This window comes from Trichosurus vulpecula, chromosome 4 (assembly GCF_011100635.1).
Source record: "Trichosurus vulpecula isolate mTriVul1 chromosome 4, mTriVul1.pri, whole genome shotgun sequence".
In the NCBI taxonomy this organism is placed as follows: Eukaryota; Metazoa; Chordata; class Mammalia; order Diprotodontia; family Phalangeridae; genus Trichosurus; species Trichosurus vulpecula.
The window spans coordinates 258,860,478-258,911,771 of record NC_050576.1 but is presented as its reverse complement, the minus strand read 5'-3'; the positions used below and the strand labels follow the sequence as shown (position 1 = coordinate 258,911,771).

Sequence of the window (51,294 nt, the reverse complement as noted above, 5' to 3'; positions counted from 1 at the left end):
TTTCTCAGATAACATAGAGGGGAAAATTCCCATTCAAAAAAAAAAAAAACTTTTTCAGTTACCCTAGGTGTATTACATTTGGGCCTGGAAGCCTTTCTAAGAACAAAGGAGCAAATGAGATATGCTAATTTTCAGGGCGCTAGCTTAATTTCCTGTCCATAGCCACCAGCATATGGCTTCAAATCATGATTTTATATAATCTCTGTGAAAATAAAATTCAGTAATACATTACGTGGGCAAAGCTTAATGATTATACAAATCAAAATTTTTCTTATAGTCAATACCCAGAGATTCAATAAAACCTTTCATCACTAACTAATCAGACCTATTTCCCAATCAAGTTACAAGTTTCTTTTAGCTTCAGTTTCCTAATTGACATATCCAGTCTTCTAAGGGGGTGTGGGGGAAGGGTGTGGCCAGGAGCACATGGCAGCTGAGAGCAACAACACCCTCCCCACCTATCTCTCTATTTAACTTTTAGCCTCCGTATTCCAATTTCAATCTTTCTTCCCTAATCTTGACCCAAACTATCTCAAACATTTCAAGTAAATAATAAATTACATACTCACCCAGCTTTTCCTTTTCCGAGCTGCTTTCTTTATTTTCTCCTTAAAACTTAAAGGTTAAAATGACCAACAATTTTTAATCACATCCTAAGCAGGCCACTGAACCTCTAAAGTGGTCATCCAATTTTTCATACAGACCCCTTTACTTCTCCTCTACAGTTTAAACACTTGCCTGATGTTAGATAGGCTAACTCAATACAAAATACACAGATTTTTCCCTTTAGAATCTAACCAACCCTTAATTCAGAGCCCCCAGCCCTCCCGGCTGGCAACTTCAGCTTATTACTTTTGGTATTCAAAAACCAAAGGTTAACAATTACATTAAATCAGAGAGAGATAATAATAATGTTATGTCCAAAATATAAACAACCATCATTATTATTTCCCTTTACAAATCAGGAAACAGGTCAAACAGAGATGAAAATACAGTTTTGCAATTGGAACAAAGAAGTGTGAAGTTACCTAGAGCAGAAGCTAGTATCCCAGTGGTGACAATTCTGGGAGGCAGAAAGTCCAAATTCATCTACTTCGCCCTTCCCCCACAACTGCAGAAGTTACTGAGCCTAGAGCAATTTGCAGCTGCTAGGGACAAAGTGGGCAGAATGCATAGGACTTGGGTGACATTTCCAAGCTTTGCCAAAAAGGAGAGGCTACAAAAATACCCAGGCGCACAGGACTCACTGTCAGTCTGTGAATTTCTGTCCTTTTCCTTCTTTTGCCAGGTGGGGAGGGGTGATTTTAGTTTCAGGAGTTCTCTCTCCCAACATCCAACTAACCAGTTTCCAAATGTTAGCAAGTTTAGGACTATGGCTCCCTTCTCTTGGACTTTTGTTCATATTCCCCCTGCCCCCAATAGAAAGTAAGCTCCCTGAGGTCAGGGATTATTTCACTTTTATCTCTGCATTTCCCTAGCAGCCCAACAAATGTAGGTAAAAAGCACCATATATGTTTCTTTAATTGCTCTTTATCTACAAACCTGGAGTGCTTCTTCTGAATGAGAAAGCCAAAACAGTCCCCTAATGGTTTCCTCTTTGGCCAAGGAACTAGATCTTGCTGTGCCAGGCAGATGGGTCCCATCCAGTAAACACTTATCATGTCCTACTGTATACACTGGGATTTGAGTTTAGATAAAACACTCCTGACTCCTGGGGTGGCAGACTAGAACTCAAATATCCCAGCTCCCAGTGGAGTACCTGGTTTTCTTTCTACCCCCATGCTTCCAGTTATTAGTATTCAGCCAATCAAGTACCTATTATGGACCACCCTAAATCCAAGGCATCCTTGCCCTAGAGGTGCTGACATTCTATGGCAGGGGGTTCTGAACCTGGGTCCAGGAACCTTCCAGAGTCATGGATAGATTGGGGGGGTGGCGTGAACTTGAATGGGAAAAAATTACATCATTCTTTTCACTTGAACTAAATATTAGCATTTCCTTCAATAGCCAATGTAGGCAATAAACTACAGGAATGGTAGCAGGACCTGAGACTTGGTCACCATTAGAAATCACAGATATTTTCTTATTGTATTACAGATATTACAGTTGTCTCATAGTATCATTTATGCTCCTCATTACTCTGAGGTGGCTGTTGTTATTAAACCCCTCTGCTGGTTCGCACACGATTGCAGTCTTCCTGTCTACAGACAATATTTCAGTAGACTTGGTTTCCTTTTTATTCCCGTGTCTTTTACTTTATGCATTCAAAAATATTCTTCTGAGAAGGGGTCCATAGGGATCACCAGACTGTCAAAGAAATCCATGATAAAAAAAAAAAGGTTAAGAACTAATGCTCTGTTGAGATGGGGGAGAAGAAAGGAGCAGGGATACATATGTAATAAATACATAAGATTTGGGGAGGGGATGAGAAGCACTAGCATGGGAGGAATCAGGAAAGGCCCCATTTAGAATGCAAGTCATGAATTGAACTTGGGAGGAAAGAAGGGATTTCTATGAGGCAAAGGCCAGAAGGGGAGCTCCTTCCAAGAATGGGAGACTGGGGGGTGGGGAGAGGAGGGGCAGCCATTGCAAAAGCAGGAGACTAGGAGATGGAATGCCATGTGATAAACATTAAGGCCTCTTTAGCTGGATTGTATGGTGTGAAGGGTAATAATGTAAAATAAGGCTGCAAAGGAAACTCAGAGTCAGGTTTGGAAATAATTGAAATCAATGCCTAACAGAAGGGATTGTTTTAGATCCCAGAAGGAACAGCCACCGAAGTTTACTGAAGAAGGAGGTGACATAGTGGCAGATCTGTGCTTTAGAAATATCACTCAGTGATACACTAATGGTAACTTTAATTGTGATGTAACATTTTCAGAGCATTCTAGATCCATAATCCCACCTGATCCTCACCACCACTGGGTGGTGAGAACCACAGGCAATATTGTCTCCTTTTCACAGATGAAGAAACTGAGGCTCACAGGAGTTAAGGAACTTGACCATGGTCACACAGTTTCTAAATGTCAGGGGTGGGGTCTGAATGCAAGCAGGGGTTTGCTAGAGCCTGGCTCTGACAGCACTGAGCATTTACACCTCTGAAAGCAGCAAATGCTACAAATGATTGATTTGTATCAATGACTTGATTTATTGCTTTGATTGTCTAGACTTAAAGGATGGAGAAAATGTTAATGCAAATTAAAGTTTCAGAAATGTGTTGTACATTTTTTGAAGAGCTGGTTGTTAAATATTTAGCAGCTCAGCCCTGATTGCAAGCCTTCTTTAACCGTGGGTCCCTGAACTCTCTCCAGTAGCACTCAGAAAGCATTGGTTAACATAGAACAGAAGTACCTTTTACCAGGTTGATTGACCAGCTGGTTCAAGAAGTGGAGGGTGGGGCTGCTGTTGCAGCTGCTTTCTCTGGCCCCATCCTTGCAAAAGTGACATTGCTCAGAAAACTGACCAAATTGCAAAGAGCACAACCAGTCCACACTGGATGGGCACGTGCACCAGGGTCAGGGAGCTTCATGACCTTTTTACTTATACATGCCTTGTTTTGCTTGCCAGCTGCAAGCTCATCTCCTCCTAGGCGGCCAAAACAAGGTCCCCTGTCTGTAACGACCGTTTAGAAAGGCGACTCCCCTCCAACAAACCTTCCACAGGGAAGCCCAGCCCTCTGACTTCTGTCAAGGAAAACCTCCATCCTCCTTGACAGAGGACGGAACGTTAGGGCTTCCAGTGCCTCTCTTCCTTGCCCTCACAGAGCACACAAGGCACAGTCAATCGATACAGATGATTAGACACAGATTATGTGCCCAGAATTATGCCAAGCGATGGGGATACAAAAAAAAAAAAAAAAACTATTAGCAGAGCATACAGCGGTCTTTCTGGTTTCTGAATGACGCTGCCCAGGTTGCTACCCAATGTGTTGAGACGTGGCTGAAAACAAGATCAGCAGTCTTGGAAGACTGAATCCCAGGGGCTTAACAACCAGGGCCCCTCCCTCCCTCACCAAGTCGGGGAACTCCTCAGTCCACGCCCCGCGGTGAAGCTAGGCGGAGTCAAGCTCTATGGGCAACCTGCCCCTGCCAATCCCCCCAGCAAAGCGGCTTGGCGGGATTGCACACACGCGTCCGTGACGTCACGTGGCCGCGGTCTCTTGCCTCGAATAAGAAGCGGGTGGGCTGAGGTTCCACGCACGGCTTCGGCTCTCAGTCTGACTGCAAGGGTGCAAGCACGTGGTACTGATTGTGGTCGGCGTGGACAGGCGGGGCGCTGGTTGGCCAAAGAGAGAAGAATACGCGCCCCAGGCTCCTTGGGCGGGTGGTAGCCAGCTGCGTTTGGAGACGCCTTTGGAGTGCTGAAACATCGCTAGGACCCCGAGACGTCGCAGGGACCCAGAGATATCGTTGGAATGCTGGAGGCGTCTAATCGGCGGCGGCAGCACGCCCAGTCCCAGGCTGCGCCCCCAGCCGCCGCCACCATCTCGGCTGCTGGACCTGGCTCGTCCGCGGTGGCCGCCGCGGCCAAAGTCATCTCGGCACTTGGCGGAGGGGGTGGCGGCGGCGGCGGCCTGGTCTCTCCCCAGCACCACGAGCTGACTTCGCTCTTCGAGTGCCATGTCTGTTTTGACTATGTCCTGCCCCCGATCCTGCAGTGCCGGGCCGGGCACTTGGTCTGTAACCCATGCCGCCAGAAGCTGAGCTGCTGCCCGACGTGCCGGGGATCCCTGACCCCTAGCATCAGGAACCTGGCCATGGAAAAAGTGGCCTCTGCTGTGCTATTTCCCTGCAAGGTAAGTAAGCCCCAGGTGCAACGTGGAAAATCTTACTGCCCTTCCGCTGCAGCGTATCTAGGGTCGCGTGCTTGCTCCAGATGACCCTTTAGGATGGGCTGGCCAATGACGACCGTCACCTAGGGGCAGCAGAGGAGATAGAGCACTGGAATTGGATTCTGGAAGCCCTGGGTTCAAATGTCACCAATAGCTGTGTGACCCTCTGCAAATTGATTAATCTCTCGGAGCCTGTTTCTTCGGGCTGGTAGAACCTGACGAGCTCCAATGGGAAATCTATGATCTAAGGTACCCACTTCCAGTTTTTATACCTTTCCCCTTGTTAAACCTGAAAATTTGGTTGAAGGAAACAACAGAGCTAGGTGATAGAAAAATTCATGTTTATTATTTTCCCTTAAAGCATAGCGGAGCTAGCTTGCTTGTATGTACAAGGAGTCAGAGCAGAAGCTCTGGCTGCCAGAACAAAGCAATGAGAAAACTTATATATGTTATTTTAGCAGACCTAGGAAGCCTGTATTACCTCATTTTTTATGACCCCCATGTATGTTTAACTATGATACAAGAAGAGGATTTTCCTTAATGGAATAGAGTTGTAAAGGATGTTGACAAAAGTCAGTTGAAACTACAGCCCAGCATCTCTGTGTCTCATTACATTCCATAACACAGTATATACCTGTAGAATATTAAGCAAGGCAATCTCTCTTGGGGTTAGGGTAATGTCCTTAATGATCTGGCCTTGTTGACAGAGGTAAGGGTATTGCCTGAGCAAACTTTTAGAGAGAACAAAGAAGCCCAGGTCCTGGATCTTCATCCAGTTACTCATTAATTCAGGCTCTGGGTCTGATTGAAATTAGAAATGATATAAAATAGTATAATATTTTCCATATTTCCTCCTTTTGGTCAAAGGTAAGCTGAAAGCTTCACCTGAAGACCAGTTAAGGTATGGCTAAAAATCCTTATCTAGGTGGATTCAGGTTTTTTTCTTTCTGTGTTTGGACATCCCCAGAGATGAACAGTAATTGTAAACTACTTGTAAACAAGCAGGGGGAGCAAGTTGCAAGGGGGATCAGTAGGGAGCATAGTGGGGAAACTGGAACACCTAAGTAAAATAAGCTAAAGACACCAAAGGTACAAGTAAACAGTCTTGGAAACGCAAGGGACTCAGAAAGGGAAAGAGCAGTTCTTCGTTCAGGTTCTGGTCCGGGCTCTTGGGAAGGTTGCCTGTGTCTGATGCTGTCCCCTTTAGGCTCTTTGAAACAGGAGGGCAAGGTGTCCTATGGGCTCAGATGTCCACTTGGGATCAGGGGCAGATGTGACAGAAGGATCAAGGAGTCCATCCACAAGTTGGCAGCTGTAGAAGTAGTCAGATCTGACAGGAGCTCCCAGAACATATGTGATTTGATAATTGAGAGAAAAACAGCACAACATAGGTCCCAGCCACGCAGGGCTAAGTTCAAACAGTGCAATAAATGGTTCAGTATCCCAGTTACATATTTCCAATATCCATTCAAAGTGGCACTTTTTTCTTGAATCCCAGATGCCTGATTGTAGTTATCTGGTCCCTAGATACTAAAAGAGAATTCTGCTTCTCTGGTTCAGATCTAGAAATTCTCAAACAATTCTAACTTAATATAACTTAGTACAATCACTTAAATTTGACTCTCCTTTTTTTAACTTCAGAGTATTTCAGTTCATATATCATCTACTGTTTCTAACCTTACCTAAATTTTGTACCTGGTATAAGAATCCTTTAAAATATAAAGGTCCAACCATAAACTGAATTCATCTTCCTTTTAAAATCATCAGACAGATACCTTAATAAAGGAGATACAATTTCACTTGTAACAATATCTTATACAATTTCCTTATGCAAAAATCCAAATTTAAGATCTTATTACCAAAACACACTTATTAGCTTGAATTTCCATGACTGATAAATTTTGGAGCCAATCATACACATCTGTATATAATTCTTAGAGGAATCAATTTGATCCTATTGCCTTTTCCTCAAAATTTGCTATCCTATTTAATTAGACATTTATCACATTACATCTTTGCCTTATTACTTTGTCTAATCATTTCCTCCTTTTGGAGGATGTTATCTCTATACTCCTTCTAATCTTTATTCGGTCATGAACATAGGTTAAAATTGTAAGCTATTCATTCCTGTACCCTGTTATAATAACTCAAATATTCCAATATTCATCTATTACCTAATAGATTTAGCATCGTGCTTACAAAACTTCTTGATAATATAAATTTACTATGAAAGGAAAGAGGAACAATTTCATATATCTTAACAGAAGGAAAGAACTTCCTTAGGTCTGTTTGATTCCAGGCATGAGTCATATCTGTCAGCCAGTCTTATAGTCACCAGGTGCTGAAAGCAGGGCTTAGCAGTAATCAGGTGGAGATTTTCCTTTTCAGAAAGGAAATAGAAGAATTGGGAAATAGAGTCAGGAAGATCCTACCTAGGTTGCGTCCAAGGTCGTCTTCAAGACTTTTTTCCAGGCATAGACATCCACCTTTAAGAGTTCTCAGTCTGTAATGCCTGCCATTCCAGTACTGGCTTCATGTGACCTATTCCTGTAATCAGAGCTTAAAACAATATTAAATTGTAGTCCCATAAAATCTTAAATAGCAAATAAATATCCTTCAGATAGGACTGTCCCAAATTTCATTGAGCTAATAATTATCAAATCAAATCAAGCTGCATAACTTTTCCATCTTCTAAAATACTTTCTCACACTCTCAACTTAAACCATTTGAAACTAGTATTCCCTTGGGACAGGAGAGGCTTAGCTAACTTCCATTTGTCCCTAAACTTTCTTATCTGCCTTTCCTATTTTCCCTCAACCTTAATTTACCTTTCCAAATCTTTCAAACCCATTACTCAGTCTTCATTTCAGCCATAAGACAAAACAACTCATAAGTTAGTACTTTCATTGTCATAACTGTGTATACTGGAATCCCATTCCAGCTTCTTAAACACACAAAGACACAAAAAAGAGATTTGTTTTTCGTGATAACTCATTCTAAAAGAAAGGAACACTTATTAGAGAGATCTGCCATCTCATCTCCCCCTGAGGGTGGGTTCTTTTCCATCAGAAGGCAAGATTCACTAATAAGAACTGTACCCTTAAGACTCACATCCTCCTCAAAACCCAGTCTTATCCTAAAAACGCATCACTTTTGCTGACTTTATTTTTTTAAATTAATTTCTTTATTTATTTTTAGTTTACCACACACAGTTCTACATAGTTTTGAGTTCCAGTTTTTCTCCCCTCCCTCCCCAAGACGGCATGGAGTCTCATATAACTGTCATGTATAACTTTGCATTGAATTAATTTATGCACTAGTCCAACAGAATGAATCATGAGAAAAAAGAAACAGAACCAAAAAAAACAAACCCAAAAACAAAAACAAAAGAGAAGCAAAAAAGGCCAGCATGTAGTGTGCCTCAGTCTGTATTCAAACTTCGCAGTTCTTTGTCTCGATGAAGATAGCATTCTCCATCGTGAGTCGCCTGGAGTTGTCCTTGCCCCTTAGGTTACTGAGAAAAGCACTTTTGCTGACTTTAAAAAGCCATATTTTTTTTTTTTAGGCTTCTGACCCCTACTGTTCTTTCTTTTTACTGAAAGAAAAACTCAAATCCCAGTAATTGTTGCCCCTCCCCTTTCCTTCCCTTTCTGACAGGTGGGCTAAGGTGAATCTTATCTAAACTAAGGGCGGGGAGGAGTAAGGAATTCAGACTGTCCTTTCCAACCTCCTTACTCAAAAAAGAACCTTGAATAAGACCTTGAATGGGCACTTCTATAGATAAGCATTAATTCTAATAATTCTAATAAGGTTCTCATCCAGAAACTCCGAGAACTCACAATAGGTTTGAACTGCAACCAATTTGCTTACAGGTGGAAATTCAGCGGGCCTTCTAAAATTATACAAAAAGATTTTACAGAACATTTTCCAAAAGAATTTTCCTTAAAGCAAATTAACCCTTAAATACTGGAATTCATTAACTAAGTTGGTGCCAAATGTCCTCATTCTCAAATATTGCCCAGAATTCCTAGATATTATAAGTTCCTTAGTCAAAAAGTGTTATAATGTGGACCCAATTAAATTAGCTTTTATTACAATAACAAAGTTTAGCAGGACTTTTAACTTTTTCCAGAGTAATTCCTCTACACTGAAAACCACACAAGATTGATAAGAATTTATGACTAGATGGTTCCAAAAGTTCTTGTTTCAGTTAATAACCTCAATTTCTTAATTAACTACAATTCTTAATCTAACAACATCCAGATTATAAGAGGAATTATTTTAATCACTAGTGGTAACATTTTAATTTCTAAGGCCCAATACTCTTAGCATTGTAAAAGATTACCACATTTTTCAATATTGCTGATACATCTGTTTGTCAAATTACACAATTTAGAAATGTAACAGTGCCCTAAACATAATTTTGCATTTTAAAACTTGAAACAACCCATTTATCAATTTAGGTGAACCTATTTCTAAATCTCCTTGCACAGAGAATCTTTCATCTCATCATTTGAAACTATAACTTTAAATCACCAGATATATTCTCATAATAGAAACTTTTTCACACAGAAAGTCTGTTCTCATGGTTAAATATCAGTATTATTATTTACTTGTTATAACCACATATAACAGTTCCAAATTTTATCACAACCCTTTGAAAACCCAATTCACATATATCAAAATCAGATTAAAATTGCTATAATATCATTTCTTACCACACAATGGTCTTCTCAAAGTTCATAATCTAAGAGAATTTTGGGAACACAATGCAAGTTAGAAATACAGAAACAATAATTTTCAGATGACATCTATTTCATTTCCAGATTACCACATATAGAAATTATTCTTTTGGTATTTAAAAACCACTTCAAAAGTTAACAATTACATTAAATCAGAGAGAGATAATAATAATGTTGTATCTAACATATACCAGACTTTATGTTAAGCATTTTACAATCATTATCATTTTGATCCCATAACAACCATCATTATTACTTTCCCTTTATAAATCAGGAAACAGGTCAAGCAGAGATTAAAATACAGTTTTGCAATTGGAACAAGAAGTGTAAAGTTACCTAGGGAAGTTACCTAGAGCAGAAGCTAGTATCCCAGTGGTGACAGTTCTGGGAGGCAGAAAGTCCAAATCCATCTACCTCACCCTTCCCCCACAACTGCAGAAGTTACTGAGCCTAAAGCGGTTTTTCAGCTGCTAGTTAGAATGGGCAGAATGCATAGGACCTGGGTGACAATTCCAAACTTTGCCAAAAAGGATGGGCTACAAAGGTATCCATGGGCACAGGACTGTCAGAATACTGTCAGTCTGTGAATTTCTGTCCTTCTCCTTTTGCCAGGTGGGGAAAGGTGATTTAAGTTTTCCCTACAGTTCTCCTGCATTATCTTCTCCTAATCTTATCTGGGAGGAAAGGAGTTTGTTTCAGCTGCTTTGACTTTTACTGCAGCTCTGGCTCGGTCAGAGACAAGACAATGGTGAAAGATCTCAATGATTGTAACTCAAGTAAACCTAAGTGATCAGCATTGGGAAGATGTTTTAACAAGAGTGAGCTCCTGGAGGGATTTTACAGTCTCAGGAGTTCTGTCCCAAAATCCAACTAACCAATTTCCAAACTTTTAATGAATAATCAATCCCAGAATATGCAAAATGTTTCAGCTCTATTTTTTTCTTCAAGTCCGGTTGGCCAGACCAAACATTGAAGAAGAAAAAAGAGTCTCAGTTTCCCTAACTGCAGCCTTAGAATTCTCTGGCTACCTGCATTTCAGATTTTACCAAAGTATAGACATAGAGCACATGCTCTCACACAGACAGTTAACAGACAATCAACAAAACAAATACAGAACAAATACAGACTGAGCTCAGAGTTCAAACAACAGAGAATTAGAAGCTTTCATGAGTTAGCTATTAGCACCCCTATGGTCTTTGGGGAAGCCTTGGCGTTCCTGATAGGACAGGTAAAGGAAGGCGAGGAGTAAGGATAAAATGCATTTATCCTCCCCATAATCAGAGCTTTCAAGGGAAGGAAGCAGGAATAGGGCAGAAGGCAAAAACAGCCCTTAAGGGAAGGGGGAAAGGGGCGGGGAGGGAAGAGAGAGAGGAGGCAATGGTAGCAGAACAGAGTTATCTCCCTCAGGATCAGAGCCCTTCCTGGGAGGCAGAAGGGGAGGGAAAAAGCAAAGTGCAGTTTTTCTCCCCTGAATCCAGGCCTCCAAGGAAAGGAAGGGAGGGAGTGGAGGAACAGTTGGACTTCTAATTCTAGTTTTTGACTGATCCATAGTTAATTTTCTAGATCAATCAGTGTTTCCAGGAGATCTATGTGCGTTTGCCTGCAGATCTGATCCCTGCCCCCCAGAGCTAGCTTAAAGGGAATTTTCAGACTTCAACCAATTTTATGGGAGTTCTTTTTGGAAGCTGGGAAGAGAGACAACTTACCCCCACTTTGTCAAGGCCAAAATTCCAGGAAAAGTTAATCCTATGGCGTCCAAAAGTGTTGGCAAGGTTGGGCTGCATTGTCCCGTTTCCATCATTTCCATCCGAGTCACGGTACCATAACTGTTAAACCTGAAAATTTGGTTGAAGGAAACAACAGAGCTAGGTGATCGAAAAATCCATGTTGTTTATTATTTTCCCTTAAAGCATAGCGGAGCTAGCTTACTTGTATGTACAAGGAGTCAGAGCAGAAGCTCTGGCTGCCAGAACAAAGCAATGAGAAAACTTATATATGTTATTTTAGCAGACCTAGCAAGCCTGTATTACCTCATTTTTTTATGACCCCCATGTATGTTTAACCATGATACAAGAAGAGGATTTTCCTTAATGGAATAGAGTTGTAAAGGATGTTGACAAAAGTCAGTTGAAACTACAGCCCAGCATCTCTGTGTCTCATTACATTCCATAACATAGTATATACCTGTAGAATATTAAGCAAGGTAATCTCTCTTGGGGTTAGGGTAATGTCCTTAATGATCTGGCCTTGTTGACAGAGGTAAGGGTATTGCCTGAGCAAACTTTTAGAGAGAACAAAGAAGCCCAGGTCCTGGATCTTCATCCAGTTACTCATTAATTCAGGCTCTGGGCCTGATTGAAATTAGAAATGATATAAAATAGTATAATATTTTCCACACCCTAAAACTTTGTATCACAAGACCTGGGTCCACCAATCTCCAAACCGCATGGTGATTGGAAAGACAGTCCCTGGTGCCATGGTTTTACAGGAGTTGGTTCCTTGATTTGGAGTCCACTTCATAGGCCTGAAAATATCTCCTGTTCCCTCCCTCATGACTCTTGGGAGAGTCCTTCTTAGTAGTTTGTGGAGAGCTTCCAAGGGCATTCACCATTGAAGACTTTAAAGAGCAGGATCGAATGGTCTCATTTGGTCACAGCTTCGGATAATGAAGATCTCTCTCTCCCTCCTTTTCCCTCCTTCACATAAATAGTAAGGAGCAAAGTTAGGATTTGAACTCAGGCTTTCTAGTTACAAATCCAGTGTTCTTTCCACTACACCACAGGGATGCTTATATATATATATATATTAAGCACCTACTGTGTGCCAGGTCCTGTTTTAGATGCTGGGAATACTAGTAAAAGAATGAGAAAGTCCCTATTTGCAGTGAGCTTTGCAAGTTGTCTGGGGGCCCTAGGAGGTTTACTGGCCTGCTCATGACCACCCAGCCTGTCTGTCTGGGCAAGACTTGAATGCTCCCAACTCTCACATAGCAATGCCAAAGTAGAAATTTGGAGAATGCTGAATGACTCATGGGTATGTGTCTTTCTTTCTAGTACGCCACCACGGGATGCTCCCTGACTCTTCATCATACAGAAAAGCCGCAACATGAAGACATCTGTGAATACCGTCCATACTCCTGTCCTTACCCTGGTGCCTCTTGTAAATGGCAGGGTTCCCTGGAAGCCATGGTGTCCCACCTCATGCATGCTCACAAGGGTATCACCACCCTTCAAGGGGAAGACGTTGTCTCTGTTGCTACAGACATTAACTTGCCAGGGGCCCATGATTGGGTGATGATGCAGTCATGCTTTGGCCATCACTTCATGCTGGTGCTGGAGAAACAAGAGAAGTATGAGGGCTACCCACAGTTCTTTGCCATTGTGCTACTCATTGGGACCCAGAAGCAAGCAGAGAACTTTGCTTATCAGCTGAAACTGAAGAACAACCAGCGGAGACTAACCTGGAAAGCCACACCCTGTTCCATCCATGATGGGGTGGCTGCTGCCATCTTGAATAGAAACTGCCTTGTTTTAGATACAACCATAGCACATCACTTTGCTGACAATGGAAACCTTGAAATCAAGGTGACCATTTCAACATGTTGTCCATGACATAGCATTAGAAAGATGTAGAGTTGTCAGGGCATCGTACTTTTATAGTTTAATGAAATTGTTGTTTTTAAAATTGCACTTGAATATGTCTTCATGCATCAGAAGCTAAGATTAACTGATGTTTTATACCATTGCCTCTTAACTGCCCATCTCCTGCTTGCCTTATTCTTCTGTCTCTTCCCCCACCTTACACCCTCTTATGAGTCACTTAACTCAAGAAAATTGACACATTGGTCTGACCTGTACACAGTTTGAAGGAAGCTTTTAGAGTCTGAGGCTCTATTACTGCAAAAAAAGGATGTACTAGATTCTCAAACAACTTTTTGACAAGTCTTTGGTTCTTGTCTGCCTCTGCTTAACCCTCCATCTCTGTGTCCTTCTCTCTTTCCTTTCCTCTCTCACCTCCTCTCCCTTGCTCTTCTGTCCTTTCTCCTCTCTTTTCATCTCTCCTTCACTTTCTTCTCTCCTTTTTCCTCTTCCTCTCCCATCCTCTCTTTTTCCCTTTCTTCCTCTCATTTCTCTCTACTTTACTCTCTCTTCCCCTTCTCTCTTTTCACTTTGACTTCTCTTTTTTCTCTTCCCTTTCCTTTCTCTTCCCTCCCTCCCCCCCCCTTCTTTCTTCTGCATGCTTCCCTTTCCTCTCCCTCTCCATCTCCCCCTCCTCCCCTAGGTATAGGAGAATCCCTTGCCTCCCTTCCTAGAGTGTTTATCAGTTTTAAGTGGAGCCAAGAGCTGTTATCATGAGATTCCCTCCAATTTGCTCTCCATTTGTCCTTGAGGGGAGGAGGGGAAATCATTTCATATTTTAATCATGTAAAGGGATCAGAGCTTTTCAACCTGCTTCAATTGACCCTTGGCTGAGTTGTTTTAATCCCCAAGTTTAAAAAAAAAAGATAAAGTGCACAAGGAAGCTTTGAACCCCTGGGTGCTGTGAGGTAGCTGCCCTAGGAAGCAGGAAGGCCTAGCACTATTCTTCCTTTGCCCAGAATTAGCTGTTGATCACACCTAGTCTAGACACCTTCCACATGACTTCCTTCTCTTGGAAACAAACTCGATTTGGGCTTGTGATCGTTTCTTGCTGTTTGAGTTTTGTTGCCATATTCACTTTAGTTTTCTCATAAATATTTTGCAGAAGCTGCTATACCACATGCTTTTTCTCATTTTAAATACTTAGTTTCTCACTGTTGAGGGTTTCTCCTTTCCTGGGGGCCCTTTTCTTCTGAGGTTGGAGAGCACTGGGTTGGGAGGCAGAGGAAGCAAGTCCAAGACCTTGTTCTACTTCTGTCTATCTCAGTGACCTTGAGCAAGTGACTTCACCTTTATGAGTCTCAGTTTCTTCCTCTGTAAAATGAGAGATTGGACTAGATGAGGTTTAGGGTCCCTTTCAGCCCCTGGGCAATGGGCCTATGTGATCCCTAGAGGAGCATCTGTTAACAGGACTTTTACTGAGCCAGTCTCTAGCCTGAGAAAACTCAAATCAGGCTTAGAGACAGGAGTGCCAGTAACCAAGTAGTTTAATCAACCAATTTCAGGGTTAGAAATGCTCTCATAGTTGAAGTAAAAGCACAGGTTACATACTGAAGTCACAAGGAGGGGGAAAGGGGGATTACAAACAATCATTTTGTGGTTTCCCAGGAGAAACCGCAAATCCCACAATACAATTCTGGAGTCAAGTCTTTGGGGGTCGTCGTCATCACGTCCCCTAAAGTACAGAACCAGATCTCTGTGATGGGAACAGGTTCTATAATCTTTGATTCACTTCATTTAAGGTCCAATGATTGTGAGATTTTCAACGTTTGATTGATCAGTTGAAGCTGCATTGTGAGCTCTGACTCCCCAACCAGAGAGGCAGTACTTGAGAAAACTTTATTATTATATTCAGTTCACATATCATAATTGATTAATATAAAAATCCTAATTCCCTTCTCAGATCCCCGTGGCCACTGCAGATACCCCTCAAAGGAAGGTTGACTGTCATTCCAGGCAATAACCAGTCTGTAGGAGTCCCACTCCCCACCTTCCCCTTTCATTTTGACTGCTACAGAGTATAGTACACAGGATAAACAGGGATGGATGGATTGCAATATGTATCTTTCATCTTATCACAGTGTATCTCCTCAAACCTGTTCCTCTTTTGAACTGTTCTATCTCAGTTGAAGGACCAACATCCTATGAGCCTCCTAGGTGCTCAATTTCAGCCCAAAACCTGTGCCATTTTCCTCTCATCCTCTCACACCCATTGTATCCAATCAGTTGCCAAATCTTTATTCTCCGTCCCCCGCATCTCTTTTGTCTATCACCTTGAAGCTCAGGTAGCCACCACCCCATCTGGAGCCCTCATCCTGGATTGTTGAGTAGTTCAGCCTCTTGGTCTTCCTGTCTCCAAGCTCTCCCCTCCATTCCATTCTCCATATCCTGATGTTGTGAGAGATCCCCAAAGGAGACGCCTGACCATATCAGTGCCTTGTTCAGGAAACTCTAGCGGCTTCTTACTGACCAACATCAAATGTCATTTCATGTTCGTCTCCTCCCTTTTAAGTTTCAAATTTGGGGTAAGCTTTATAATATGCATCATTATTCACAGATATATGTGTGTGTATGAACGGACATTGGCTAATAAATTCTCCATTTAAAACTTAAACTCTGTGGCGTGTCTTACTCGCTGTTGGTACAACATTTTGGAGGCCCCAGTGAGATGAGGCGGTATTTTGTGTTACCACCCCAGAGACACATACAGGATTTCGGACCTCAGCAGGGAGTCCCTGCTCTCGATTCACCTTCTCTCACTTCGGAGTGCCGGCGCCTGGGATTTCCTTTCCTAGGACTCTGATGTTGGGGTAAGGGTCTTGGAGGACGGCTCCCTGCTGAATTGTCCCTTTTTGGCCTATGGAGAATCCTGATTTCGGACCTATAGAGGTAAGATTTCTGTTCTTGGCTAGTCATCTGGTCTCTGTTAACACGCTAACCTGGACGCAGGCGTGTGTGCAGAGGGTGATGACAGGACACTGTGTCTCACCATGGGTCGTGTGAAAAAGATTGAAGGCCTCTGTTTATCCCTAAAGAGGAAACCTGGTTCTTCTTTCCTCTGAGGGGAATTGGTTTAGCTTTCAATTTGACTCACACATTTGGTTCTGTTCTGTGTTCTGTACGTTCTGAATTTGTCTATGTCCGTGTGTCTGTGTCTGAAAAAATGTGAAATGTCTATATTTTGGTAAGATCTGAAACGCAAGCAGCCAGAGATCTCAGGCTGCAACTAGGGAAACAAATACTCTTTTCCTTGTGGTTCCTTGTCTGGTGAACTTGGAATTACAATGGAAATAGGGCTAACACTTTTTAGCAGATTCAGAGATTTAATCATTAAAAAGTTTGGTAACTGGTTAGTTGGATTTTGGGAGAGAGAACTCCTGAAACTGTAAAAATCACTCCAGCAGCTCACTCTTGCTGAAATACCTCCTCCCAATGAATGCCTTCTGGCTGAAAACCTCTGTTTATCTGTGAATAGGAATCTGGTTAAAGTTTTCAGTCGGACTCTCATGTTTGTCTTTGTCCTTGATCACTTATCCACTCCCTCCCCAAAGTTAGGAGGGAATCTTTTCCCTTAGATTTAAGTGCAAAAACGTTTTTAAGGAGTGAGCAAAAGGTGAAGTTTACTTGAGTTACAATAATTGAGATTGTTTACCATTGTTGTCCTGTCTCTGATCAAGCCAGAGCTGCAGTAAAAGTTAGAGCAGTTAAAATAAACTCCTCTTGTCCCAGATCAGATTAGAAGAGAATGCAGGAGAACTGTAGGGAAAACTTAAATCACCCTTCCCCACCAGGCAAAAGGAGGAGAAGGACAGAAATTCACAGACTGACAGTCCTGTGCCCCTGGGTACCTTTGTAGCCTATCCTTTTTGGCAAAGCTTGGAAATGTCACCCAGGTCCTATGCATTCTACCCACCCTGTCCCCAGCAGCTGCAAACTGCCCTAGGCTCAGTAACTTCTGCAGTTGTGGGGGAAGGGAAAGATGAATGGATTGGGCCTGTGATTAGCATATCCTAAGCTCTGCCTCCAAAAAAATTGTCTTCACTGCAAAACCAGCCCCTGCTCTCTGTTCTAGGTTAACTTCATACTACTTTGTTCCAATTGCAAGACTGTATTTTCATCTCTGTTTGACCTGTTTCCTGATTTGTAAAGGGAAAATAATAATGATGGTTGTTTATATTTTAGACACATTATTATTATCTCTCTCTGATTTAACGTAATTGTTAACCTTTGAAGTGGTTTTTGAATACCAAAAGTAATAAGCTGAAAATTTTCTATATGTGATAGTCTGGAAATGCAATTGATATCATCTGAAATTTATCGTTTCTGTATTTCTAAAATTGCATTGTATATCTAAAATTCTCTTAGATTGTGAAATTTGAGAAAACCATTGTGGTAAGAAATAATGTTATAGCAATTTTAATGAGATTTTGATATATGTGAATTGGGTTTTTAAAGGGATGTGATGAAATTTGACAATTTGGAACTGTTATATGTGGTTATAACAAGTGAATAATTAATAATACTGATAGTTAACCATGAGAACAGATTTTCCATGTGAAAAAGTTTTTATTATGAGAATATATCTGGTGGTTTAAAGTTATAGTTTCGAATGATGAGATGAATGATTCTCTGTGCATGGAGGTTTAGAAATGTGTTCACCTAAATTGATAAGTGGGTTGTTTCAAGTCTTAAAATGCATAATTATGTTTAGGGCATTGTTACATTTCCAAATTGTGTAATTTGACAAACAGATGTATCAGCAATATTGAAAAAAAATGTGGTTTTATAGACAATAATCTTTTCTTTTAAAATGCTAAGTATTGGGGCTTAGAAATTAAAATGTTACCACTAGTGATTATGAATCCAGATTTGATTTGCTTATCCAACTCAGTTATGATCACTTGATTGGTAATTAATTAGATTCTGTTCCAAGTTTTAAAATACATGACAATTGCTTGTGGTGTACGCATACTTCTAAATTGCAAATTGGCTAACATTGCATTATCTATGCCAATAAAAAAATAATTCATTTTATAATCTAGATGTTGTTAGATTAAGAATTGTACTTAATTAACAAATTGATGTTGTTAACTGAAACAAGGACTTTTGGAACCATCTAGTCATGAATTCTTATCAATCTTGTGCAAAGCTTTCTGGGTAGAGGAATTCTTATAGAAAAACTTTTTAAAGTCCTGGTAAACTTTGTTATTGTGATAAGGTTAATTTGATTGGGTAAACTTATAGAAATTAAGTGTCCTCTACATTACAACACCTTCTTGACTAGGGAACTTTGTAATATCCAGGAATTCTGTGCAATATTTGAGAATGAGGACATTTTCCACCAACTTAGTTAATGAATTCCAGTGTTTAAGGGTTAATTTGCTTTAAGGAGAAAGAAGGAGATGTCTATCATTTTAAAACCTTCTAAATAATTCTCTTCAGAAAGGTTTAGTGAGTATTCCTTTAACATCAGGATCAATTTTAAACTGTTTTAAAGAAGGGAAAACACTTTTACAAATGCTCTGTAAAATCTTTTCATATAATTTTCAGAAGGCCTGCTGAACTTCCACCTGTAAGCTAATTGGTTGCAGTTCAAACCTACAGTGAGTTTTCAGAGTTTCTGGGTGAGAACCTTGTACTTGGAAATTAATGCTTATCTATAGAAGCCTTGGGAGGGTGGTTAAAGCATGTGTTTTATGTACCCCAAGGTTTTTGAGTAAGGAAGTTCGAAACAACAGTCTGAATTTCTTACTCCTCCCTGCCCTTAGTTTAGATAAGAAGAAAGAGTCCCATTTGTCATAAGGTAAAGAAGGGGGAGGAGCAGCAGTTACTGGGATTTGAGTTTTACTGAAAGTAAGAAATCAATAGGGGTCAGAAGCCTCCAGACCTGACTTCTTGAAGTCAGCAGAGCTGATAAGATTAGACTAGACTTGAGATGGGGTTTGGTTTAGTAGTTTTTATTAGTGAAGCCTGCCATCTGATGGAAAAGGACCCAATCTCACGGGGAGATGATATGGCAGATCTCTTCAATCAGAAATAAGCAGGTAGTGACAAAAGGGAGGTTATCTGCCAGAATCTGTTACCATTGTGAAAGAAGTTGGCTTTATGGGGAAAAATGGAAAATTGGATAAATGCAAATATGTGAAATCTTGTTGTTTTTAATCAAATGACTGGTTACATTGGTACTCTTGTATAGCCAAATGAAAGATAATATGGTTACTAAATTATTAATAGGAATAATTTGGGAAAAGGGGAAAAGAAGTTTTATGAGATAATATTGTTTACAAATGTAAGGTTGAATCATTATCCCCTAGACTAAGGCTGGAGTTTAAAGTTATATTGTATCTATGTGAGATGGTGTTCTTAGATGTTTTAAAGTGATAAAAGCAATTAGGTATTAATACAAATAGTGTAATTAATTACTGCGACTAAAACAGAGACATCTTCAGTTTAGGGAAATAATTTTAGAAATGTTTTGAAAAATGTTTTTTGTGATTTGAAGCAAGAGTTAGAGGTTATCAATGTGTATAAGACTTAATCCCTGAAGTGTCCCTTTCCTCCCGAATGAGTAAACAGGGGACATAAATCCATCAACCTGTGAGGTCAGTCATCAACCTCTTTTGTTTTGTTTAAGAAGGTGGAATGGATTCCAGTATACACAATTATGTCAGTAAAAAGTATTAACTTATGAGTTGTTTTGTCTTATGATTGAAATGTAAAGGAAGACTGAATAATGGGTTTGAAAGGTTTGGAAAGGTAAATAAAGGTTAGAGGGGAAATATGAAAGGCGGAAAAGAAAGTTTGGGACAAATGGGAGTTGGCTAAGCCTCTCCTGCCCTGAGAGAATGTCAGTTTCAGATGGTTTAAGTAAGTTGGGAAAGAGTGTGAGGAAGTATTTAGAAGATGGAAAAGTTATGTAACTTGATTTGATAACTATTAGCTCAATGAAATTTGGGACAGTCCTATCTGAAAGATATTTATTTGCTATTTAAGATTTTATGGGACTAAAATTTAATGTTGTTTTAAGCTCTGATTACAGGAATAGGTCACATGAAGCCAATAGTAGCATGGCAGGCATTACAAGCTGAGAACTTTAAAGGTGGATGTCTGTGCCTGGGAAACAGTTTTGAAGATGACCTTGGACACAGCCTAGGTAGGATCTTCCTGACTCTATTTCCCAATTCTGCTAATTTCCTTTCTGAAGAAGGAAAATCCCCACCTGATTACTCCTAAACCCTGCTTTCAGCACCTGGTGACTATATGCTTGGCTATCAGATAAGACTCATGCCTGGAATCAAACAGAGCTAAGTAAGTTCTTTCCTTCTGTTAAGATATATGACATCATCCCTCTTTTCTTTCATAGCAAATTTATATTATCAAGAAGTTTTGTAAGCACAATGCTAAATCTATTATATAATCGATGAATATTGGAATATTTCTGAGTTATTATAATAGGATGCAGGAAAGAATAGCTTACAATTTTAACCTATGTTCATGGCCAAATAAAACATTGAAATAATATAGAGATAACATCCTCCAAAAGGAGGAAATGATTAGACAAAGCAATAAGGCAAAGATGTAATGTGATAAATGTCTAATAAAAGAAAGGGAATAGCAAATTTTGAAAAAGGCAATAGGATTAGATTGATTCCCCTAAGAATTATATACAGATGTGTATGATTGGCTCCAAAATTTATCAATCCTGGAAATTCAGGCTAATAAGTGTGTTTTGGTAATAAGATCTTAAATTTGAATGTTAGCACAAGAAAATTGTATAAGATAGTAGTTCAAGTGAAATTATATCTCCTTTGTAAAGTATCTGTCTGAAAATTTTACAGGGGAAGATGAGTTCAATTTATGGTTGGACCTTCTATTTTAAAGGTTTCTTATACCAGGTACAAAATTGAGGTAAGGTTAGAAACATTAGATGATGTATGAACTCAATGTAATTGTGCAGTTTTGTGACTCCTCCAAGGAATGTCAATAGATATGATCATCCCACCAAACGATAACCCGTCAGAATCTTTGATCTCTCCCTGTGCCCCCAGACCACCTTGTGACCTGGTCCGTAAATAATTAACCACTGCACCCTGTTTTTTATGTATAAATACAACTTCTTCACCCCAACTCCTGGCCATTCTGATTTGGGCTGTTTATGCCCCAGAATGGACGCCGGCTAATAAATTCTCCATTTAAAACTTATACTCTGTGGCGTGTCTCACTCGCTCTGGGTATAGCATTAGCCTAGTCTAATGGATCATTTTTAGTCCCAGTAAGGGAATGATTGTCCCCAGCTCACCCAGATGTTGTTCACTCATTTCAGTCATGTCTGACTATTTCAGATCTGAATCGAACAACATTATTGTTATCATGGTGGGAAGGGTACTGGCTTTGGGACCAGAAGATCAGAGTCTAGACCTGAGCTCTGCCACCTACAACCTGAGTAATCTTAGGTAAATTCAATTAACCTCCTTGAGCCTATTTTCTCATCTATAAAGTAAGGAAGCTGGTATGGTGGATGATCTCAAAGGAAGTGGTTTCTAAACTTTTTTGATCATTTTGATGAGGGCACAATCTCTGGGAACCCCCTTGAACTCTCCTTGAATCTTCCAACTAGATCTGGCCTTCCCCTAAGGCCTGAGCCTTACATTATCATTAGGCCCAAATCTCTACCTAACCTTGCCCTTTATTGTCCAGCTACTTCCCACCCTTGATACTATCAATATCCATGCCTTCAGCTGCTTCCCACCCTTAATCCCATTCTCTTGGATCCTGGAGTCTGACCTCATCCCAGTCCCATCAAGCTCCTCTTTAAACTCCTCCAGGCCCTCCTTAAACCCCTCCTCCCATCACCACAGGACCACCATAGATCCCTCCTACAACCTTTGTGTATATAAGTTTCATCTTGTCTCCATGAAGGTGACATAAAGGGTGGGATTTCTTAAGACAACCAATTATGGCAAACCCTTATTAAACTTGGTCTTTTTCACTGGCTGAGAAGGCTTAGGTCAAATTCTTTCAGCAGGATCTGGTGTGTTGGTATTTTGGGGTCTCAGGCACCCCTAGAAACCTATGGTTCTCTACCATCATCATTTTTCTTAAACCTCTTCAATTTCACCTCCATCAGTAAAGTGTTTTTCAGCATGTACCCCTAAAGTGTATACTTATGTATAAATTTAAATATGTGCCTGTGTAATGATCCCTACCCCAGAAATTGAAATTTAAAAGGAAGGAGATAAGCATGAAATAATATTTGTTGTTGGTCAGTAAGGAGCCGTTGGAGTTTCCTAAACAAGGCTCTGACATGGTCAGGCTTGTACTTTGGGGATCTCATCACAGCATCAGGGTATGGAGAATGGAATGGAGGGGAGAGCCTGGAGACAGGAAGACCAAGAGGCTGAACTACTCAACAATCCAGGATGAGGGCTCCAGATGGGGTGGTGGCTGCCTGAGCATCAAAGTGATAGAGAAAAGAGATGTGGGGGAGGGAGAACAAAGATTTGGCAACTGATCAGATGCATCGGGTGTTAGAGGATGAGGACAGTACAATGGTGCAGACTTGGGGCTGACATTGACCACCTAGTAGGCTCACAGGATGGCAGTGTCTTAAAGTGAGATAGGACAGTTCAGAAGAGGACAAGGTTTGAGGAGATACACTGTGATAAAATCAAAGATCCATATTGCAATCTATCCATCCTGGCTTATCCTGTGTAGTATACTCTGTAGCAGTCAAAATGAAAAGGAAATCCTTCCAGGGGAGGCCTGGCCTGGGCATGGGGATGTGAGGAGGGAATTATGATTTTTGTATTAATCAATAAGATGTGTAATAAATATAATAAATTTTTCTCAAGAGCTGCTTCTCTGGCTTGGGAGTCAGAGCTCACAATGCAGCTTGAACTAATCAAACTTTGACAAGCTTAATCATTGAACTTTGCTGAGGTGAAGCAAATCAAAAATTGTACTTCTCTTGTTTCTCCAGCACCAGCATGAAGTGATGGCCAAAGCATGACTGCATCATCACCCGATCATAGGCCCCTGGTAAGTTAACGTCCATAGCAACAAAGATGACATCTTCCCCTTGAAGGGTGGTGATGCCCCTGTTAGCATGCGTGAGTTTGGACATCACAGCTTCCAGTGAGCCCTGCCATTTACGAGAGGCACCAGGGCAAGGACAGGAGTATGGATGGTATTGGCACATGTCTTCATGTTCCGACTTTTCTGTATGGTAAAGAGTCAAGGAGCATCCCGTGGTAGTGTACTAGAAAGAGAAGGACACATACCCATGAGTCATTCAGCATTCTCCAAATTTCTACTTTGGCATTTCTGTGTGAGAGTTGGGAGTGTGATAGAGAACAAGGAGGACCAGCATTCAAGTCTTACCCAGACAGAAGGGCTGGGTGGTCATGAGCAGACCAGTAAACTTCCTAGCACCCCCAGGCAACTTGCAAAGCTTACTGCAAATAGGGACTGTCTCATTCTTTTACTAGTATTCCCAGCATCTAGAACAGGACCTAGCACATAGTAGGTGCTTAATACTTATTGGTTGGTTGATATAAGGGCATCCCTGTGGTGTAGTAGAAAGAGCACTGGATTTGTAATCAGAAAGCCTGAGTTCAAATGCTAACTTTGCTCCTTGCTATTTATGTGAAGGAGGGAAAAGGAGGGAGAGGAGGAGAGAAAAAGAGATTTTCATTATCCCAAGCTGTGACCAAATGAGACCAGTAGTTCCTGCTCCTGAAAGTCTTAAATTAATGGGAATGCTACAAAAATGAATTTGGATAGCAGTATCAAGCACAGAGGATCAAAAAATTTGTTAATGAATATGAGACATTGAAGGAGGATACAAGGCTCGATGAAAACCAGAGGAATATAATGACTGATCTTGGCTTCAGGAGAACAGGGATGAAAATAATCCTCCCTGTTGTTGGAAAGGAGGTGGTGGACTACAGGTGCAGAATGAGGAATACCTTTTCTGATATGACCAGTTTTGTTTTGTTTTGTTTTTTGCTTAACTCCTCTTTTTTGCTCTAAGTGATGATAGTGATAAATGAAGCAATGTGTTTTTTGAAGCATCAATATGTTTTTGAAATACTGCCATGCTATAAGCTGTCTATTACCAACATGTAACCCCACATAAGAATGCCACCATTAATCCTTGTTATTAACAAATACTAAGCAAATATATACTTAAAATTCAATTGAAAAAACACTTATCAGCCATGCAATGTACTGTTAGAAGCAAAGGAGAGACAAAGACAAATAGGAAGGTATCTGCCCTTAAACTCATACTGATGGGAGTTGTGATGGATAATACACACTCATAAACAACCCCAAAACCAAGCAGATGTGCTAAGTGCAAAGGAAGGGGGATTCCAAACAGCTATGAGGAATCAGAGGTGGGGAAATTACAAGAATCATTCTGAGTCCTTTGCGATCACCAGAATAGCTAGGAACCTGGGTCCGTTTTCATTTCGAAGTAGGTTTTGAGCACTTAGCCCCTTGGGCCTGAGGAAGAGAGATGACCTGATGCCCCTTCCTGGAGATAGGTCTCCACTGTAGCCTAAGAGGCCCGAAGCACACCTTAGAATGCTCATTCTTCTCTGTCATTCACAGTCCTCCATCTGCTCACTAAGATCCTCCTCAATGCAAGAGGGCAGAGTTGCTTTGAGGGGATGTGTAACCCACACGTGTGCGTGGTATCCATGTGGCCAAGGGGAGAAATGAGCTTGATTTCATCCCCACACATCCACTGAGTGAGTGTCTCTGGCTTACATTTGTTCATTTCAGTAGTTTTTTCAGTCATGTCCAACTCTTTGTGACCCCTATCTTTCTTGGCCAAGATATTGGAGTAGTTTGCAATTTCTTTCTCCAGTTCAATTGACAGATGAGGAAGACACCCCTGTGCTAAGCATAACAGAAGCAAGTCTATATATGGTGAATACATATAGAATTCTCTCCCATCTTTGGCTCAAGACCAGCTGCTGGGACAGGGGTTCAACCCTTTATCCCATAAATGAATGATTCCTGGCTTAGAGATCACTTGATACACTCTTCATTAGTAGGGAGTCATGGGTACTATGGCTGCCCAGTTGGGAAGGGACTTGGCGTTGGGGATATAAGAAATGGGAGGAGGAGTTTTGTTTCCACAGAATTGAAGGTGTACCTCCCCTCCTCCCCCACCCCAGCTTTAGCAGAAACCAGGCCTCAGGTCGGCCAGGTGAAAGGTCAGAGGCTTGTAGATATGCTTAAACTAGACATTTGAGGAGGGCATGATGTAGGCACTCAGGGGGTTGTATCTGGCCACTGAAGAGCCTGGCGGGAGATTTGAGGTGAGGATCTATTAAAGGACTGGCATGCATCTGAGTCCTTTGTACTTTCTCCTGTACTCTGTTCAGGGGAGGTACCCATTTATTCAGGGGGAATAAATGTAAATTATAATTAAACCGTTCCTGGCTTCCCAAGAGTCCTGTTTATAACTAGACAATGTAAGTATGTTTCTAACAGGGAGCTGGGGAGGGAAGGGCAGTGAGGGCAATGAGAAGAACAAAGCTGATGGAATTTTGCCAGTGGATTTTCAGCTACTCCCTCCCATACAGGGTTTTTCCAAGAAGTACATTCTGATCTCCTCAAAGAGATACATGTGAGTGGGGGAAATTTCTTAGATTTATTCTCACAGCAGTCTTAAAGGTGGAACCGCACTATGAAGGCTGGTGTCAGGGGGTGGAAGAGTGAGAAAAGACACTATTATTAACTAAGTAAATAGATCTGACCAATTCTAAGTACCCAGGCATTTTACAGTTCAAAGAGCTGTATTTATGGGCATATATTTGCATTGTATATAATGATGATAGTTGAGATTTATCCAGCACCTACTGTGTGCCAGGTACTGTGCTCAGCACTTGACAATTATCAACTCATTTTTTCCTCACAACAACCCTGGGAAGTAGGTGCTTTTATTATCTCCATTTTATAGACCAGGAAACTGAGGCAGCAGAAGTGAAGTGACTTTCCCGAGGTCACCAGCTGACTAGATTTTTATATGTATAGTGCTTTTTAAGGAGTTTCTCCTTCCCATTTCCAGCCTCATTACACATCATTGCCCTCCATGCACCTCTACATTCTATAGTCCAATAAAACTGGCCCTCCAGCTGTTCCTCACTCCGGTGTCCATCCCCTTGCACTGAGGCTGCCCCCAAGCCTAGTATGACTCCCACCCTCACCTTTGTCTCTTGTCGGTCTTTGGCTTCTTGCAGACTCAGCTCAAATCTCATTTTCTGCAGGAGACTTTTCTGCCAAACTCCCAAAGTTTAGCCTGTATGTTTTGTACATGCCTATATATGAACATATGGGGGATCCAGATGGCACAATCCAGGGCTGAGTCAGGAAGATTCATCTTCATGAGTTCAAGTCAGGCCTGAAACACTTACTTGCTGTGTGACCTTAGGCAAGTCACTTAACTGTTTGACTCAGTTTCCTCAACTGTAAAATGAACTAGAGAAGGAAATTGCAAACCACTCCTGTATCTCTGCCAAGAAAACCCCAAATGGGGTTACAAAGATTGGACATGCCTGAAGATCACAGAACTCAACATACATGTACATGTCACTGTACCTTTACCAAAAAAACTCTTTGAATGAATGGAACACTGAGACTGTAAAACAAAAAACAAAAACCCCAAACAATTCTGAAAGACAATTCCAATGAAAGAATTGAATCTCTGTGAATCACGATTTCAGAAAAGAGTCTTTTGCCTAGGGGGTGGGAGGTAGTTGAGGGGGAAGTGGGAGGGAGAAAAAAAATATGTTGGTTTATATGTATATATGAAATTAAAAAAAAAACATGAGGCAAAGAAAGAATGGAAACTAATTGAGGTCAGGAATGACTTTACCTTTAGTCTTGGTACTCCCAGTGCCTGGGACCTAGTAGATGCTTAATTAAAGCTTGTTGGATTGGCTTGGATTCTTATTTCTAATACTTCCAGAGTGCCAGATTTTGGGCTGGAAGGGACCGGCAGATGATAACACTGAGGCCAAGAGAAAAAGTGACTTACTGAAGGTTGTACAGGGAGTAAGCACCTGAACTGGGATGTGAACCCAGATATTCGGGACTCCCAATCCAGTGTTCTTTGAACTGTACCAAAATCAAGTCCAGGGATACCCAGACTAATCTCTACTAATCATGGATAAACTATTGCCTGCAGATTCTGGGAGGTTCTAATGCTGGTTGTACCCAGAATTTTTTTTTTCCTGCTGAGATTAGTTATCCTTCCCACAAACCCTAAAATTACAAATATTTCCTTTGGTTCCGGATCACCAGGAGCTTTGGCCAACTAGTTACAAATACCACTTTATTCAAGACTTGCCCTTGGACCTCTGATTGCTGGGGAACAACACCCAATGCCAATCAAAAAACCTGACTGCTTGGGGAGTTCAAGGGAGATGACCCTCTCTCCCTTTTGACAGAGGAGAGAGGGAAAGAAATGGGTTGATAGGAAAAAAGGGGGAGAGAGAGGGAAAGAAAAGGAGAGGAATGGAGAGGAGAGAAGAGAGGAGGGGAGGAAAGGGAGAAAGGGGGAAGAGAAAAGAGTTTCCAGCTGGGTAAAATTTCATCTTATTTCTTGCCTTTTAAGCCTTTATACTCTGAATTTTGGCTGCCCAGGGAACCCATCTTGAATTTCTAACATTGTTCCCTCTGAACTAATACCACAGTTTTGTCCAGTTTCATGTTTTTGTGGAACCAGTTGACAAGGCTAGGCAAATCTCCAGACTTTCAAATTTCAATTAACTCTACTAACCAGAAACCACAATCATAGAGCTATTATTTCAGATTTTCTAGTCCAACATGAACCTGAGACCCAGAGTAATTTGCCCAAGGACACACAGGTAAGAAGGAACAAAGTTGGGAATTGGATCCAGGTCCTCTGTAAATGTCAAATCCAGGGCATCCTTTAGATGCCAAATCTGCTGTACCACCTTTTGATCCTTCAAATCAAGGAAGCAGTCATGTCAGAGAGTTTGTCAAAAATTGGTGTACTGTGGTCAGTACAGCTGGAGGGCAATCTCCCACACCTTCTGCACCTATTACTCTATCAAGGGTGGGCTCAGGGCTCTAGACCTGTGTTAGCTAAGCCCCTTGAGAGACTGTCATTATAACAAAGGATGGTGGGTAAGTTAGTTATTGCTACCTGAGAGACTATGATAATTTAAAACTCCTTCCACCCCATGGGAAACTTTGCTGTCACTCAGAATGGAAAAGCATCCACTCAATTGGTAATCAATTATGCATTAATATTTGAACTTTCTCAAGTATTTCAAAACAGCCACAATAGTTAACTGACTTTTGATTTTCCCCTGTATCCACAAAATACCGTGAATTGTTCTGCAATTCACATCTTAGATGAAGAGTTTGACTGTGACACCCAGTTAGCGTGTCTGCAGTCTGGCCTTTCCCTTCTGTAAGAATTAGAAATGCCTCAACTAAGCAGAAATCAAGAGCTTAGAGTAATTTCTTAGCTCCTATACATGGGAAAGCATATAGCACGTCCCTAGCACAGGGCACTCCATTTCCCACCTCTGTGGCTTAACTGGTTGGCCCTCATGCCTGGGATGGACTCCCTCCTCACTTTTCCACCCCTGGCTTCTTGCGTGACTTACCTTAATGCCCACTTTCTTTTTTTATTAATTTATTTTTTATTTTTAGTTTACAACACTCAGTTCCACAAGTTTTGGGGTTCCAAATTTTCTCTCCTCCTCCCCCCTCCCCCCAAGAGGGCATGTAATCCAATGTAGGTTCTACATGTACCTTCACATTGAACTTATTTACTTAATAGTCCAGTTGTAAAGAAGAATTATAACTAATGGAATGAAGCATGAGAAAAGAGAAACGAAACCAAAAAAGAAGGAAAAAAAAAAGAGAACAAAAGGTTTGCCTCAATATGCATTCAGACTCCATAATCTCTACTGGTCATGGATAAACTACTGCCTGCAGATTCTGGGAGGTTTTAATGCTGGTTGTACCCAGAATTTTTTTTTCCTGCTGAGATTAGTTATCCTTCCCACTAACCTTAAAACAGCAAATATTTCCTTTGGTTCCAGATCACCAGGAGAAGAATTATAATTTATGGAATGAAGCATGAGAAAGGAGAAACGAAACCAAAAAAGAAGGAAAAAAAAAAGAGAGCAAAAGATTTGCCTCAATCTGCATTCAGACTCCATAATTCTTCTTCTGGATGTGCATAGCTTTTTCCATCATGAGTGTTTTGGAGCTCAATGCCCACCTTCTGCAGGAGTCTAGTCCTCCCAGCTGCTAGACGCTAGTAGCCAGAACTCTCTCCTCAAAGCTTATCTTTCTATCTCCTTTGTATCTTTTATACATCTTTTATGCACCTGGAGGGAGGTGGGGGAGACACGTTTTCCACCCAAACAGATAATAAGTTCCTAGAGGGGTAGTACTGCTTGTGGCTTTCTTTTGTTTCCTAGGGCTTTGTCCAAGTGCTTGGTAAGAGGCCAACTAGGTGGCACAGTGAGTACAGCACCAGCCCTGGAGTCAGGAGGATCTGAGTTCACATACCAGACCTCAGACTCTTGACACACTTACTAGCTGTGTGACCTTGGGCAAGTCACTTAACCACAATTGCCCTGCCTTCCCCCCTCAAAAAAACAAAACAAAACAAGTGTTTAGTAAATTCATGTTGATTGACTTCTGACCCGGAAGCATTGTAATTTACCTGGTCATCTGATCACTCCTGTATAGTCCTATTTAGCATATTCACTCTAAAGAAGAAGTTTCTTCAAAAGATTTTCAGCAACAGGGTTTGAGGGTCAGAAAATAACACCTTAATTCCTCAAGCCCTCTGGTGGACTGATCTTTCTACTGTAACTGGGTAGAAACTAGAAGCTTTGGTGATTGCTGCCCCATCCGCCTGGCCCCCACCCCCACCCCCAAAAAAGGTACCTTCTATGAAAGAAGTGACCTTGACCAACTCTAGGATTCAGCTGTAAAACACAGGGTTTGGATGATAGGATTTCCAAGGTCCCTTTCTGCTTCAAAGTGATCTAGGGAGAGGAGAATAAAGGAGGGGGAGAGGGAGGGATATGAGGCAGAAGAGAACCAAAGACTTGTCACAGAGGTGTTTGAGAATTAAATTATTCCAAGTTCCTTTCATTATTTCTTGTTGTAATATCTCGTAGGGCTTTAAAAGTTTCCTTCAAACTGTGTACAGGTCAGACCCATGTGTCCCAGTTTCTTTGAGCTAAATCTTTGGGGTTGGGTTGACTCATATAAGAGGGTGTAAGGTGGGGGAAAGGACAGAACAAGGAGGGTGGGAGCTGGGCAATTAAGAGGCAATGGTATAAAACATCAGTTAATCTTAGCTTCTGAAAGGTGAAGACATATCTAAGTACAATTTTAAAAACAACATTTTATTAAAGTGTAAAAGGAGAATGTCCTGACAACTCTACAGCTTGCTAATGCTACAAAACATGTCATGGAGAACGTGTTGAAATGGTCACCTTGATTCTGAGCTCTCCTTGATCCATAAAGGCATGTGTTATAGTTATATCAAAAAGAAGGCAGTTGCTATGCAGGAAAGGGTCAGCTAACCTATTCTGGAGGGAAATGGTTGTGGCTTCCCAAATCAGTCTCTGCCCATTGCCATTCAGTTCCAGTCCAAAAGCAAAGTTCTTTGCTTGTTCCTCAGTCTCAATGAACAGCACAATGGCAAAGAACTCTTGGTGGCCCTCATACTTCTCTTCTTTCTCTATCACCAGCATGAAGTGATAGCTGAAGCAGGACAGCAGTTGCATCCAAATAGCAGTCTCCAGCAAGGAAGATGATATTGTCCCCTTGAATGAAGGTGATACGCTGTTCAGCCTGAATGAGTATGGGTATCAGAGCCTGTAGCCAGTGCTGCCAGGAGTATGGAGAGTATCCATGCATGTCTTCATATTCCCGCTTTTCCATATGATGAACAATAAAGGAACATCCCATGGTGGCGTACTAGAAAAAGAAAGACACATACACTTAAGCCATTCAGCATTCTCCAAATTTCTACTTTGGCATTTCAATGTGAAAGTTAGGAGTGTGGCATAGAACAAAGAGGGCTAGCCCTAGAGTTAGGAGGCCTGGGTTCAAATTTTACCCAGACAGACTGGGGCTGAGTGGTCTTGAGCAAGCCAGTAAGCCTCTTAGTGCTCCCAGGCAACTTGCAGAGCTCACTACAAATAGGAACTGTTTCATTCTTTTTACTCGTATTCCCAGCATCTAAACAGAACCTAGTACACAGTAGGTGCTTAATACTTGTTGGGTGGTTGATATAAGGGCATCCTTGTGGTGTAGTGGAAAGAGTACTGGATTTGTAATCAGAAACCCTGAGTTCAAATCCTAACTTTGCTCCTTACTATTTATGTGAGGGAAGGAGAGGCAGGAGAGAGGAAGACATCTTCATTATCCCAAGCTGTTACCAAACGAGACCTGTAGTTTCTGTTCTTGAAAGTCTGAAATTAATGGTGAATGCTACAAAAATGAATTTGGATAGCAGTATCAAGCATAGAGGATCAAAAAATTTGTTAATAAATATCAGATATCACAGGAGCATACTAGGCTGATCAAAACCCAGAGGAATATAATGACTGATCTTGGTTTCAGGAGAACAAAGATGAAAATACCCTCCCTCTTGTTAGAAAGGAGGTGATGGAATACAGGTACAGAATGAGGAATATTCTTGCTGATATGGCTAGTTTTGTTTTGCTTAACTGTTCTTTTGTGTTCTGTGTTGTGATAGTGACAAATAACAGCAATGTTTTTTGAAGCATCACTGTTTTTGAAATAATGCCATTCTATAAGTTGGCCATGACCAAAATCTAACCCCATATAAGAATGCTACCACTAATCCTTGCTATTTATAAATACTAAGCAAATATATACTTCAACAAACACTTATTAGCTATGTAAGGTGTTGTTGTAAGCAAAGGAGAGACAAAGACAAATAAATCCTATTTCAGTTAATATTCTTTTCGCACACCATTCATTTTTGGAAACTGAGCTCAAGAGATGAATTGACTGGGCCAGGATCACAGAGTTAATGGCAAATTTGGAACCAGAGCTCAGTCTTGCCAGTAAAGCATGATTTTTCCTGTATAAGTTCACACATTTGTATCTAGAGTCTTCTCCCCTTCTCCCTCACCCCACTTTCCATCATCACTCAGCTGGCCAAACAGAGATGTTTAAGCTTGGTCCAAGGCCATTGAGGTGAGCTATGAGCATTGGTGAGCATCTCTTATTTTAAACATTTTATTTTAGTTTGCAAAATGATACAATCTGCTCACTGCATCCCTCCTACAATTTATTCCAAAAGGCTACCAAATTCCTAAACTGAAAGTTGACTTCCCCCATTCCTACCCTTTTCCATTCTTCAAACACAACTTTACCTTGAACTTCTTTTGACTGAACAGGAACTAGCCAGCTTAACCCATCCTGAAAGTGCAACTTATGATATTAATTATACTAGGGCCTGAAGGTCATGTCTTTACCCTCCCTTCCACTTTGGTGAATCACAATAGTTTTTTGAAACCAAAAGAGTGGTGGGTTTTTTTGCGGGTGGTGGGGGGTGATTGAGGAGAAGGCAAGAGAAGTAGTGATCTCAACATTTATTAGCAGGTTACATAACTAGAGAATATTTCTCTTGAATTAGGTTTGGCAATAGACATTCTTTCCAGTCTACTTCTGATCTTTTCTATTTGCCATTTCAATGAGAAGGTGAAATAGATCCACTCCACACTCTCTTCCATCCAGCATGGAGTTTTACTCTATCTCTGACTGGGTGAAAGTTTTCATCTCCACTTTCTATACTGCCACATCATTCTCATGGGTTTCATCAAGTGACTTTGAGAAAACTCCAGAAAATGTTTTTCTACCCAAAATATAATTTGTAAGAGAAATTCAGAAAATGAATTCCCAGCATTAAAGAGTGACGGGTTAGTGGCTAAGCTGAGCTTCTCTGAGGAGGTAAAGAAGTGTGATATAACACTTACAAAGTAAAAATGGTCTCTGAAGCCCTATGTGGGATTGGGTGATGGACAAAAAGCAATTTATTGCTTGCTCTGTGGCAGTATAACAAGAAATTAAGTCACTCCTTTTCACCAGACTGTAATTCCCCAGCTCTAAATCTCCACTGGATTTTCAATATAAAAGAAGCACTTGACCTACAAAATAAGAAATACCAAGGGACAAATGACTCCTGAAATGGCCCATGAGGATGCCTAGTTTCTCCACTCCCAACATTCAAAAGTATGAGAGTGTTTACATAAGTTCTAAGTAAGGGTTCATTGTCACTAACTTTTCTGAACTGAGTTTCCCATTCTGTAAAATGGGAGTCACACCATCTGTAGCACCTACTTCTTAGAGTCCTTGTGGCCTCAAAGGAGATAATTTAGAGAAAGCACTTTGCTAACCTGAAAGAGTGTGGGGTCTTTTTATTATTATTATTACTCTGATGATGGAATAGGTGCAGCAAAGTGATAAGGCTTAGAAACTAAGTGGGTTAATTCAGAGGTAGTTTTGAAAACGTCAAAATTATACCACAGAACTCTCTAGGCATCTCTTTCATAATAAATGACTACATAAAAATTTAATTTCCGAGCACTTCACCTAAGATATGTAACAACTTTTCCCTGACGGCCTCATCGTATAGTTCCAGGAAGGGATGAAAGTCTCAGTGAATGCACTTGATTCTGGGGGTGTTAAGAATGCCCTTACAAACCCCTCCACAAACTACTAAGCAGGACTCTCCCAAGAGTCGTGAGTGAGAGAATAGGAGATATTTTCAGGCCTATGAAGTGGACTCCAGATCCAGGAAGGAGAATTAACCAACTCCTGTCAAGCCAAGGCACCAGGGACTGTCTTTCCTTCCTCCTAAGCATCTCTGAACATCTTCTCAAACCAAATTTTTAGTAGCAGCCTCCAGAGTGCAACAAGAGGGTTTGTATCACCATGTAGATGCCCCAAAAGAACGCAGGAGGGAACAGGAGTGGGGTGGGAGGGTAGAGAGAGGAAGAGAAGTTATAAGTTTGTCCAGTATTTTGTGTTGCAATGGAGAATGAGGCAGGTAAAGGAAGAATGTGGGCAATCCAATCACTGTGCCCTGGTTTGGAGGTTGGGGGAGGGGGACCCAGGTCTTGTGATACAAAGTTTTAGGGGAAAGGTACAAAAATATGAAGAGGAGACCTTAGATCCTAGATCTCCGGTTGGAAGGGAACTTAGAGGTCGTCAGGTTCTACTACCCCATTTAATTGATAAGGAAACAGGATCAGAGTGATTAATCGACTTGCAGAGGGTCACACAGCTATTGGTGACATTTGAACATAGGTCTTCCAGACTCCAATTCCAGTGCTCTATCTTCTCTGCTCCCCCTAGGTGAAGGTCTCCATTCGCTTGCTTCTCCTTAGCCACCCAGAACAAGCAAGCGCCCCTAGGTACGCGGCAGCAGAAGGGCAGTAAGATTTTTCCAAGTTGCACCTGGGGCTCACTTCCTTGCGGGGAAATAGCACAGCAGAGGCCACTTTTTCCATGGCCAGGTTCCTCATGCTAGGGGTCCGGGATCCCCTGCACGTTGGGCAGCGGCTCAGCTTCTAGCGGAATGGGTTAGACCAAGTGCCCGGCCTGGCACTGCAGGATCAGGGCCAGGACAGAGTCAAAACAGACCGGGCACTCGAGGAACAAAGTCAGCTCGTCGTGCTAGGGGGAAACCGGCCTGCTGCTGCCGCTGCTGCCTCTACCTTCTCCTCCTGCTCCTCCAGTACCCGAGATCGGTGGGGCCGCAGCTGCCACTGCTCACGAGCCAGGTCCGTCAGAGGAGGTGGTGGCGGTGGCCAGCGGAGGAGCCTGGGCTGGGCCGCTCCTCGCTCTCCGAAATGACCACGGAACTGTGGGAGCCCATAAGACGGGATCAGAAATCACCACAGGCACTTCTCGCTGGGGTGTCTCTTTGTGAAGTGGCAACCGCGGTCGCCCCGGGACCACCCACTGCTCAGGGAAAAGCCGAGGCGAGCCAAGAGGCAGGGAACTCCAAGGCGCCTCCTCTGCCAGCCGCCGCTGCTGACTGGGCATCTCCAGCGTTCCAAAGATACCTCGGGGTCCCTGCCACATCTCGGGGTCTCAGCGATGTCTCAGCTCTCCAAAGGCGTCTCCAAAGGCAGCTGCTCCCACTGGCCCTGGCCCACGGAGCCTCGGGCGCGCCTTCGTCTCTCTCCTGCCGACCTGCGCCCAGCCTCTTCACCCCTGCCACGACGAGTACCACCTGCCTGTCTCCTTCCAGACGGGCCGCGAGCGGAAGCCATGAGTGGATCCTCAGCCCACCTGCTTCGGGAACATTATAGGAGACAAGAGATCGAAGCTAATGACGCCGCGGACTCGTGGGATTCCACCCAGCCACTTCGCTGCGGGGGCTGGCAGGGGCAGGTTGCCCACAGATCTTGACTCCGCCCGCCTTCGCGGTGGGGCGTCGGCTGAGGTGTTCCCCACCAGGATGAGGGAAGGGACCTGGTTGTAGTGCTGGACGTGTTTCCTGGCTGCACCCGCAAGCTTTGTTGGAGAGGGGATTTTGTATCTCCGGGTTTTAGCAGCTTCTCAGCTCCAGAGTGAGGGAGCGAGCACCCCGAAACAGCCCAGCGAAATCCATTTGAGATTCAGTCTTCCAAGACAGCTGATCCTATTTTCAGTCGCGCCGGAACACTCTGGGTAACAACCTGGGCAGAGTCATTCATAAACCAGAAGGATTCTGTATACTCTGACCATAGATTTTTTTTTTTGTATCTCCATCTTTCGGCAAAATGCTGGCCACATAGTCTGCGCCTAATCATCCATATCGATTGACCGTGCCTTGTGTGCTCCGTGGGGGCAAGGAAGGCGGGTGCTGGAGCCCTAACCTTAGGTTCTCTGTCAAGGGGAATAGAAGTTCTTCCTTGGCAGCAGTCAGAAGGCTGGGCTGCCCTGTGGATGGTTTCTAGGAGGAGAGTCGCCTTTCTAAACGGTCAGTTCCACATGTTGTACCTTGTCTGGCGGCCGTGGAGGAGATGAACCTGTAGTTGGCAAGCAGAACAGAGTGTGTGTAAGTAACAAGGTCATGAAGCTCTCTGACCCTGGTGCACATGCCCATCCAGTGTGGACTGGCTGTGCTCTTTGCAATTTGGCCAGTTTTCTGAGCAATGTCACTTTTGCAAGGATGGGGCCAGAGAAAGGAGCTGCAACAGCAGCCCCACCCTCCACTTTCCAAACCAGCTAGCTGGTCTGACTGACCAGCCTTGTAAAGGCTACTTCTGCTTTAACCAATGCTTTTTGAGTGCTACTGGAGAGAGTTCAGGGACCCATGGGGAAAGAAGGCTTGCATTCAGGGTGGAGCTGCTAAATATTTAACAACCAGCTCTTCAAAAAAAAAAAAAGTACAACACACTTCTGAAACTTTAATCTGCCTTAAGATTTTCTCCATCCTTTAAGTCTAGACAATCAAAACAATAAATCAAGTCAGTGATACATATCAATCATTTGTAGCATTTGCTGCTTTCAGAGGTGTAAATGCTCAGTGCTGTCAGAGCCAGGCTCTAGCAAACCCCTGCTTGCATTCAGACCCCACTCCTGACATTTAGAAGCTGTGTGACCATGGTCAAGTTCCTTAACTCTTGTGAGCCTCAGTTTCTTCACCTGTGAAAAGGAGATAATATTGCCTGTGTTTCTTACCACCCAGTGGTGGGGAGGATCAAATAAAATTATGGATCTAGAATGCTCTGAAAATGTTAAATCACTACAAAAAGATCAGTTATCATTACTATATCACTCCCTCATTCTAAACGGGACCTTTCCTGATTCTTCCCACGCTAGTGCTTCTCACCCCCTCCCCAAATGCTTATATATTTATTACATATGTATCCCTTCTCCTTTCTTCTCCCCCATCTCAACAGAGGGGGAGTTCTTAACCTTTTTTTTTTATCATGGATTTCTTTGACAGTCTGGTGATCCCTAGGGACCACTTCTCAGAAGAATATTTTTAAATGCATAAAATAAAAAACACAGGAATAAAAAGGAAACCAATTCAATTGGAATATTATCTGTAGACAGGAAGCCTGCAGTTGTGTGTGACCCAGCAGAGGGGTTTAATAACAGCCACCTCAGAGTAATGAGGAGCATAAATGATACTATGAGACAACTGTAATATCTGTAATATGATAAGAAAATATCTGTGATTTCTAAAGGGGACTAAGTCACAGGTCCTGCTACCATTACTGTAGTTTGTTGCCTACATTGGCTATTGAGGGAAATGCTAATATTTAGTTCAAGTGAAAAGAATGATGTAATTTTTTCCCATTCAAGTTCACTGCCCCCCCCCCCCCAAATCTATCCATGACTCTTGAAGGTCCATGGACCCAGGTTCAGAACCCCCTGCCATAGAATGTCAGCTCCTCCAGGGCAAGGATGCCTTGGATTTAGGGTGGCTCATTCTAGGGACTTGATTGATTGGCTGAATACTAATAAGGAACAAGGCGTTGAAACCTTAGCTGGTAGGTAATATTTATATAGTCCTTACTATGTGCTTGTCACTGTGATAAGTACAATTATAATTTCATTTAATCCTTACAACAGCTTTGGGATTTAGGTGCTAATGTTAGCCCATATTACAGATGAGGAAACTGGGGCAGACACAGTTTTAAAGTGACTTGCCCAAGGTCACATAGCTAGTATGTATCTGATGCTGGATTCAAACTCAGGTCCTCTGAGTCTATCCACTGTGCCTCCTAGCCTACCCAGCTGAGTAAAAGGAGATAGGATAGTCTTGGCAGGGGACAGCTAGGTGGCACAGTGAGTAAAGCGCCAGCCCTGGAGTCAGGAGGACCTGAGTTCAAATCAGACCTCAAATACTTGACACATGTACTAGCTGTGTGACCTTGGGCAAGTCACTTAACCACAATTGCCCTGCCAAAAAAACCAAAAAAAAAATAATAATAGATAGTTTTGCCATTCTCTGTACAGTATTCATGAGGTCAGTCTTGAAGATCTCAGAAGCTGGAGGGAAGGCCTCTGGGAAAATATCAAGGGGCCTTGCTTCTGAGAATATGCTGGGAATTTCTAAGGATTCCTATGGCTTTGGGGTTCTGAAGAAGAGATGGCAATGGTCTGAATAGGGTGTACTCTCAATTAACTGCAAAAGCCAGAAGAAGACTTTGGGGAAAGTATCACACAGTCAAGTAACTGGAAGCTTAGTGGGGAAAGAAAATGGTATATTCCACTGGGAGCTGGGATACCTGAGCTCTAGTCTGGCTTTGCTAGTAACTAGAATAGAAGAGACCCAGCAGTCAAGACTGGTCTTATCTAAATTCAAACCCCAGTGTATATAGTGGGAGTTTCATAAGTGTTTACTTGGTGGGACCCATCTGCCTTACACAACCAAGGTCTTATTCCTCTGGCCACGGCTGATACAACTCCTAAGGGATTGTTTTGGCTTTCTCATTCAGAGGAAGCACTCAGGTTTGTAGTTAAAGAGCAATTAAAGAAGCATATATTCAGTGCTTTTTATATACATTTGCTGGGCTGCTAGGGCAATCCAAAGGTGAAAGGGAAGCAATCTCTGTTCTCAGAAAGCTTACATTGTATGGAGGGATATGGACTTGGGAGTCCACAGATACTGCAGAGCCAGGATACTTTCCAGTATCCCATGGTGCTTCCCATAAGCAGGTGCATATTAGAGCTGGATGGGGCCTTAGCCTAGTCAAATGGGTCATCTTTAGGCCCAATAAAGGCGTGACTGTCCCTAGCTCACTCAGATGTTGTTGTTGACCCATTTCAGTCGTGTCAGACTCTTCCAGACCCCATCTGGGATTTTCTTGGCAGAGATACTGGAGGGGTTTGTCATTTTCTTCTCTAGCCAATTTTACAGATATGGAAACTGAGGCCAACAGAGTTAAGTGACATGCCCAGGGCCACACTGCTACTAAGTGTCTGAAACCAGATTTGAACTCAGGAAGATGAGTCTTCCTCATTCCAAGCCCAGCACTTTATGCACTACGGTGCCACTATGACAGAAGCCAGTGTACTTTTCTACATCCTGTTAGTTCAGTGAGGAATATACCTTCTCAGTTTTCTTTTGAGCTATGGTGGTTGATATTTAATAGCACTGATGACCCTTTGAATCTCTGTGTGGTCCAGGGGACTGAGTGTGGGATATTTGACGTTATCTGGAAATGAATTCGGGGGCAGCTAGGTGGCACAGTGAGTAGAGCACTGGCCCTGAGTCAGGAGGACCTGAGTTCAAATCCCAGACCTCAGACACTTGACACACTTACTAGCTGTGTGACCTTGGGCAAGTCACTTAACCCCAATTGCCCTGCCTTCCCTGATGTGGATAACAAAGGTGCCCTAAGGAATGAGTTTCTCTCCCTGGGGACCTAATGACTCCTCCCCTTATCTTGAGTTACCATATAACTTCCCCCTTATCCTGGACCATGGAATTCCTTGTTTCCTATCCCATCCTGGCTCATAAAAACGTCTCCCTTATCTTGTGTCCATTGTTCTCCTTATCCCTTATGACTTATGCTACCCCTAAATCTCCAACCCCCATAAGAAACTCTAAAATCATCCTACTGGTTGTATAGCTTTGTGTCTCTATAAGTCTGGTCCCTTCCCTACATCAGTGCCTTTGTTTAGCAACTTGCTAAATCTCAGGCCTGCTGCTTTTGTGTCAATAAAGCTCCCAATTGCTACAGAGAAGGTCTAAGTGAATTCTTTCTCATTTGATGAACCAGCTCTCTGACCTCATCATTCCCCCCTGCAAAAAAACCAAAACAAAACAAACAAATATGGCAACAAATTCTGGCTTTGCCACTTATTACCTGCATGCATGGAAGTCACTGGCCCTCTCTGGGCCTCAGTTGCCTCATCTGTGAAATGAAAGGGTGTATTTAGCTCTGTCTAGAATCCCAATGATGGGATATAGTATCTGGGAGCCCCCTTGAATTCTTTATGTCCTGAGGCCATAAGCCTTTCATTAATGCTAAGCCCAAATCTCTAACTTACTCGTAGCTTAGCCCTTCATTTTCTGGCTACTTCCCACCCTTGATCCCAACAAGGCTATGCCCAAATCTGTTACCCTTAAACTAGCCTAGCCCTACATTGTCTATTACCTCCAGATTGCCTCTGGCAACTTCCCACCCTTAATCCCATTCTGGGAGTCTGACCTCTAGTCACCCCACTCCCATGAAGATCCTCCTTAGACTCCTCCTCAAGACCCTCTCTAAGCCCCTCCTCCCATCCCCCCAGTACCACTCCTATCTAGACCCACCCACCGTCTTTCTATATATATGATACATCTTGCCTCCATGAAAGTGCTCAATCCTGCCTGCTTTTCCAAATAAGCATCACAAATGGTGAGATTTCTTAAGACTCTACCCAACAGAATGAACCTTTAAAGAAAACTTGTTTTTTCTTTGGCTGTAAGAAGGCTGTAATCTAATTCAGTGGAGCAGGCCCCACCATGTCCATATTTTGGGGTTTTGAGCACCCCTCAACCTCAGCATATGGTTCCCTAAACCTTATCGCCACTGCCCAAGAGACTTATTTCCACATACTCTTGAGGACATCAGAACATGCTTAGAGAGCCCTTCTCTCTCTGATGAGGGCACAGTCTCTGGGAACCCCTTGAACCCTTGAACTCTCCTTGAATCTTCCCACTCTACCTGGCCTTGGCCTGAGGCTATAACCATTAAGCCCAAATGCCTACCTTGCCCAGTCCTCTATTGTCCAGCTGTTTCCTACCCTTAATCTTGTCTTCCCAACGACCTCCCGCCCTTAATCCTGTTTCCCATCCTTAAACCTGATCAAAATATCTATACCCTAGCTCGCTACCTCAGCCCTACTCTTAATAAACTTTATCTTTTCCCTTGGTTGAGAAAGCTTGAGTCGAATTCTTTCGGCAGGACCCGGTGTTTCGGCACTTTTGTGATACCTGAGTAGCCAGCTATTGCTAGAAAAACCCTGCCCCCAGCCACTAACTGCAAACCCCAGTCCTGCCATTTTGGCGAGTGTCTTGGGCCCCTAAGACATTTCCAAGGAATGTAAGCTAATTACCAGGAAAGCCTAACGATCTTCCTTTAACTAACTGAGTGGGCTGAGAGACAACTCTATCTCTCGTCTCAACAAAGCCAGCTGGAGCATCCCTCAGTCTGCCTATGGCCTTGAAGGATGAAAGCCTCAGCCCCAGATATTCTTTTGAATTATGTGACTGTTCCTAGCTCTTATCTCATGAGTCATGTTGTGGGATGTATGGCAAACTGGACACAGAGATCCTGGGTTGTAATTCCAATTGACACTTTGTCAGCTATCTGATATGTTGTATTTACAATCTATTCAGGAGGTTCCTCTAACGTATCATGGTCATAAAAAGTGAAATAACACAGGCTTGCTGAGTCTGCAAAGTAACATATGTAAACTTTAAGAGATAATTAAGCACTGAACCCTGAATTGTCTATATAAACTACCCTCTCGGTTTAAACGTGGTCATTTGCTTTGGGAATTTTCCCCGAATGACCGCCGGCTAATAAACTTCTCCATTCAAAACTTATACTCTGTGGCGTGTCTCACTCGCTTCCGGTATAACACTTTGGGGTGTCGAGCACCTCTCACCCCAAACCCTCATCAGTTCCACGTTGACCAAACGGGAACCACGAGGAAAGGAGCTATTTCCCGGGTGAGGGAAATAGCTGAAGGCTATATGGAAATGACAACCCATAAAGGGCTGGGGTAGCGAGCTAGGGTATAGATATTTTGATCAGGTTTAAGGATGGGAAACAGGATTAAGGGCGGGAGGTCTTTGGGAAGACAAGATTAAGGATGGGAAACAGCTGGACAATAGAGGACTGGGCAAGGTAGGCATTTGGGCTTAATGGTTATAGCCTCAGGCCAAGGCCAGGTAGAGTGGGAAGATTCAAGGAGAGTTCAAGGGTTCAAGGGGTTCCCAGAGACTGTGCCCTCATCAGAACTACGGCGGGAATGGGGTTAAAATTTTGGCAGATTCTGGGTTTTAAATTGTTAAAAAGTTTTGAAATTGGTTAGTTGAATTTTGGGAAGAAACCATTCCAGGAGTTCACTCTTGCTGAAACACCTCCTCCCAATGAATGCCTTCTTGCTAAAAAAAAAAGGAAACCTCTGTTAAAGTCTTCAATGGGACTCTATCATTTGTCTTTGTCCCTGATCACAGTTAGGAGGAAATCTTTTCCCTTAGATTCAGGTGCAAAAAGATTTTAAGGAGTAAGCAAAAGGTGAAGTTTGCTTGAATTACAATCATTGAGATCTTTTCACTATTGTTGTCCTGTCTCTGATCGAGCTAGGGCTGTAGTAAAAGTTAGAGCAATTAAATCAAACTCCTCTCCTTCCAGATCAGATTAGAAGAGAATGCAGGAGAACTGTAGGGAAAACTTAAATCACCCTCCCCACTGGGCAACAGGAGGAGAAGGACAGAAATTCACAGACTGACAGTCAGTCCTGTGCCCCTGGGTACCTTTGTAGCCCATCCTTGTAGCAAAGTTTTAAAAGTAGAATTTGTGAAAGAGAGAGATAGAAACCTGTATAAAGGAATTTAGGGGGGCTGTAGAATAGCAGCTTGAGATCACCTGGCTAGCCAGGGGCCCATGTGCTGCTCTTAGCTGCAAAGAATGGACTCTTAAAAACAAAAATAGAACTGGAAGGGGAAGACCCTTAGGGTTTCTGGTGAAAACAGAAACAATTGTTATTTACATTCATTCTGAGCCAATCAGGCCCAAACAGTGACCAAGTAGGGCTTGGTCTGGGACCAGAGTAATTTGGGATTAAGGCTGGTCTTTATGAAAAAAAAAATGAAAAGAAGAAAAAAAAGTTGCAGAGATTCAAATTTCTGTTCCTTTTGGGCAGAGCACCGAAGGTAGGAGTGTGGGGTATCTTAAAGGAAAGACACCAGTGTTAAGGCGGATCAAGTAAAGTGTCTTGGAGAAGGTGGGATTTTAGCTGGGACCTGAAAGAAAAAAAGAGCCAGAATGGCCAGGAGGCAGAGGCGAGGAGGGACAATTGTTCTAGGCATGGAAACCAGAAAATGAAAATGCCCCTTTCCAAGGTCTCGGAGACTGAACTTTCTCTATGTATGTAGAAAATAATCTAAATCCCCCTGAGTCCAGCTGTGAGGCTGAGGATCTGGTAGCCATGAAGCCTGAAGAGAAGGGGGGATCCAGCAGGCATGGGGTGGGGACTGGGAGTTCCTCCATGAAACTGAAAGAGAAGGAGGATCACGGTGTAGAGGGAAATTTGCCCATTTCTTTGCCCATAAGTCTCAGGAAAACAATAACAACAACAAAACAAAAAACCACTTGCAGCTTCTCAATTCCCCAGCATCCTACAGAAATTAGAGAACTGGGCATATGTTTCCAGATAGGGTACCCCTTTGGGCCGGAGGTCTGCCCCAGTCTGTGATGGATGGCCTTGAACTGAACCGTCTGACTCAACTGGAGCCTGAGACAGGCTTGAAAGCTACTCCAAGCCTTCCTAGGGGCTTGGAGAGTGACCCCAACTGCAGAGCAAGAAAGGGACAGAGAAGAGGCTTATGTACTGTTAAACCTGAAAGTTTGGTTGAAGGAAACAACAGGCTAGGTGATAGAAAAATTCATATTGCAAATACATTTTTTTAGTCCCAACACGGCAGCCTGCATTACATCACTTTTATGACCCCCATGTATGTTAATTATGATACAAGACGAGGATTTTCCTCAATGGAATAGATTGTAAATACAACAAATCAGATAGTTGACAAGGTGTTAATTGAAGTTAAACCCAGGATCTCTGTGTTTAATTTGCCATTAACATTCCATAACATAGTATATGCCCATAAAATATTAAGATTAGGAAAAGTCACATACTTCAAGATAGTGTCTGGGGTCAAGGTTTTCAACCTTAATGGCCATGGACAGAGAAAGGAATGCTCTATCTGAGTGTGTTGACGTAAGATAGAGGCATCTCTGACCTTACTCAGAGAACCAAGAGACTGTTAGGATCAGGCTTTTCTTCTGGTTAATTAGTTCAGGCCCTGAGTCTTATTGAAATTACAAAATTGATATAAAATGGTGTAAAATGTTCCACAGTGCCTTCTAGTATTCACTGGAGAAAGGGTTAAGGGGGATGCAGTCAGGTGATTCCCTATATAGGGTCACCAAAATGACATGTTTGGGGATTCCTGGAAACTCCCAAATGTCAGGGTACAGGGTGGCATCCACTTGAAATGAATTCATGCACTCCATCCATCTTCAGGTCAGTGGCAAAGTTTATTGTAACACCAATAGAAGCAGGTAGGGCTCTTAGTGGACCTTGAGATTTATATGTATATGTATATATATATATATACACACACACACATATATATTCATTTAATTTAAAAAAAAACATGAGGAAAAGAAAGAATAGAAGCTTATTGAAGGCGGAAATAATTTCACTCTTAGTCATGGGGCATTCTGTCTGACATTTAAAGCCCTCTATAACCTGGCAGTCCCATTTACTGCTAACACTGCCAAGCTGGAAAGATCTTGGGCATCGATTCTATATCTGTTGTCTATGGGATAATCGAATGATATGATATATGTAAAGTGCTTGTACCCCTTAAAGCACCATGTCATTGTTACTCCTGTTGATGGTGAGTGCCACTAGTGGCACAGTTGTTAGAGTACTGGGCTTGGAGTCAGGAAGACTTGAGTTCAAATCTGGCCTCAGACACTTCCCAGCTGTGTGACCCTGGGCAAGTCACTTAAACCTGTTTTCCTCTGTATCTTAATCTGTAAAATGAGCTAGACAAGACAATGACAAACTACTCTAGCATCCTTGCCAAGAAAACCCTCCAAATGGGGTCATGAAGTCAGATGTGACTGAAACGAGTGAACGACAACAACAAAGCTATGCTACTGTGTATATCAGAGCTGATATACTGTGAAGCCCTCAGGTGACTGATGGCATGGGATAAAAGATGGCATTTCCTTTACCTAGAATGGCACCAATCTATACAGAGTGGTAGGGGCATCAGAAGAAGAGTGTGCTTGTGTCTGTGTGTGCTGTCAGAGAAGTCTGGAGTAGAGATGAGAAGAGCCAATAGCAACCCTATCCCAAACCCTAAGTCACTTCTCACTGTCCTCTATTTTGGTGCTACTGAGGTAGCCAGGCAGTTTGTGCCCCATGGGAAAAGGCTCCTAGAGCCTTCCCTCTGAACAGAGACACTAATGCATTGCACCACCGCCTGAGAGGTTGGTACCTTCCTTCCTCCTGGCACAGCAGTCCATGCTTTTCTGCAGGAGAGATAGCAAAACAGTCCTAGGCCCCAAATCACATCAACAATATGGACGCTGAACAACACTGAGGTATGGCAACAAATCAAAGCTTTGGGTGTGGACTGGGAGCTGTCCAGAGGGCTGAACTTTGAAACTACTGGCCTGCCAGTAGCTGGGGAAGGTGGTGGACAGAGCTCTTGTAAAGCATAAGGAAGACTGTACAGCCGGGCAATGCATGCACTGGGTACGTTGCTATTAACTTGCTATGATTAATTTCTGATATTTTGGTTAAAGGGCTGTGCAGGACCCTGCCTTTGAAAACACTTTAAGGTGGACCTGGGTGCATAAGGAATGAAAAGGAGGAGCCAATAGGATGAAGGCCAAGACCTAATTGTCTAATTGGGTAATCCATATCAATTCCTGGGCCAGGGGTTCTTAACCTTTTTGTGTGTGTTTCTTTACTTTTTGGTAGTCTGGTAAACTTTTGACTCTCCTTAGAAAAATGTTAAATACATAAAATAAAATACATAGGATTAGAAAAGAAACCAACTATATTGGAATAACTATTTTTTAAAAAGTTCATAGAACCTAGATTAAAAAGTATTGCTACACCAGTGATTCTCAAAGTGTGCTCGGGGGAGCCCTGGGGGTTCCTAAGACCTTTCTAGAGGTCTTTGAGGTCAATATATTTCATAATAATAACATGAAGATGTTTTAATTTCTAATATGATAAATATTGATAACTCACATTGATGAAAGCTCATGGTGGAGGATCTCCATAACTTTTTAAATGTGTAAAAGGGTCCTGAGACAAAAAAAAGTGCTCTGGACTAACAGGGAAGAATCATGCCACCCATAAAAAGCCAGGGACAAGTGATGAGTGGCAGTAAGCTTGCTGAGAGCCAGGGACTAGTGCTGGAGGCTGGCAGCCTTTCCCAGAGCGCCCTCTGTTGTTAGATTTCATATATAGAGGAAGGGTGGGGGTGGTCATGGAACTGAGTGCTTGATCTGTAAGCCCGGTTCTGGTTCTGACTATTAAATAAGTCCAGGCCCCTGGTCACCAAACCCCATGTTGTCACACTAACCAAACAACCAATATGAACCATTTGTTTTTGTTGTTTAGTCATTTTTCAGTCGCTTCCAGCTCTTTGTGTTGAGGTTTTCTTGGCAGAGATATTGGAGTGGTTTGCTGTTTCTCCAATTCATTTTACAGTTGAGGAAACTGAGGCAAAACTTTTAAAGTTTTAAACTTTTAAAACTTTTAAGTGACTTTCTCAGTGTCACACAGCTAGAAAATGTCTGATCTCTGGAAGAGAAGTCCTCCTGACTCCAGGCTGGGCACCCTATCCACTGTGCCACCTAGCCTCCTTATATGAACCATTAACTAGTGGGTGTTCTTTGTTGGTATGTTCCTTGGCTCAGCTTCCAAAATCTGAGTCTATTGGCTTCACCGATCTATCTGCTGTTAGAGCTGGATCCTCTCCTCAGTCATGGGGGGTGGGGTGGGGCTGGGGGAAGGGTAGCTATAGAAAGAAACATAAATATCTGTCCCTGCCCTCAAGAATCTTATTGGCTAGCAGATACATCCCAGAGGTAGACTGGGCAGGATTTGCCTGCTTATTTGGATAAGGGAAGGGGAAGACTAAAGGAGTGAGAAAAGTCAAATAGAGCTGTAAGATTTTGAGCCTAAGTGAGTGGAGAGGACAGGGTTGTCATCAACAATTTAATTCAATGAGCATTTCTTAAGTTCCTACTATATGCTGGGGATAAAAAGACAAAAATTGAACAGTCCTTGCCCTCAAGAAGCTTATATTCTACTAGGAGATGCAACATGTAACCAGAAAAGTGAACTTCCACATCAGGACAGAGCATGTGTGGTCCCAGCCTCACTGAATATTAGAACTGGAATGAACCTTTAAGAGTATTTAGTTCCACTCTCTCATTTTATAGCTGAGGAAACTAGGGGGTTTGGGGCGGGTGTGAAATGTTTTTGGTTGTTTGGTCATTTCAGTCATGTCCAACTCTTCCTGACCCTATATTGGGATTTTCTTGGCAAAGATAATAGAGTGGTTTGCCATTTCTATCTCCAACTCATTTTATAGATGAGGAAACTGAGATATGCAGGGTTAAGTGACTTGCCCAAGGCCACATAGCTAGTGAGTGTCTGAGGCCAGATTTGGACTCAGGAAGATGAATCTTCTGATTCCAGACTCAGCACTCTCTCTACTGTGACACCTATTTGCCCATCACTTTTAGGGAAGCTACATTCTCTGATTCTGGTGAAGCTGCTAACAAGCAATGAATGGGTCAGAAAAAAGAAGCCAGGGACATGGATATTTCATGCTGGATAATTAGCCTCTGAATCTTAGAGAAAGGATCCATAGGACAGTCTTGCATTCTGACTTTGGCATTCTGAAACCCAAGTAACTTCCAAAGAGATAGCCACTAGCAAGAAACAACAGTTTCTGGGGTGTAAAATGTGTGTGTGTGTGTGTGTGTGTGTGTGTTTATTGAAAAGTGATATGGCATAGTAGATAGAGTCCTGCATTTGGTGGCAGAAGGATCTGGACTGGAAGTGTACCTCGGGCAATTACTGTGTAACCCTGAGCAAGTCACCTAACCTCCTGAGCTTCAGTTTGTCTGCCTATAAAATGGGAGTAATAAAACCCGCCTCACAGGGTTGTCGCAAAGATCAAATAAACTGTAAATTGCTTTGCAAATCTTATGTATCATATCAATGAAGGCTATTATTATTGTAATAAATATTGTACTTGGAGCTTTAATTTGCTGTGGACCCTACAACTTTTAAGTCACTCAAAGATCTGAGATATCTCAAAGAGGGAAAGGATGAAAAAAAGATGGACAAAGCTTTCACTGCCTTTAAAAAAAGGACGCTCAGGCTTAGGAAGTGAATTCTCTGTGTGTGAGTCGAAGAGATACAGGAATTGAGTTTTTTTCCCAGGAAAATCAAAAGAGGAAATAATTTGTCTGGCTAAAGCAGAGGGTGATAATTCTAACAACCACTAAGGGGCAGTATGGCACCATTTTTCCCAAGCAGTCCAGTGAGTCACAATTGAAATTTCTCCCTTGAGAATGTTGTTGCCAAAGGGATCCTAGGAGGAAAGCAATTTTATTTGGAATCCTTGTTACTAGACTCAGGGAACATTCTTCCGAGATAAGAGTTATGGTATTAGTCCTTGGAACTGTCCTGCTGAACAAAGGAAGCCTGTGAAAATGAACGGCTTCTCTTTCTGTATGATGACACAGGAAAGGGCAATGTCAGTCAGTCAATCAACATTTAATAAGCACCTACTATGTGCCAGGCACAGTGATAAGTGCTGGGGATGTTGTTTGTCCTTCGTTCTTGAAGAGGACCATGACATCAGGGAGGTGATGCCATGACATGCAAATGAGTTGCATTTAAATGAGGTAGGGCTGTGCAAAGTCACCGGCCTCACTTTCTCCTCCAGAACCATCTGGGTCCAATGACCTGATATAGATCAGGACAACTGGAGATGGCTCTGCTGGGGATACAAAGACAGGCAAAAGGCAGCCCTTGCCTTCAAGGAGCTCACAATCTGACTGGAGAATCAGTATGCAAACAACTATGTACAAACAGGTTATATTCAGGATAAAGGTAAGAGAGTCACAGCCCTCCCTCACTAAAATCCAGTTCACTTGCATGTCAGGGCATCATCTCCCTGATGTCGTGGTCCTCTTCCAGAACCAAGGACAAATACACAACAAGAATGAGATAATCATGAGGTGGAGGGCACTGGATTTTAGGAGGACCAGGAAAGGTTTGTTTGTAGAAGGTAAGACCTCAGCTGAGATTTGAAGGAAGCCAGGGAAGCTGGGAGACAGAGATGAGGAGGGAGAGAGTACCAGGCATGGTCGACAGCCAGGGAAAATGCTGGTAACAAGAGAGGAGGGGTATCTTCTTTATGGAACAACCAGGAGGCTAGTGTCACCATATTGAATAGAATATGTGAGGGATGGGGGTAAGGTGTAAGAAGGCTGGAAAGGTAGAGGTAGAGTGGGCTAGGTTAGGAAGAGTTTGAAAGGCAATCAGGATTTTATATTTGATCCTAGAGGAAATAGAGAGCCACAGAAGGTGATATGGTCAGCTCTGCACTTTAGGAAGATTGCTTTAGCAGCTGAGTGGAGGGAAGGGTAGCAAGTTGGAAGGAAGGCATATTTTAGGAAGATTATTCCAGCAGTGGTAGGGAGACTAGATTGGGAACATGAGATCAGAAAGGTAGAGAGACTAGATTGTTGGTACCCTCTATATGTCCCACATCACAGAAATCATAGGCTGGGCATATTATGCATATACATATATGTATATGTGAACACATATACACATACATCTATATCTAGTTAGATATCTTGTTCCATGGAACTGAAACCAGACAGATCTGCAGATACAAAGTGCAGAGAGCTGGAAGTCCACTTTTTGCCCTCTCTAAAGGAAGGCTTTGGGAGGAGTATAGTACTGGACCCCCAAGCCCTCCAATCAGAGAGGAAAAGAGGCTGAGGGAGGCTGTGGCATAGATCAAGGATTGAGTTAGCAGCATGGGGATGAGATTAGAGGTGAGAAGAAAGAAATTAAGTGGGAAAGGGAGTGAGAAATGCAGAGGAACAGAGACAGAAAAGGGGAGTGGCTATCAGGCCAGCCTTGGAGCCAGGAATAGCTAGAATACCTCTGATACTTTTTGCCTGTGGGACTCTGGGCCAATCACCTAATGTCTCAGATGTTCTGGGCAACTCCTTAAGAATTTCCACTTCAAAAGAGGGGTTGATCTGCTTGAAGGAAAGAGTTTTGTCACTAATGAAAGAAGTTCCCATGACCAATAAAATCACAGATCAAGCCCCTATAGCAATATATATTATAAAGGGTATCCCAAAAGTCTTAGTGCAGTTTTAAGATTTTATACCTTTACCAGCTTAAAATTGTACTGATTTTTGAAACACCCTGTGTATGCATATGTAATTGCTCCCATTTACACATAGCATCAAGGTTTAGAAAGCACTTGACATCCATTATCTTATTTGTTCCTGGAAACCCTGTTGGGTAGGTGTTATTACTTTGATTTCAGTGTTAGGCTTGGAAAGGTTAAGTGACTTCTCTGGGTCACCCAGGGAGTGCCTGAGGCCAGACCTGAACTCAGGTCTTCCTGACTCCTAGTACAGTGCTGTATCCACTAAACCACACTGCCTTTCCTATTTAAACAAATACCTTCTTCCATGAGCAAGTCCTTTACATGACCTTCCAACATGAGAATATGATGGCAACAACGAAAATGATGATAGAATGGGTTGCATTTTCATAACACTTTCCAGGCACAACATGTTTTTTATATATACTGTCTTACGTGACTCTCACAATAACCCTAGGAGATGGGTTGTTGTTGTTCATTTCAGTCATGTCAGACTCTTCATGATTTGGTGTTTTCTTGGCAGAGATAATGGAGTGGTTTGCCATTTCCTTCTCTCGCTCATTTTAAACATGAGGAAACTAAGTCAAACACATTTAAGTGACTTGCCCAGGATCATACAGCTAATAATACTCTAAGGCTGGATTTTAACTTAAGAAATTAGTCTTCCTGACTCCAAGCCTTGAGCTCTATCCACTGTACCACGGAGCTGCCAGAGAGGTAGGCTGTACCACTAAAATAGCCCCTTCCACTGAAATAAACATCTACTTAACAGATAACTGTCAAATTGAGCCTCTGAGAGGGGTAGTGACTGCCCAAGGGCACACAAGTAGT

The 51,294-nt window shown here is 42.3% G+C and overlaps 1 protein-coding gene and 1 pseudogene across 1 annotated transcript; one reads left to right on the top strand and one right to left on the bottom strand.

Moving 5' to 3' along the window:
* Positions 1-4,414: 4,414 nt before the first annotated feature.
* LOC118847074 (E3 ubiquitin-protein ligase SIAH2-like) lies at positions 4,415-13,184 on the top strand. The gene is made up of 2 exons (XM_036755691.1): positions 4,415-4,795; positions 12,627-13,184. Exons 1-2 carry the CDS (start codon positions 4,415-4,417, stop codon positions 13,182-13,184), a joined length of 939 nt encoding a protein of 312 aa, XP_036611586.1.
* A 9,976-nt stretch (positions 13,185-23,160) lies between these two features.
* On the bottom strand, positions 23,161-35,354 carry LOC118847073 (annotated as a pseudogene).
* Positions 35,355-51,294: the final 15,940 nt, after the last annotated feature.

What these genes read in the sequence shown, in the direction of transcription:
- LOC118847074 (XM_036755691.1), top strand. Translation starts at nt 4,415, where the DNA reads ATGCTGGAGGCGTCTAATCGGCGGCGGCAGCACGCCCAGTCCCAGGCT. An exon ending in CTGTGCTATTTCCCTGCAAG is followed by an intron (nt 4,796 to 12,626) that starts GTAAGTAAGCCC and finishes CTTTCTTTCTAG; the next exon opens with TACGCCACCACGGGATGCTC.